The sequence below is a fragment of the Mixophyes fleayi genome, chromosome 2 (assembly GCF_038048845.1).
Source record: "Mixophyes fleayi isolate aMixFle1 chromosome 2, aMixFle1.hap1, whole genome shotgun sequence".
Taxonomy (NCBI): Eukaryota; Metazoa; Chordata; class Amphibia; order Anura; family Limnodynastidae; genus Mixophyes; species Mixophyes fleayi.
In genome coordinates this window covers 356,883,017-356,943,964 of record NC_134403.1, presented here as the reverse complement: position 1 = coordinate 356,943,964, position 60,948 = coordinate 356,883,017, and the positions used below count along the sequence as shown (strand labels likewise).

Here is a 60,948-nt window from a genome sequence, read left to right as displayed (position 1 = left end):
TGTGCACTGTGATTTGAAAGGCTGCAATTGGATAGATTGCGCGGAGTATCTGAATATTGTACTTGAATTCATAGTTTCCTGCATTAACTATTGCAGATCCCTCCTTACTGGCCATCCTCTAACCAAACTTCCTCTACAATCTATTTATAATCCATTGGTTGGACCGATTTTCCTCACAAGATGTTGTTCTGCTATTCCCTCTGTAGTTGCCTGTACCTAACAGTATACCATATAAAATACTTATATTAACTAGAGATGGGCGGGCTCGGTTCCCCGAGAACCGAACCCGCCCGAACTTTGCCTATCCGAGTACCGAGCCGAGCAGGCTCGGTACTCTCCCGCCCGCTCGGATTCCAAATCGAGGCCAAACGTCATTGTGACGTCGTCGGATCTCGGGGCTCGGTTCTCGCGATAATTGAAAATTATAAATACACGCCTCCACAGCAATTCATCGCCATTTGACAGAGGGACAGAGCAGGGTATAGTCACAGGCTGATTAGAGCAGGGACAGAGAATATACCTTATTCTTCATCCAATTCTGACAACAATTGTGATAACAATTCTGATTACAATTCTGATAACAATTGATAGAGAAGAGAGGAGGATAAAGGAGTCTTTTTTTTTAATATTTGGCACTACAAGTGCTTTGGGGTGTCCCCCATTCTTTTGCATTAATATTTCTGGCTGTCAAAAGTCCTATTTGTCAGCAGTCTCAAAAAATAATTTTTAGCACTCCCAAGTGCTTTTGGGGTGTCCCCCATTCTTTTGCATTAATATTTCTGGCTGTCAAAAGTCATATTTGTCAGCAGTCTCAAAAAATTATTTTTAGCACTCCCAAGTGCTTTTGGGGTGTCCCCTATTCTTTTGCATTAATATTTCTGGCTGTCAAAAGTCCTGTTTGTCAGCAGTCTGAAAAATAATTTTTAGCACTCCCAAGTGCTTTTGTGGTGTCTTCCATTCTTTTGCATTCATATTTCTGGCTGTCAAAAGTCATATTTGTCAGCAGTCTCTAAAACAATTTGTAGCACTACAAGTGCGTTGGGCTCATAATGGATTCAAAGCAGTCCACATATGAGCAGAATCAGCAACCAGGTTCTGTCACCAGTCCTGATGGTAGTGTTCCCAGTACGTCATCTGGGAAAGGCGATGTCAAACTACACAGTCTTTTGAAATCAGTCAAAAAACACACACCCAAAAATTTTTTACCGCGTTGAAGCGCAAAAGAAGTGTAACTGAGGAAAAGTTAAGTGTCGATAAAAAAAAAATTGCCAACATGCCATTCTACACACGCAGTGGCAAAGAGAGAAGGAGGCCTTCACCCTTGTCTATTAGTGGCAGATCAAAAAATGTTACCGAGCCTACAAGTGGTGCACAACTACTGTTACGCGTCAAAGCCGAGCTGCAAAATAACAGTAAGACATTAGAGGATAATGTTTGCTCTGAATCACAAATGACACCAATCCCTGTGGAGATTCCATCCAACAGTGGGATGTCTAATCGTGAGCATTCTGTTAGTGTACCCATAAAGAGGGACCCTTTCAGCAGTTCTGCTGATGTGTGTCTGAACAGCCCGAGTGTAGCCGGTGATACACAAATTGAGGATGCCACTTTGGAAATAGAAGAGGATGAGGGGGAGGTTTGTGGAGGTGATGAGGGCGCTAATGAGGATGTTGATGAGGATGAGGATGTTTGTGTCAGTCCTGCACCAGTGGCAGCAGTTCTGGCACGTGACAAGAAAAAGGCCATTGTGATGCCAGGCCATAAAACCAAAAAATCCACTTCTTATGTGTGGAATTATTTCTACCCCCATCCAGACAACAACTGTATAGCCATTTGTAGTGTATGTCAAGCCACAGTCAGTCTAGGGAACCTCGTCTATGTTACGTCATTTGACGAGAGTTCACGGCAAAGTGTTGGGAAAAGCTGAAAGTTCGTCCAAAAAAATGACAAGCACTCCATCATCAGCTAGGACCCTCCGCTCACCGACATCCCAACGGCTACAAAATACACCCACCACACCATCCTCATCAATATCCTCAGTAGTGCTCGGAGTTAGCCCTGCATCCCACTTATTAAGGCTGGATGACTCCTGCACTATTGTTGATTCCTCTGAAGAAAGCGTTAGTCCCACTGCTGCTGTTGCTGGGGGTGAATCGTCAGCCCAGAGGAAGGCCAAGAAAATGAGCAGTCCTACATCTCAACAATTAACTGTGAAACAATCATTTGCTAGGGGAAGCAAATATGACAGCAGTCACCCAGTCGCCAAGCGAATCACAGACGCCATGGCTGCCATGTTAGTGTTAGATCTGCATCCAATATCCACAATAAATGCAGCTGGTTTTTCAGTTAATTGAGGTTTTGTGTCCGCGTTACAGAATTCCATCGCGACACCGTTTTTCCCGTAAAGCTATTCCACAACTATACCAAAAAGTGTGTACAAATGTAGAGATTGTGCTGAAAAATGCCATTCTGCCCACTGTCCACTTAACCACAGATATGTGGACAAGTGGAAGTGGTCAAACCAAAGACTATATGACTGTGACAGCCCACTGGGTTGGTCATTCACCTTCACCAGCAGGAACAGCAGCAGCATGTACACCACAACGGAACATTTGTCACAGGCAGGCCACTCTTTGTATCACCAGCTTCACTAACAGGCATACAGCTGACAATTTGTTACGCAAACTAAGAGATGTGATTGATACATGGCTTATACCACTTGGACCCAGGATATGTAATTTCTGATAACGCCAACAATATAGTGCGAGCATTACAGCTGGGTGATTTCCAGCACATTCCCTGTTTTGCTCACACCATCAACTTGGGGGTGCAGAGCTTCCTACGAATAACCGTGAGGTGCATGAGATGCTTTCGGTGGCCCGTAAGATTTCAGGCCATTTCAGGCATTCGGCCACAGCATGTAGGAGATTGCAGCAGCTCCAAGAGCAGTTTAACTTGCCCTGCCACCAACTTAAGCAGGAGGTGGTAACTAGGTGGAATTCCACCCTGTAAATGCTCTAGAGGATGGAGGAACAGCGCAAAGCCATCCAAGCGTATTGCACAAGCCATGACATTGGGTAAGGAGGGGGCATGTATTTCACTCTTGCACTGTGGGGAATCCTTTCAGTGCTGTGCAAGGTGCTGAAACCATTTGAAGTTGTGACGTGTAAAGTGATTGCAGATTCTGCTAGTTTGAGCCAAGTCATTCCTTTAATTAGGCTATTGGAAAAGCAGCTTAAGAAACTGAGGGAGGAGATGAAAGCAAGCAATTCCGCAAAGTATGTTGGCCTTGTCGATCAAGTACTTAATTCGCTTCACAATGATCCTCGAGTTATTAAGATCTTGAGCTCGGATCAGTACGTTTTGGCCACTGTGCTTGATCCAAGGTTTAAGACCTACATTGAGTCTTTGCTTAAAATGAACGAGATGTGAACTTATGCAAGGAGCTATTGCTCAGCAAGTTGGCCGCTGAACTGGACCTTGGCTTGCCGACGTGTCCTCCTTCAGTTTCTCAAGCAGCTGCTGCTCGTAAAAAATAGAATTTTCAAAAAAGAAGCAGGGAGGACGTAGAGGGCAGACCAGAACAGTTTAACATCTGGGCTGTTTTTTTCCCCAAAAAATCTGTGACCTTGCCCATAACTCCATCCAATATGAGTATTAACATGCAAAGGATGGTGGAGGATTATTTTCAAGAGGTAATTAATATGGAAATATCAGACAGTCCCTTTCCTTACTGGGAAGAAAAGCAGGCCATTTGGAAACCCATGTACAGACTTGCTTTGCAATACTTAAGCTGCCCACCCTCCAGTGTGTACTCTGAACGAGTGTTCAGCACAGCAGGGAACTTAGTCAGTGATCGCCGTAGAAGGTTACTTCCCAAAAATGTGGAGAAAATGATGTTTATAAAAATGAACTACATCTTCCACGAGGAAGGCCTTCACCATCCAAGACATCCAAGCACTGACTGTTCTCTAACGGTGGATTCAAGCGGCGATGAATTGATAGTCTGTGATAATGACGTACACACTGATGAGGGTGAGGATGAAGCTGAAGATGATGACGATGTCATAGACAGAGTGACCCCAAACTGTCTTTGTCCATTTGTCTTAATATTGTACAGTCTATGACGGCTACATTTTTTTGTATTTTATACAAGTGGAGGGGGGCCTAGAGAGACAGAAACCAAACTGTCTTTCTCCATTTCAATTACATAGTAACATAACATAATAACATAGTTGATGAGGTTGAAAAAAGACACCAGTCCATCAAGTTCAACCTATTTTGGATCTCCTGCGATCCTGCACTTATATTTGAAATTCATCCAGAGTAAGCAATCGCCAATCTGTTTCAATCGTGAAAATCCCCCCAGACTCAATATTGCAGTCCTATATTTACCCTATATCCACTACTATCCAACATTTTAATTAACGGTCGTATCCCTCGATACACCTTTCCGCTAAAAATTTGTCTAACCCTTTCTTAAACATATCTATTGAATCTGCCATCACAACCTTCCCTGGTAATGAATTCCATATCTTGACCGCCCTTACTGTAAAGAACCCCTTCCTTTGCTGGTTGTGAAATTTCCTCTCCTCTAACCTTAGGGGGTGACCGTGTGTCCTGTGTACAGTCCTTGGGGTAAAAAGTTCTCTGTATTGACCCTTAATGTATTTGTACATAGTAATCATATCTCCTCTTAGGCGCCTCTTTTCTAAAGTAAACATGTCTAAACTGGCTAACCTTTCCTCATAACTGAATGACTTCATACACTTTATCAATTTTGTCGCCCTTCTCTGAACCATTTATAGTTCCAAATTACCTTTTTTATAGAGTGGTGCCCAGAACTGTACTGCATATTCAAGATGAGGTCTTACCAACAATTTATACAGAGGCAAAATTACACTGTCCTCCCTTGCATCTATGCCTTTTTATGCATGCCAATACTTTGTTTGCCCTTGCAGCTGCTGCTTGACATTGAGCACTATTGCTAAGTCTACTGTCTACGAGCACTCCCAAATCCTTTTCCATTATAGATTCTCCTAAATTAATTCCAATTAATTTATAGATTGCGTTACAGTTGCCTCCAAGATTTCAAGCGTTCCCTGAAAACTCAAATCTTCAGACATGCCTATCAAATTCCAGATCCACCATCTAAGCTATGACATATTTGTCACTTGATTGATCTCCATATTTAATATATACGTGCTTTCATATACTAATGTCCTAACATTTCACAGAATTCCCATTGACAGTCCACCAATGGTGCATCTAAGCATATGACCAGCAGTATTGTCTATGTGTCTCGTTGCACATACTTGTCTTCAAAACATTAATCTATAAACCACATAAACTTTGGTTTCGGTAGGATAAATGCTATTCATATTTGTATCATAAATCCCACATTCCAGAGTTCATTTAGATATCTTTCTCTTATCTCTGAATACCAATGTGTGCGTTGACATGATCTTCTTCCCCCCTCCTTCCGACAGGCCATTGAGAACAAGATTTTCCCCTCGTTCCCTTAAACTGGGTACACACTATTGAAAATTACTTCAGATGCGATTTCTGTAACGATTTTACCAACGACTGAAGGTCCCGATGATCATGCAGATTGATGTGTACACACCTACATGATTTACCTTCAAATCTGTGATCTTCATCTGTCATAATCATCTGCTGAAAAGATCGTGACTCTGTTCACTCTATAGAGATCTGCCTACACTGCTGGCCGTGAATGCATACACACTGCCACATTTGCCCGACATCGTTCCATCGTTGATCGTGATTTTTTTACGTTTATAAAACCAAATCAAGCGATACAATGTGCTTTGGTACGATAAAACATGTTCATGGGAGTGTACGCACTTGATAAGGACTTTTGTAGAATTAATCCAAAAACGAAGTCTCTCCAGAATATTTTCTTCATTTATGTATGCGCAATACAGACCATTCAATTCAAATAGAATAATGGTAATTTCATATTACTTTCGCAAGCATTTTATGCCTTTAAACCACAAACTAATATGTAGATAGAGCATCATATAAGACTTTAAACCAATAATATCACTCCACATATCAGGAACAACATATATTTATGCACATAGCTCTCTTAAGCATCCTAACTTTATTTTATAACCAGCTTTAATTCAACTTCCATTTGTGTGGATTGATTATCCATATCACACTTCCTGACCAAATGGTCGTTTATCGTGTGATCTGCACGATAATTGCATCAGTATGTACCCAGATTTACTCCTTCCCCACCCCGATCTAACCTGTCACGACTGATAGTGGGTACCTGCTGTTGTTGGCGCAACTCAGAGGAAGGCGCGGAGTCTAACGTGCCCCTGGTATTCACCAGGAACCCCCGCAAGGAAGTATGGACTCCGCTGCAGGGACACGCAGGTCGCGGCCCTTCCTAGAGTCCACAGCGAGATACAAGGAGGTGTCAGACAGGCTGGGTCAGCAACGTACAGGTAGAAGAGGTACAAAGGGAAATCCAGAAGAATGGTGAGGCAAGCCGGGTCGGTAACTTTCAGGAAGAACAGTACAAAGGCAGAATCCAAATAGAGGTGGTCAAACGGTCCGGGTCAAAGGTCACAAGCAGCACGAGGATAGTCAGGAACGAATACAGCAACTGGTATACACAAACGCTGGAGGCAGGAAGACCTGATACTCTGGCACTGGTGAGAGGGCTGGAAGAGGTTTAAATACTGTGGTAACCCAATCAGAATCAGCGCTGCAGCGCTGTCATACCTGCCGCCGGGAATCCTTCATAGCGTCCCGTTGCCTAGCAACGGGGCGCGTCATCACACCCAGAGGTCGGGCGGCAGGGGGATCCGGAAGTGATGCGTCTGGTTGCTATGCAACCAGACGCGCTGTCAGCAGACAGGCGGCCGTAAGGAAGGGCGCCTGACATAACCTATACATAAACATTTTTTTTTTTTAAAACAACAGGTAAATGCAAAGCTTTTTCTTTTCTTCACATTATTGCTTCAGTAAACTGCTTAACCTCTTTTCACTGTTATTTATTCCATTATGAGAACTCAATAGCTCATTACTTTTATAGCTAAAATTATCATCATTTTGGACCCGCCCCCGTGACGTAATGACGCAAACGCGTCATTTTACACCAGGGGGTGGGACCTAAAGCCGCCATTCCCGGTGAATCGCTGCGCTTTGGACCTAATTCTGCCCACTTCACTAGGAAGTAGGCAGATCCGGGAGATTGCCACACTCTCCCGGGAGTCCGTGAGACTCTCGCAAAATGCGGGAGTCTCCCGGACATTCCGGGAGAGTTGGCAAGTATGGACTATAGCAATAGTTAGTCAGTATTAAACAATGGGGACATTTGCAATTTGTAATCCTCGCTTTGTCTATGAAATGTATGCTCTTCAGCGATTGTAAATATCACACCCACACAAGCCCCTAATGGCTTCTCACATGTTCCTTTTATGACTCATTGTGGGACGTACAGAAATTAGTATTTTGCCTGAAACTATAAAAAGAGGAAGAACTTGTTTTGTCAGAGTTCCCCAGGCTCTTTCCTACCTGATGATTCATAAACCTACATATTGCCTGTGCAGGGCTTATCTCCCAGCTGTGCTTTCAATAGTCTCATTGGGTAAATAAATATTAACAGGAACATGAGTTAGTGAGGGCATAGAACTGTATAGATGTGATATAACCTTACCACACACATATCACTGTATAGATGTGATAAAACTGTGCCACACACATATCACTGTATAGATGATATAACTGTACTACACACATATCACTGTATAGATGTGATAAAACTGTGCCACACACATATCACTGTATAGATGTGATATAACTGTGCTATACACATATCACTGTATAGATGTGAGATAACTGTGCTATACACATATCACTGTATAGATGTGATAAAACTGTGCCACACACATATCACTGTATAGATGTGATATAACTGTGCCATACACATATCATTGTATAGATGTGATATAACTGTGCTATACACATATCACTGTATAGATGTGATATAACTGTGCTATACACATATCACTGTATAGATGAAATAACTGTGTTATACACATATCACTGTATAGATGTGAGATAACTGTGCCATACACATATCCACTGTATAGATGTGAGATAACTGTGCCATACACATAGAACTGTATAGATGATATAACTGTGCTATACACATATCACTGTATAGATGTGATATAACTACGCCATACACATATCATATCACTGTATAGATTATATAACTACGCCATACATATAACACTGTATAGATGTGATAAAACTGTGCCATACACATAGAACTGTATAGATCATACTTGCCAACTCTCCCGGATTGTCCGGGAGACTCCCGCATTTTGCAAGAGTCTCCCGGACGAGTGTGGCAATCTCCCTGATAGGAAGGGGGAAAAATTTAGTTTAAACGCCGCGATTCACCCGGAATCGCGGCGTTTAGCCCCGCCCCCACTGTAAAATGACGCGATTTGCGTCATTCCGTCACGGGGGCGGGGCCAAAATGACGCGATTTCGCAGCCCCGCCCCCTGCACGCCCACGTCCCAGCCGGCATCTCCCGGAAAAAGAAAAAAAAATGTTGGCAAGTATGGTATAGATGATATAACTGTGCTATACACATATCACTGTATAGATGTGATATAACTACGCCATACACATATCATATCACTGTATAGATTATATAACTACGCCATACATATAACACTGTATAGATGTGATAAAACTGTGCCACACACATATCACTGTATAGATGTGATATAACTGTGCTATACACATATCACTGTATAGATGTGATATAACTGTGCTATACACATATCACTGTATAGATGTGAGATAACTGTGCCATACACATAGAACTGTATAGATGATATAACTGTGCTATACACATATCCACTGTATAGATGTGAGATAACTGTGCTATACACATATCACTGTATAGATGATATAACTGTGCTATACACATATCACTGTATAGATGTGAGATAACTGTGCCATACACATAGAACTGTATAGATGATATAACTGTGCTATACACATATCACTGTATAGATGATATAACTGTGCTATACACATATCACTGTATAGATGTGATATAACTACGCCATACGTATATCATATCACTGTATAGATTATATAACTACGCCATACATATAACACTGTATAGATGTGAGATAACTGTGCCATACATATAACACTCCATAGATGTGATATAACTGTACCATACACATATCACTGCATAGATGTGATATAACTGTGTTATACACATATCACTGTATAGATGTGATATAACTGTGTTATACACATATCACTGTATAGATGTGATAAAACTGTGCTATACACATATCACTGCATAGATGTGATATAACTGTACCATACACATAGAACTGTATAGATGTGATATAACTGTGCCATACACATATCACTGTACAGATGTGAGATAACTGTGCCATACACATATCACTGTATAGATGATATAACTACGCCATACATATAACACTGTCAGTGTCACTACCACTGGTGGCAGCATACTGACTGACTGACTGACTGACTGTGCGCAAGCCCGGAACACGTATCTGCTATACTCTCTTTCGACCGCCATTCGTCCGATCTGATGTCAATCATTTGTTTACACCCAATCGGAGCACGCCTTAGTAGCAGGCAGTGGGGATTAGAGGTGGGGCCGGCGAGCGGATCTGCAGCACAGACGGGAGCGGCCGTAGCGAGCAGGTAACTGTGTCTGTGTCACGTGATGAGCAGCCCCAAGACCCTGCTGAGACTTGTAGTTCTACATCTTTACTGAGGCTCAGTCCTCTTCCCAGCTAATGTAATACGTTCTCTAGTAATGTAACTGTCCCTGCGTCGGGGTTGCACTAATATGTTGGCACATCTCCCTCATAGTACATTGTTGTTTCAATGCTACAAATTGTATTAACTCCATAAAGTGGGCTGTATCATATTATATATTGCATTAAAATATTGTATGCACTATAAAGATGCCTTTATACCAGGGGGTTTCTACACCCAGAGGGCTGTTCTCAAGATCCCCCAAACATTCTATTTGTGATGTGGGGTCACCATAACATATATATATATATATATATATATATATATATATATATATATATATATATATATAATGTATGTATGTATTTTGATATGTGTACATATCTAATTTATTAACATAATTTGATTTGGATGTCATGAAGTGCTTTAATCAGAAATGAACCATGGGTCTTAAAGCTGTCACCTAGACATAATAATAATAATAATAATATGGGACCCAGTGAGAGCATAAACTGTTTCTGCAATTGGTTTGTTGAAAATTGATACATTTTAGCTGTTTTAAATGGTGCACAGCGAAACTCCAGATTGCTACATTCAAAACTAGTATTCACTGTTCAAATGTCAAAAAGTATCAAATTGATTATTTTTTTATTTATGTTCTTGAAAATATTATTTAAATAGTAATCTAAGAAAAGTACTAATTTTAATAGGAACTATGTATGTGAGTGTCAAATTTAAATCCGAGAACGTGTTTGTGGCTTTCATTCAGGTCAGGCCAGTTAGAATTTTTCCAGCATCTTGTGCTTTGTTATATTGAAAACCAAGGGCTATATTTACTAAGCTGCGGGTTTGAAAAAGTGGGGATGTTGCCTATAGCAACCAATCAGATTCTAGCTGTCATTTTGTAGAATGTACTAAATAAATGACAACTAGAATCTGATTGGTTGCTATAGGCAACATCCCCACTTTTTCAAACCCGCAGCTTAGTAAATCTAGCCCCAAGGATCATAGAATGTTGTACTATCATGATCTGATCTCTGAAACTGCTTCTCAGGTGCATGCATGCACAATATTTCTCATATTACATCAGACTTGCCAACTCTCCCGAAATATCCGGGAGACTCCCGCATTTTGCGAGAGTCTCCCGGGCTCCCGGGCGAGTGTGGCAATCCCCCGCATCTGGATAATTCTGCCCACTTCCTAGTGAAGTGGGCAGAATTAAGTCCCAAACGCCGCGATTCCCGGTGAATCGCGGCGTTTGGCCCCGCCCCCCGCTGTCAAATGACGCATTTTGCGTCATCACGTCATGGGGGCAGGTCCAAAATGACGTCACTTGGAGCCCCGCCCCCCCGTCACGCCCACCTCCTCTGCAGGCTCCCGGATTTCATCAACAGAAAGTTGGTAAGTATGTATTACATTCCTGTTTTGTTCTACCTCATACTTCCCCACTCTCACATAATGTCCAGGAGACTCCCGAATTCTGGGTAGGTCTCCCGGGAGAGCAGGCAATTCTCCCGAAACCTGCCTGTCGGGAGCCTAAAATGCTGATTTTGTCGCAGGGGGCGGGGCCAAAATGACACGATCCACCACGCCCTGCCACCACACGAGATCCCAGAGGGCAACGGTAGAAAGTTGGCAACTATGTTCTACCTCTTACAGAAGTAACAGTTTCTTTGTCTATGATCCATCGATAGATCCACGATAGCTATTACTAGTTGTGGGTTGAAGATCTACAACATTGGGGTGCCAACATCCAACAGAATTTCCTAAAAAGCTGAGAATGTTCAGGAAAAAGAGTCAACATTTGTGTTTCCTTGGTGTATGCAGAGCTGCATAATGCTCAACATATAATAAATACATCTGTAAAATATGAAGAGCTTGACCCCCACCCCTTATGCATGGCAGAAATATTTTCATTATTTTGTAAGTTGGGTGAATAAAGTTCCCTCTACGGGAATCATAGTTCAATCTTCAGTGCATACTTCCATAGTGCATATTTTATTGCCCTTTAATTCTCCCTTCTCATATGTTTTTACATGTCCATTTATTTCCTATTTGTTAGGAAACAGTAATTGATACACCCACATCTGACAATCTTACACTAAAACATGCAGATTGTATGTACTCTTGTTGGGGTAGTGTGTGAACTTTTTTTTTTTTTAATAACATTTTGTAACATGTTGTGGATGTTCTATAGCGGAGTCTCTTCCTGGAAAATCTCTCTGTAAAAAATTGTAATGGCTGCATATGTAAGGAAGTGTATCTCAGATCTAAGCACTTCTTGTCCTCTACTTCATGAAGAGGATTCCAAAATGTCTGCAAAACCAGAGAGATTTTTGTTAAAGGAAATAAACATTCATTTTTAAATGCTTCCTCATTGGATCACAGCTTCGTCTTGAATATTCTAAATGCAGCACAGAAGTCTGCAGCCGTAATCTAGTTCTTGTCTCAAACTTTGACACACATGAAAATTGTAAAGGTTGCTAAAGAAGCACTTTCAAATAAATCAGTTTGCATGTTCGATTTAGTTTTCCCTTAACGTGGAGCAAACCATCATCTGCTTTCAGTGGAGATGATGGGCTGTGGAGATGTTGCCTATAGCAACCAATTAGATTCTAGCTGTCATTCCTTAGAATGCGCTAAATGAAAGAAAGCTAGAATCTGATTGGTTGCTATAGGCAACATCTCCACTCTTTCAAACCCGCAGTTTAGTAAATATACCCCTATGTGTCTTTGTGCCATCAGTTTGTCCTCTTTTGGATCCTTCTCACCAGCTTATAAGAATATGTAACCGCTGCAGTTCACAATTCAGTTCATCCCGTCTGATTCAGTAGATCAGAGTAGAACCCACTCCTGCACTGTGAGTGGAGACCAGCTCCTGGCTTTCGGTAACAGAAGGTACCCCCCACATAAATGCTACAAGTGCGGTAGGACATTAGGAACAACATTGGACAACCCCATTAATGACTGATCTGTATGTACACTTTATGTACGTTCCTATTTGTCTTGTAATATACAAGTATAGTAAGCTATTGCCCTCACAGGAAGTCTAAATTCTTAGTAAAATACGCTGCATATTCACTTCCTCATCATCAGCATGCATAAACACAAACAAAAACAGCTTCCATTCAGCAACAAAAGATTAGTACAGCTGCTCTGAACACAAATACAGCTTTAGGTTGGTGACATAAACAGGGGTGATGATCAGGAATCTAGAAGCAGGAACAGTCCCTCAGGTTAGCAGTTTAGCCTCTGGGAAGCAGAGTTCTCCTCCCTATTCCTCCTCTCTATATAGGAGATGTTATTGATTAGCAAAATGAAGGCTCCATCTATCTTGCTGAAGCGGCTGCAGTACATGTGAGACACAGTCTTACCATTGTCCCACACGGCTGTTACTAAAATGTGCCTACCCTTTGTTTGTTTGGTTGCCACTTTGTGTGGTTGCACCTTGATGAGCCTTTTGTTATTAAAAACCTGGCATGGAGCAATCTGCCGGTGGAGCTAGACCAGCTGCATGAAGCCCAAGTAAAAGCATAAGAACATGCACATAGGCAAACCGAGGGGGTTTTTAGTGCCTGGAAACCCACCTCCAAGCCTGGGGCACTGTATAATTGAAGTGGCTGGACCCTGCCCCCGCTTCACAGTGCTCTGCTTGAAAAGGGAGAGCTGCGTGCACCTAACAGTAGTGAACGCAGCATTGCCCAAGTATATTATGGGGATAGGAAGAGTTGGAGAGCAGCCGAGCACTGTCTAAAATTATAGCCCCATGCATGCTGGTCACACCCACTGGCAGCGTGGTGTGGAAACCCCCCACTACAAATCCTGCGTTTGCCCCTGATGCAACAGAAAGGGCTCTGCTACCTATAATGTTTTCTAGTGTACTGTGCTGCATGTGATATTTTTTACAGACCTAAAAAGCCCCAGCAATTGTCTAGCTTGGTTAAGTTTCTTGGAGGAAATTGGGTGCTTTGGTTTCACATCCTCTGCAGTGTACCACAATCACTATTCAGCATATTGCCAAAATGTAACCCTTTGTTTTACGTAACCTAAGAAATCTGCTGTATTGTGCTACTTACTATTGTACTATGTTAGCTACGTCTATTGCTGTATTTGTTTCATGCTAATTTGCACATAGGTATTATCTGGTTTATGTATTATTATTATTATTATTTATTTACTGTATGCATTTGTTTTGCATTGATGCACTCTTGCTGTGGATTCATCCGTGTCCCTTTTTAGTTATGTATCTATGCGTGTGGTTGTATGTTAGATAGTTAATGATATATACTTTTTTGTATTAGAGAAAATATATATGAATTTAGGATTATACATTGTTGCTTAATTTTGTTGTCACTTTTCTTTCGCAGGTTTGTGTGCACGGACCAGAAAAGGATGCATCTGCCATGACAACCCTGGGGGTGCTCCTGCACCTCTGCCACGCCACTTTGCTGGGTATGTGTTAATTGCCAACCCCATGTGAATCTGTGTTATTTGTGGAATGTATAATTTATTTAGTTGCCTGTCTTTCATTGCAAAAACTTTTGATCATTGACTTTTGTCTCTCCAAGCTATAATGGAAGGGTTTGCATTTGTAAACTTTTACATTGCCTGCTCAATCTTCCTCTTCCCTGCTAGTTGTAATTGTAAAACATAGAAACATGAAGTGAAGGAGTTGACTGAGTGATCCTGAGTATATTGTATTGAATATTAATATCGAGGCAGCCAACTTGCAGCTTTCCATTTGCTGTTTGACTACATGTGCCATAATAGAATCTGAATAATAGATGGATTTTAGTAGCGCTCCCAATTGTGTGCAGCCTGTAGTGTGTGTGTGTGTGTGTGTGTGTGTGTATATATATATATATATATATATATATATATATATATATATATATATATATATATATTATACTATATAATTTTTGTTTCACAGTGAGGTATAATATATTCAGCTTCCACAAACTCTTCTAATGGAGGATAACTGAAATAAAGTCAGAATGGAAATACAAATTGTTGTCTGTACCGTTAAAGGCAAACAATACACAATATATATATAGAGAAATCCTTTGGATAAAATGCCCATACCAGAGGGTTCGTTGTAAAAGAAGGGCAGATGGTACTCTTGGGATAATTGTAAAAGAAAATACCACTGCACTAGGTATCGCTATTCCAGTGTCATATTCTTGTCAATTATAAATATTCAGGTAACATGATTACTGGATGGTGCACTTCAACACAGATAGCTAATCAGGTAAGAAAAGAAGATAGGAAGAAATTGTGTATTTGAAGGCACTCTGCGATATCAATAATAAATTAAAATAACTATATCTTTATTGGTATGCTTTAAGAAAATCCCTCTTAATTGGATAGCGAAATATTAAAACCAAAGTGATTTAAAATGAATTAAAATAGCAAAATAAATTGCTATGCCCCGCTACTTTTATATATATCTATATAAGTATTCAGTATATAATATAATAATCACTCCTATATTAGACCAGTCTCACAATTGGATACTATTCCAAATCAAAATAATTGAAGTATGTGTGGTATAAATAAGACTAATTTGGCAGTTATTACTTTAATCCAATATCCCAGTAATCCTTTATAGTAACTGTATTATCGATAATGGGATATCCTGATATAATAGAAACTCCTTATGAATCAAAAACACACTCTCAGTGTAATAACCCTAATCCATATAATTGCTTGCATATAGAGCCCAATAAGGGCTTGAGCTAATAATATTTAATAATATATTAATATAATATATAATATATTATAATATTAATAATAATAATGCTGAATAGAGACAAATAATGAGGAGTGATTGAGCACAGTAGAAACTCCATATAAATCAAAAACACACTCTCAGTGTAGTAACCCTGATCCACATAATTGCTTGCATATAGAGCCCTGCAAGGGCTTAAGCTATTGTTATATTAGTAATGGGATTACTAGTGCTTAAAATAGGGTCTCTGCCTGATGGTTGTTTGGCTTGGTTATATACCCTAGCACTATATTGCTCTAGTAATTGCACATGTGTGTTGTATTGATCAGTCTTTCTTGTATCAAACAGACATCTGATGTATCTATTGGAGCTCCTTCTAAATTGGAAGCCTGCCGTTTTTTAGTCATATGCGCGCACACACACACACACACACACACACACACACACACACACACACACACACACACACACACACACGCTGTTATATAACCCATACAAGGTTTGGTTATCTGAGAATGCTAAATAGAGACAAATGTTGAGGAGTGATTGAGCACAGTAGCGGGGTAAACGCCAACGCGCGTTTCGCTACATGCTTTTTCAAGCCTTGAAAAGTTCCAATGGGGCAGGGACTGATGTGAGTGAGTTCTCTGCACAGCGCTGCGGAATTAGTGGCGCTATACAAATAAATGATGATGATGATCTTGGTAATACCCATATGTTTGATAAATTTCAGGGTTTCTAACTCTTGAATGCTTAAATATTTGTCATACACCTTGATGGTGCAGGAAACTCTTACTGAATGGTCACGATACAAGCCCCCCCCCCCTTTACATGCTGTTACCCTCCCAGGCACCCAAAAAATTAAAATCAGACTTAAACGTTAAACACTGTAGTAGTAATTAATGAAACAGAGTAGTTAGGATAGTTTTGTGTATATAATTATTTAAAATCTTTCTCCCTGCCAGTGATTTATCTCTGCCAAATGTCCAGTTACCTTCTATTAGTCAGCCTTGCACAAATGTCCATATATGTAAAGATTTATTTATTTTTTTAATAAATGTTTTGCAATGTTATTTTTTTCTTTCCACATGTCAATATTTTGTCACGTTTCACTATGCTGCACACAATATTTATCTGACTGGTCAGTACTGAGATTATAGTGTTTACTATAACGATCATCATGAATACAGCCAGTTAGTGCACGACCAATTACATTTCATCCATTATTCAGATATGTATCTCCAAAGGTTTAATATACGTAGATGCAACCTCTTCTGTGATAAAAGTGCAAAGGGGGAAACTGCAACTAACCAACAGCAGTAACTGCTTTCATTTTCTATACTGCATTAGGAAAACAATAGTGAGAATGTTATTGATTGCTACGGTAGCTTTTTCCTTGGCATCAGTTTTTATAATGTTGCCCAGTGAGTCTGTATTTGACATTATATGACAATGAAGAAAATTCATGTAACTTAGAGCAGCAGGGGGATGTTGATTTATTTGTAATGTTACTTCTGGTGGATTGTAGTTGCATTCCCCTGCCCCCCACGCTTCGGAACTCTCAGACTTGTTGAATCCTGAGACTTCCAGATCAAACAACAAGACAAAGGAATCAATGCACGCCCAATAAACATATCACAGTCTTAGTTTGTTTCTGTTTTAGTTTGTTTTGTTGCGCCCTTTTTACACAGAATTCGTGGAAATAGACTACTGTGAACATTTTACTGCATCTGGCACTCTCATGGCAACATGAAAAGGCTGTGTACGTGTCATGTCACACGTGTGTTCTGGGGCCAAGGCCAGAGGCAGAGGGGGGGCTATTTCCCCTATCTGAAGCCCAAACTTACCAGTTGGGCCACTTACCCTGCAAATCGTTTCCTCAACAGGTCTCTGTAATTAAACGCTATTTCCCCTTACTTCAAAGATGGTGACGCCTCACCAGCAGGTGGTGCTGTTCTGTGTCTGAGTGTATTCAGTGCACGGTGGAAGCAGCCATTTTGTATTTGACCCAGTATTAATGGGAACGTAACCTATGGATTGACTGCAGTCCATGACATCACTGAGGCATTTTGCACATTGCAGACCGTGAGACGACCATTTTGTGGACGGAGACCAATATGTAGGAGACTGCAAGCTATTAATTCCTTAAGAACCTGTGACACATTGTGCCTCAGTGATGCTCCTAAGGAATAGATGAGAGCCATTGTCTTACATACTGACTCAGCCCACACAATGGCTTTCTCCACAAAGTGTAGGTATAAAGATAAAATTGACAATAAATAAAAATATATAACACCCTGTAATGGGATCTGGGCCCAGCCAGGATGTATTTAGTGTCTTTATTATGTACTATTTTTTTATTTTACATTTCTATACTAGATTACACTTTTGTGCATCTCTCACCGTACTATCGTAGAAGCGGAATGTAGTCAGACACATACAATAGACATGTTTGAAGGGGACTATTCATTTACTGATGTAAAACTTAAAGTATATTTCCATCAGAATGACACATTTTAATCTGCACCCCTCCCCCAAATATCAGAATATTAGGGTCCCCCCCATGTCGTGCAGCAGTTCAGGAAAATTCACCCCACTGGCACTGCGCCAGAACGAAGGTGGGGACAGAACTAGGTTAGTTTCCCACATTGATCTACATTACACAGAGCTCCGTCCTGTTAGTAACACAGAGCTGTTTGGATCTGAGATCTCCTAGCGTGTGTCATCAGACTGATGGGCACCCGGTCATCTCGTCCCAGCCGCCAAACAACCAGCTCTGCAGAGTGAGGTCCTCCTTTGTGTTTCACACCAGCCGCAGATCTGGTGGCTTGTTGCTCATAGGCTATGGGGACAGTTAAAGGGGCAGTTTGTTTTTAGGGGAGCTTAGCCAATGGCAAAAAGTCATCTATTTGACTCGACCAATCCATTTGTCTGTCTGTCTACCCTGTAATTAGGCTCTGCCCCCACTCCTGTTACATCACTGTTTAAAAATGTACAGCACTTAATACAAATGTGATGTAAACAAAACAAAAATAAATATATATATTATAATTTATCCCATAAATAATATCTGTTAAACCAGGGAATTCTCATGTCATTGCTTATAATTAGTGAGTTCTGATGTCATCACTCCAGTGTTTATTAGGGATACGTCTGTTATAAGGAAAAATACACTCCCTACTGTTATATGGTTATTATAAGTCACCTGGAAGATCTGCAACCTGGATAAAAGCATTGTACGTTTATGTGGTTGCAGAAATCCTCTGTGACTTCCATGTGGTTTACAGTAGGGAGTACTCATATAATCACTGATCTGGCTGGAAAATCTTTTTTTGTAAGTTATATTTGTGGGATGCATAAAGAAGATAGTAAATGTGCATATTTAATTTTGTATATTTTTGTTTCACATAATGTACCAATAATTTGTATTATCTACCCCCGCCCCCCCATCTCCAACATAGTGAATTGATAAACTACCCTTATATTGGTTTAGTCCAGAAAATATCGTCCTTCACCATAGACAGATATACTGTACAGTCATTTGTGATGCATGAGATGTGGGCAGCCATAGATTGGATTATTACCTGACTTTGTGTCTTTCTCTTTTGTACAGTTTCAGCTGTTCTGCAGTGTCCAGAGAATGTCCGACTAGTTTCTGAGAATTTTCAGCACATCTTGACCTGGGAGGACCCAAACCATGTATCTCCCGTCTACTACAATGTGGAGTACAGGAAAGATTTGTACGTTTACATAGAGTCCCGTGAATTCGCGCACACGTGATATAACTCTTACATTCTTTTTTTTTTTTTTTTTTTTTTTTTTTGTGCAATAACTTTTTTTTATTGAGTTAAGTTACTCAAAATATATCCAACAAATCACCATGTAATATAAATGTAAAGAGAGTTTAGCAAAATCGATTCCAACGAAATACAGTAAAGATCAAGTTCTAGCTTCCAACCTTAGATCAGCTGATCTTGCTAAGTATGACAACTGTCCATTATATAATCTTACAATAGACATGAGTGTGTTGTACTCAGCGGGACTTTTATTTCTTGTGTCCAAAAAAGAAGACCGCGCAATACTCTTACTGAGAGTCTAGATCAGTGTTGGCTAACCTGTGACACTCCAGGTGTTGTGAAACTACAAGTCCCAGCATACCCTTCCAGCAATAAGCTGCTATATATTGGCAAAGCATGCTGGGACTTGTAGTTTCACAACAGCTGGAGTGTTGCAGGTTAGCAAACACTGGTCTAGATGTTACTCATTTATCTATCTCCAGAAGTATGAACACCTAATTATCAGTTCTCTCTCACCCTGTGTTCTAGAAAGGTTTCATACTAGAAATACTTCCTAACGCTACTCCTGATTAGTCTCTTATGTGGCCCTTGTTCTAGGCTATAGGTGTTTTTTTGTTTTTTTCCCCCCTGCCAAGATTCCTTATAGGAAAATCAGGTTTATTTAGACAACATCCACAGTCTGTCCAAATCACACCCCTGTCAGCTTATGGAAATCAGGACATTTGACAGGTTTGGGTTAGTGTCCGCACACATGACATTTGTTCCTGTTTTGGGTTTTTTTTGAGGCTTAATTTTATTGTTGCTTCTTTTTACTAATAATTGTCTTTGTTTTTCCACTTGAATCGTGTTGGTTTCAAGGTCACATTAAAGGTTGAAAAAGGTCTGACATGACCTTTCGATCACAAACACCTGGGGGGTAAATGTATCAAGCTGAGAGTTTTCCGGCGGGTTTGAAAAGTGGAGATGTTGCCTATAGCAACCAATCAGATTCTAGCTGTCATTTTGTAGAATGCACTAAATAAATAATAGATAGAATCTGATTGGTTTCTTAAACCCCCCAGAAAACTCTCAGCTTGATACATTTACCCCCTGCAATTTCAATACGGCCGTCTAAGCTTTTTTTATATCCACTAGCTTAGTGAGTATAACCGAGCTGAAACAAAGCCGGATTTAAAATATGCAGAGAACCAGGTATCTAACATACCTTTCCCCTGATAATTGCCCCAACCAGAACTTTATTGCATGTATTTATGTTTCTCATTACCCCCCTCCCCTACCTCTGTGATACCTTAGTCTCTGTCTCCAATTTAGTTAAATTGTGGTGAATGGGTCCTCAGGAGTTAGGAGGGCCATACAAGCTTCAGTCCACCCCACATGCGGGTGATCCAATTGGACGTGTACTGGCTAATCAGCACTCTGCCTGAGCTGCCGGGTGACTTCTAGCATCATTGTGGCCTGTTAGTGCGGTTGAAAGATATCTAGTGCTGCCGTTCTCATTGCCCTCATTAATTGTTCACCAGACTTGTAGTGGAATGTCCTGTTGGTCAGATCCTGTAGGTTCCTAGTCATGCAAACTTTAAATGTGTGACCGTAATATATGATGTGACCTATGAAACCCATTATCAATGATCTGTGTAACTTTAGCTAGTCCTGTTCTCTTTCTTCATCAGTGGACCACTTGTTAGCACTGGAGATTGCACCAATATTACAACTCGGAGCTGTGACCTGACCAAGGATCTTGGAGACATTCATGGAAAATATAGATTGATTGTCCAAATTGTCACAGATCAGAATATTTCAGAGAAATGTTCAGCTCCATCCATTGTTCCATTGTCTAGCAGTAAGTACATCCACTGTCAGCTCTTGTTACTAAGTTATATTCCATGCACCAGATGTTATTAACATTCAGTCTTCTCATGGTCCCATTACACCAACTGTACATGTTCCTTAAAGATAACAAAATCTGCCCCAGTGATGACACTGATCAGAATGTGTGGATTTGTTTTTCCAGCTGTTCTCGGTCCACCAATAGTGGATGTTGTTCCTTGTGACCATTGTATCAATGTCTCTGTGCAACCTCCGGTCTCTTATTTATGGAGTAAAGCGGAGCAGAGACATATTACCATGCTGAGTGACGATGTCTATCCAATTCTACAATACAATATTGCCTTGCTGCATTCGGCAGAGGTAAGTTAGAGTTTAGATTGATCAAATATGTATAAGCTTTTTGCTTTTTTTATGTACTGTTGCTAAAATCTTGTGGTTTTTGCCCTTTAGAAGCATATTGGGCCCAATTCAGAGTTTGCGAGGCGCACAATGTGTTTTTTCACACTACACATGTCGACAGAACAAGTTCACGCAAATGCGCGTATTCAGCGACGAATGTATCCGAGAATACCCCTTATGATTGGTGAGGCGGGGTAGGGAAGGGCCGTTCCAGCGCAGGCCAAGTACAGTCAGGGCGTGTTCAGAGAAATGCGTCCGGTTCAGACCTGATGACAGGCGTACATCCGCTTGTCAGGAGCCGTGTCATTGGCAGGTGCTTGACCCCTGGTGTAATGACTAATGAGGACGATCACTAACACTAGTTGGCTGCTTCTGATAGCTGGTTGGGACCCTCCCCTATCAATGCTAGTGCAAACACGCTGATGATGATGACAAATGATTGGCTAATCGCTGCTGATCAGGTGATTGCATAATCACCTCACCAGTTGATAGCAGTTCATTCATTGCTCACAGCTATTTTTTTTTCTTTCGATCATACGATTGTACTTTAATAACACAAAGCACCATAATGATCTTACAATTGCTACTATTGTAGTGTTCATTGACAATAAGTCTCTGCATATGAGCGTAGATACACTATATTTATGCTTGGAGAAAGTCTGGCGTATATGCTAGTGATTTGCAGCTTTGAATATTGGTGACAATACGCTCATTTTGCATGGGGCATTTTGAGCACATAATAAGCCCATTTTCCATCCAACTCTGAATCGGGCCCATTGGGTGCTGGACCCTACCTGTCTTTTTAGCAGATTTGCAGCCTTAGTGCCTTGAAAGTTTGCAGTGGACTTGTGTACAATTAACTATTAAATGTATCAAGTGATCGCATTGCACACTGTACAGTTTTTCCCGATGACTAAAGGAATTCATGTGTACTAATTCATTTAAATGTTACCCACAAACTTATAAAATATCTCATGTAAATCATGTGAGTCTCACTTGTGCCATGTAAAGTCACATTTTGATGATAACTGTGAGTGTTTGTTTTCTACTAATACTGGTGTTCTTATCCTGACAGGTTTCATTCTATAATGTAGAGTTTGGTATGGAAAATATGATTATCCCAAATCTGCTGCCCAAAACCAATTACTGTGTGTCTGTAGACGTGTCTGCAAGTTTAAATCTCATGCACTCAATACAATCTGCATGGAAGTGCGTCATCACGGAGCCCAACCATCCTCATGGTAGGTCTGGCCCTTCACGGACAGTTCCTATAAAATTTTGCATTGTTTAGATAACAAATGTGTTTTAAATACACAAGCGTAAAAAAGCGGTAGGACCCAACTGTACCTCTTGGGATGCCTTGATTTGGGACCCCACCTTTACCTGTGTATTACCAATTCTTCTCCCCAGATTCAATTATTAAGTGAATAATTCTCTGTGGTAACTGATTGGATAAGTGTACTAATGGAGATCTTTAAAATGTGTAAAACAAAAGTTTTATAAGTCGTTTTCGTAAATAAGGGAAAGAAAATTAGATTGAAAATTGTGATTTATAAATCAAGTCTGTGTGGTGAAGAGTGTGGGATCTGGAATGAGACTCTCATGGGGTATTCATATGGAAAGTGAAGTGACAATCCAATTTTTAAACCACCATTTCCATATTTTTAGAAAGCCATAATGAAAGTAGAATAATTATGAATTTCGAACACACTTATAGCAGTCTTACATAATGCTGGAGCGTGAGAACTCTTAGTGATTTCCACCTAAAGAGTATATTTATAGCTTCCAACATTGGAATTTTGCATTCTGTAGTAACGGGTATGACATGATCGGGGGGGACGGACGGACTGAAAGCCTGCAAAAAACACGTCCATCTATGATATTTACAACAACTAAAGGAATAGGTCAGGGTAATGAAGACTAAACAGTATTATTTTGGAATATATATAGTGTGGTGTTGGTTTTAACCCTTGGTAAGCCAGCACAGGAGATAGTTTGGTAGCAATTGCATGTGTTACCCTACAACTATTCTTTTTAACATCCATTTTTTTTAAAAAAAAATTTAAGCACATTGGAATAATGTTTTGCTTATCGTTACAGGGGACAACACAATCATTATAATAGTGTCTGTAATCGTTGCTGTATTACTCTTGGTCGGTATATTGCTTTTACTGATTGGACTGGACAGAGCGGGATATATCTTCATGGGGAGGAACTTTTTCCCAAAGGTTTTGGTATGTATGTGGTTTCTCGTGTATTTTGTTTTAAGTGCTTTGTGTACTTTGTGTGAATTTCAAATTAGTGGTTTTTTTTTTTTTTTTTTTAGGGCATATAGGATTTTTGTTGTTGTTGTTATCAATGTGAAATATAACCTTTTTATTTTAAGTGCACTATATGACTAGAAACAGGCAAAGTTAACACAATACACACTTTCCCTTGGTTATTTCTTTTGCCTGATTAGTTTAACTCTAGAAATGTATCTCAAAATGAATCCTGTAATTCTCCTGTGCCAGAGATACCAAATACTGTATGTATCTCATTATATAATGTTTTATGGAGTTACATGATTTAATTTTTATGTCATTTTTATCTCGTATTCAGTTTGTATTTATTTGTGCAGTTGTAACCAAGGAGCCTGTCTCAGGTCTCCTCTGTTGTCCACATGGATGTATTCAGTGTTATCTAGGTAGGAAAGTAAGACATACTTTAATTAAAAAAAGTGCTATCTGTGCACACTGGTACATAAAAACTATGTAACAAGGTGTTTTACAGACAAGTGCCTCAATCGAGCCCTTCAATCCAGCAGCAATGAATTATGCCGTCACATTGACAGGTATCTGCTTAGGTGTGACTGGAGAGTGACCTAATATCTTCACAGACCCAACCATCTGTGTGTATATATGTACCCAAGAAACTGGCCTCGTCGTTCCATAAGGTTTGGTTTTTATATGTGGTAAGAAACTCTAGAGTAAATTAAAATATATTCGGAACTCCAAAGTCATACATAGCACAAAGAGAACTGCAGATGTCTATGCTTTTATGATAAATACAAAACTGCTACGATCCCTATAATACATGTTAATGGAATGGACCTTGTCCAGTGACGTATTTGTATAGTCGCCGCATTCTGACAATTATACGCTAATGATGCTTTAGTCACCTTTTCCCAATGTGAAGGATCAGTTGAAGTCCTTCCATAACTCCCTGTTCATGCCAACAATGACTTGAAGGAGGATTGTTGGGCTAGGGATTGTAGGAGAAAAAGATGAACCTGAAATGAAGGAAGTCTGCCAGGGAGCGAGATTTCCTTCGATAGCGTTCAGCAGTACGTGAGCATTTGTGAAGAGACGGTGTAAGTTTTGAGTGCTACGGTTGGGGTTTGGAACGGCGTGGCGGGGCAGTAGAGTTGAGGGTAGAGGTCTGGTTGTAGAGGGAGGCCGTCTGATTCAGAGCAGACCAGGGTGGTTAAGAGGGAGAGGAGAGTTTCAAGTGAGAAGACAGCAGGGCCAAGGGTATCAAGATTACTCCTAGTCAGAGAGGGTTTGGGTGAAATGGAGGAGAGTGTAAAGGAGAGGAGATGATGGTCAGAAAGAGGGAATGGTGAGTTGGGAAAGTCCAGAGCACAGAAGTGGAAGAATATAAGGTCAAGTGAGTGAGGAGGTCCACTGTCACAGGTCAAAGGAGAAAGAAAGTACAACTTTAGCCCCTCTGGGCGCTGGTATAAGAAAATGCATCAAAATGCAATCCAATCAAGAAGCCACATTATGGGATTCCATACACTTCCCTTCAAATTGAAAATGCAATAAAGAAATAGAAAAGAGACCAGTACTAATCTGAAAGTGTATGCCAACCACTTTAGTTCATGTGTAACAGGTGTTCATGATAAATGTGTAATAAGTCACAACAAGACACCAGGTGTGTACCCTCACCTGTTGCATACTCTTCACACCTTTGGCCTTTCTCACACTGTCCTCTCTTAGTTAATTATCTCCTGGATTTACCAACGTTTTCTTAAACTCAACATGGCCAAAACAGAACTTATTGTCTTCCCTTTCTCAAGAGTACCATTCCCTCCCCACCTCTCATCACTGTTGACAATACAAACATCTCCTCTTTTCCTCAAGTTCGATGCCTGAGTGTCATCCTTGACTCCTCCCTCTCCTTCATCCCATCCCTCAACATAGCTGCTTCAGACCCTTCCTCTGAAATGATGCCACAAAAACTCTCATTCGATATGTGATCATTTCCCTCCTTGATTACTGTAACTACCCCTTACTGATCTCCCACACACCGTTCTCGCTCCTCTTCAGTCTATGCTCAATATTGCGGCGAGACTAATCTTCCTCTCTCGCTGGTCCACCTCTGCCTACCCTCTCTGTCAAGCCTCACACTGACTCTCTTTCTGCTAATCCTCACCTACATATGCCTCTCCAACTCCACTACTTTCTAAGACTCCAACTTCATCTCCATTCATTCTCCCTTTCGCCCTCTTCGATCAGCCAACGACCTCCGCCTCACCCCCCCTCTGGTAAACGCATCTCATTCCAGCATCCAAGATTTCTCCCACACTGCACTCCTTCTCTGGAATGATCTCCCTCGTTCTACCACTACACCCTGGCCTATAATGCTATGATCTAATTTGTCTAGACTCTGGACGGCGCTGGGGACCCTTTGTGGCGACTGTATAAATTAAGACTGCTAATAATACTTGTGGAAGACATTGTGACGCCACTGTGTGACCTAGCAGGACTTCCCCTCCATGTTGGGAAGCAGCACATCATTTATTTATATAGCGGCAGCAGATTCCGTAGCGCTTTACAGTTAGTAACAAACAGTAATAAAACAATACTGGGTAATACAGACAGAGAGGTAAGAAGGCCCTGCTTGCAAGCTTACAATCCCAACTTGGCAACTCCGTTATGCACAAGATCTGCGTCTCTTATCCACTCATTACATCCTGACATTCCCGGTTACAGGACTTTTTTCGGGCTGCACCCACTCTATGAAGTTCTCTCCGTCGCACAATAAGACTCTCCTCTGGTCTACAAACTTTCAAGTGTTCTCTGAAAACCTACCTCTTCAGACAAGCTTATAATATTCCTCAACCACCCTCTTAACCTCACTACATTAGCCTATTACCACCCGTTACACAGTTTCACACAAGACAACTACCCCCTGACCAACATTGTTGTGGGACAGGATCATTTAGCTTATTAGTCACTTTTACCTTTGCAGTCTGGCTGGACCGAAATGCAAAATGTAGGCTTAACCTCATGTATCAAACTCTTATTGTCCCATAGATTGTAAGCTTGCGAGCAGGACCTTCTCACCTCTTTGTCTGTTTTACCCAGTTTGTTTATTAGTTTACTGTGTTTGTCCCCAATTGTAAAGCGCTATGAAATATGTTGGCGATATATAAATTGAGGATGATGATGATGGGAGTTTAATACACAAGGGTATACAAGTGCTACATCATACTAATGATATCTATGGTCTCATAAGGCGGTTATCCACTGGTTTAAGTTGGTGCGCGGTTAGCAAATATTTAAAAATAATGTTAATTGTGTACCAGTCAAAATAGTGACCTTTTTATCCCTAAATTCCCTGAGATATCATCCAGAAAAACGTGTCTCAAATCCTGTCGTTTCTGAGGTAAACTGAAAGCAGAAACATTTGAAGGTCTGTTGCTTTGTGAATAGATCGTGTGTTTGTACTGCCCGAAGGATTTCCACTGCTTAGATATTACATCGCTGAAACAATACTTAAACAGGTTTGTTTCTCGGGTTTCCTTTTATGTCATGTATAAGATAAATAATGCTTGCCATGTCTTTATCTACATGGAGATAGCCAGTCATTACTCTTCTTTACCCTCTGGTTTAAATTGTATAACATTAAAGAACATAAACGTTTGAGATAAAAATCCACTGAATATTTTCTTGTATGGAGTATTGTGAACCACACTCCTTTAGACTTCAGAATAGAGTATATTTCTGGTAACAAAGAAAGCACTGAATAACGTCTGCCTTCCGTAATCTAAGCCAGTCCTCTCCGTAAGGCTTTCTGTAGACTATTGATTCATCTTTACCTTAGTCTGGCACTAGATTGACGTTGGATGGGTTCTTCTTTGGACACACATTTGGTTTAGTAATTGTTCGCAGAGCTTCACTTCTGCGCTAAATGTCTGCATAAACTGTGAGACAGACACTTGGGGATATACCCGATGGGTTTTGTCTTTAATTAAAGTGCCATTTTGAAAAATGCCTTCAAAGAGCTAGGAAACGGCGGTTCTACGGAACTGGCACTTAGTAAATATCTCGCTTGGTCGTGGAATATCCTGATCTAATCACTTGACAGCCTATATTCCTGTAGACCATTGAAAAAGAAATCATTAATGTGTGTAGCGTGTCATGTTTCTAACCGTACCCATTTTCTTTCTCTTCAAGAAATCCTTACCAGTATCGGACAGTCTGTTCAGTGGAAGCAGTGAATGTAGTTGGCCGACGTGCATTGCCCCTGTGGAAATCTTGGGAAAAAAAATTGAGCTGGAGAGCAACCAAGACAAGGTGAATCCCTGTGGAGAGGGCTACGCCAGCAGAAAGAGACTCCTGAGCAATACTAACAGCGACACGGGCGGCACCGTGAGCAGCGGCCAACTCCCCTCGGCTTCCTCTTCCTCTGAAGAGTCGAGCGGACCAGTTGCTGAAGAGGAGATCTCTACAGCGCTTCCAACAGCCATGGACATGACTGCAGTTCCACAAGGGAGCTGTTCTTCCAATACACATTTGCCAGTAAATGTATCGACTAAGACTCCAAACCTCATGTTCAACAACAGTGGGGATTTTAACATCAATTTAAACTCTGTATCCATAGCGGAGCCTGAGGAGGTTTGGACAGGTTGCAAACATGAAGAGACTCCAAAGGAGGAGCCATTGGTTCTAATGAGCCCACAGGCAGCTGGGGTTACACTGGACACAGAGAATTGCAGACATTCCCCCCGAGAATTAAGTGTCGGTGGACTGAGAATGTCTACCTTAGAGTATGGCAGCAGTGAGGAAGAAGAGGAGGTTTCCGATAATAATGGGTCTGATGAACACTTTGCCTCTGGTTACATGAGGAGATGAATTGTACATCGTACAGTTTTTATTACCACTTGTACATTTTTTATAATCACTGTTGAATTTTGGAGGTCTGTTTTTTAGTTTTGTTACAGCCTATATTTATAACGGGTCAATATGGAACCACTATTTTTATATACAAGCACATATTTACAGAACCATGTTACTGTAGTTAGTATTCTGCTCCATGGATTATGATAATGCAATTACATTACAACTATTTTTCCTCCAGTTATTTTAAAGCAATATGCATGGCATACCTAAACCACGCTTCAGAAATGACTAATTACAGTGTTTATAGGGGTTTCAAACTTCATGCAATTTTAATGTATTGGATTGCACATTTTGAATTCCTTTCCTGCCCCCTCCCCCATTTACCCTATTCCTCTCCTCCCATTCTACTACTCCTGTGCCTTTACAAATAAGTCAATCGCTGTCTTTTGTGCTCATCCCCAGCCTTGTCTAACATCTATAATCTCTCCTCCTCCAATTGTATGTTTCCATCCTAATTCTACATCTGATCAAACGTTCGTATTACCATCCCATCTGTTTACTCGCATACCTCACTGTTGTTGGTCCGCTATACTCCATGTATATTGTACTCTCGCTACCTCAAACTCTGATTTCCAGAAATGAAGCTAATAAATGTATTACCAGTCAACAGAAGCTGCCTAGCTGTGACCACATGACAGACCCTACTGTCTAGCTGTCCTCCTCGTCTCAGGAGTGTCCTTTGTAGCCCACATCCAATCTGTATCCAAATCCTGCTATATACATTCCAGAATATGCACCTATCTCCCACAAGAGCCTGCGGAAACCATTATTCATGCGCTCATAGCCCCCGGCAATGATTATTATAATCCTCTTCTTACTGGCCTTCCCCTATACAGATCTCACTCCTACCATCTATGCTGAGTGCAACAGTCTGACTAATATTCCTCTCGTAACATTCTGCTGCTGCGGCTTCGTTCTTCCTGTCTCTACATTGGTTACCTGAATCCACCACAAATTGCTTCTACTAACATATAAAGTCGTTAATAAAACGGCACCCACATAAATCTCTTCAGTTGCCTCTAGGTATCTCTGAACTCGGCCAAGATTTTTGCCTCTCAACCACATTCATTGCTTTCTATTTACAGGATATTTTTTTGAGCTGCCTCATTCTGTGGCATTTCATCTCTCTGTACAACCAGACTTTCTCCTCCAAAACTTTACGCTTTCCAAGAAAACTCTATTTAGGCAAACTTACCAAATTCCTGAGCCGTCTTATTAAGCTCCCTAGGTTATGCTGCCTGATTACCACACCTCTATACTGGTAACACACTGCTTACTTATATCTTCTTTCTATCCTCAAACATTGTATGACTGGGTCATACAGCCCACTAAGCACTTGTCCCATTGCTATCTGGCTGGACCTGTATACAAAGTGTGACACTTACCCTCATGTGTCAAACTGCTGTTCTCCTATAAGCTTTCGAGCAGGGCTCCTGACTGCTTTGTAGGTCTGGTACCCAGACTTTTTCTATTACTGTGTTTGTTACCAACTGTAGAGCACTGGGCATTATGCTGGCGCTATGTAAATAAATCTTAATATATGAATGTTCTTTTGCAACTTTTACTGAATTAATCGCTCTATGACACAAGCCTGTGCCATGCTCTGAATACCCATTGGTTGAAGCATTCCCTTAAAGAGCTGGCATGTAAATGGAGGTCTGTTGAAGTGACTTCCTATAATGAACAAATCCTCTTTTAAACGTTACTTAACTGTAGTCCTTTTCCCAGTGATGTTCTTTTCATTATTAGACAAAGTTTATTTAAGGGTACTTCAATACAAACCAAATACATTCAGTAATAATACATAAATACAATAATAATGCACAAACCAGATAATACCTAGGCGCAAGTTATCATAAAACAAATACAACAATACACATAGGTAACATAGTAAATAGCACAATACACCACACCATAGGCAGTGTAGAATGTAACAAGACCAAAGGCTGTGAGAGCTTACATTCTACACTCAGCGTCTACAGCATGACCTATTGCTGTAATTCGTTACATAAGCATCACACTTCCTCCAACAGGCTGCACCCACCATCATCTGAGAGCAAGCCCCAGCGCCAGCTCAGAAGAACAGAATTGGGGGCGCAGTTCGAGGGATGTATCGCCAGACTCCCCCCAAAAATGTTGCTATAGTAGTGTTGGTGGTAGTCAGCATATCGATGCTGACTACCACGACAATACTTACCCCGACGTGGTGACCCCGAACGGCTCCTTCCCGACCTGGCTCCAGGGCGACTGCAAGGGATCGCGACCTATGAAGAATCCGAACAGTCTTGATGACGTCGCTGCCGCGCGACGCTCTTCTCCTTGCTGTGAAGGTGGAAATGTAAGTATGTGGGCATAGACAGTGTACAACGCTAAGCAAAGTACATTGTTTAAGACCGCATACCTACTTACATTCCCACCTTCACAGCAAGGAGAAGAGCGTCGCGCAGCAGCGACGTCATCAAGACTGTTCGGATTCTTCATAGGTCGCGATCCCTTGCGGTCGTCCTGGAGCCAGGTCGGGAAGGAGCCGTTCAGGGTCACCATGTCGGGGTAAGTATTGTCGGAATAATGGCAGCCATTATTCCATACCCCACCCAGTAGTGTAGTATTTCGCCACTGTATGTCACTGCAACCTTCTCCAGTTGTGGAACTACAAGTACCAGTATTTCTTGCCAGTACTGCACTTGCACTGGCACAAAAGCTCTATCACTGCAGCTAGTGAGAAGGAAGACTCGGTCAGTAATGGTTAGTAACAGAGATCCAGGGAGAAGTATACAACCTAGGGTCTATATAGGCCATGTATACAGCATATATATATATATATATATAAATGGAAATCTCAGAAATATCAGACAGGAATAACACGTTTAGTAGTGTTACATACACCCATATATTACACTCACACATCTTTGATTGAGTTGCTGCCGTGACCAGTCTGTGGGGAAAATAGTCGGAAGGAAAAAGATGCCTTTTAAGTGATTCTACATTTTATTAGTGTGACTTGTAGCCAAGACCACACAAGTAAAGGAGATTACAGCCTCTCTAAGACGTAAGGGAGCTATATAGAGGGAACACTATAATACCACCCTCAGTTACCATTAGGTACAGATGTAACCAGCATTGTACCGAGGTGATAATTACCTCTCACACCGTTTGTTAAGATGCATTTCTTGTGATGTTAGTATGATGGCTAATGGTAAAATAAATATAAGTATAAACATGGCTGCTTCTGTAAGTAATGTGGCTCATGACAAAATAATAATATTTTGGGCTAACTTTTGCTCTATCTGTACACTCTCTGCCCAAACATGCCTTAAAATGTAATTATATATCGCCCTTTATTACCTCACTATAATATATCACCAGATTGCCTCTGTGTTTTAAGCTGATGTTATAAAGACTGAGGACTGCAGGCGTTGCGCCAAAATTACCACATAGCTCCCACCCGTGAGAGTACCCGGCTCCCACCGAGGCCTCCGCGCTCTCAGAGCGAATTAAAGACCTCCTCTGAGACGTGCGTGCACAGACTCTCAATAGAGCAGAGCCTGGGTCTGGGGCGTGAGAATGGGCCCCTTCCCAAATTACCACCCTCTACACAGCTAACACAAGACAACAACCCTCTGACCAAAATAGTTGTGTGACTGAGCACACAGCCCACTAAATACTTTGTAACCTTTGCATTCTATTTGGACAAATATTCAATATGATGTAGCACTTACCCTTGTGTATCAAACCATTGTCCCATAGGTTGTAAGCTTGCAAGCAGGGCCTTCTTACCTCTATGTATGTATGTATGTATGTATGTATTGACCAGTATTGTTTTATTACTGTTTATTCCCAATTGTAAAGCTCTACGGAATCTGCTGGCGCTATATAAATAAATGTTGATGATGATGGTTTAAAAAAAACATCTTTTTCTCAGCAAGCAGCAGGCTGACAGGGTGTGTCTGCAATCAAACAGAACACCTGCAGGGAACTCCTTTTGAAAGGCAAGGTGGGAGTGTCATGTGTCCATCTGCTGTGGGAGGAGTCTAAACTATTTAAACCTGTCTGTTTCATTGCTCAGTGGTGACTGATGCCAGATAGTGGCCGGTGGCTAGGGAGTTGGTCTCTAGCGTTGGGGTCACAAGAAAGAGTGTGGAAGTCTATGCTGTCAACTTACTTTACCATCCTGACCATAAAAGCAAAGTAAAAAGCAAGAATGTGTTCATGTGTGCATCACCTGAAGTGTGCCCGTGTCATAATACTACATAGACACACACTGACATACACCCATATATACTATACTCTTACATAGTGCGTCACCAACACATATACAGATATAGGGTCTGATGCAGAGTTGAATGTATGCCAACTTTCTTAGTGTAAACTGTGTGCTTGCTGTCAGTCATGCCCACAAACACCCCCTCAAAATTTCTCATGTCTATGGCCTGTCTGTGTATGAAGTGACATGAGGAAAGGGGCGTTGTAACATAAGTCAAGTACAGTAGATATGTGTTTGTGTAATTGTGAGTTGTTACAGACCTGAACATAGATGCAGTGGTGTCATTTGCACCAGCTCCTAAGCTGGTGATTATCATGAGCGCCAGCACTAGGTAACCACTCCTGATTGGCTGATAGTGAATTCACATCTAGCGATGCGGGGTGCTTTCTTCATTCATACTGTCTATTATAGGATTTTGGTGCTGATTGAATTAGCCGCAATATTCCACAGAACATACCGTTATTACTGTAAAAATATCCGTTAATTTTTTCTCGCCCCACTATGGGGAGCAAGGAAAAATGAGCAGATATTTCTGTAAAAATACCCACCATGAAGTGTCTCCGGACTGGTCGCAACATACACATAGTGTGTGTACAGCATATGTCTGCTGTATCAAAGGTCAAAGTGGAAATTTAGAAGTGGTTGTTTGTTTGGAAAATTAAACTGAATGGGAGTTATAGTTAATTACCATATATACTGAACATTGACTGCCCACTAACCCAAACTTTACCAAATTGATTCTTTCCCATATGTGGTTGTCTGTGCGTTCCCACCACCCTTCATTCTTGCTCCTGTTTTGTCTGTGGTCCCTCCAGTAATCAATACAAATTAATAAAAATGCATGTAAATCCATTTAACAATAAGTAACATAATACATAGATTAAGGTATTAGGGCAATGACAGCAGATCCGTGAATACAGTATTAGGCATCCTATTATAACAGACAAAATAATACAGTTTTGAAAAAGTGGAGATGTTGCCTATAGCAGCCAATCAGATTCTAGTTATCATTTATTTAGTGCATTCTACAAAATGAAAGCTAGAATCTGGTTGCTATAGGCAACATCTCCACTTTTTCAAACCCACAGTTTAGTAAATATACCCCATGGAGTTCATTGTATTAGTAAAGAATAACATATATACAAATTTCGGAGAGATCTTTTTTTATTTTTATCAATTCCTGTCATAGTGAGGTAATGGTTAATGTATCATTTTATGGTGACGCTTCAGTTCTTAAGGATTTCCTAGTAATAGCTGCCATCTTTATCCACCCAGTACCCCAGTGACATATCTGTTGAGACCCTGCAACAGACTTAGACTTAGGGGAATTAAATTGGGCGCGTTACTGCCATAAGTAATGCGGCCTGCGCACTATTACAGTTAATACTGTAATCTTTAACATTGGTTATTGCTCGCAGCTCAGGGAGCCGCTAACAGAAATCAGGGTTATAATTATCGTATTAACGGTAATAGAATTAACGCTGCGTTGAGTGCGGCCAAATTGAATTCCACCCTATATGTTACTTAAGCGATTACACGGGAGGGACTGCAGGTGGCGCTGTAACATTGTGTGTTGCTGTATTATAGCAATGTACTCTGTTGTACAAAGCATGTTCTAGTTTCTTATGTCAGTTTTACATACATGATCTGCCATGTGTGCTGAAATAAGTACACTATTTAATACAAAACTTATTACACATAGAACTTCCCAGTGTGTGCCTATTGACTGGATTTGATTGGTTGCTATAGGCAACATCTCCACTTTTTCAAATCCGCAGTTTAGTAAATATATCCCCGAGTGTTATGACGGAGTACTTACTAATAACTTTTTTGGGTATAATTATACCTACATTTGTGTCTTGATTAATTTGTGCCCCTAATCACTGATTTGATTATTATTTTTAAAAAATAGAATGAATAATGTTAATATATTAGCATTAGTTTGTGATAAGCATAAGATACATTGCAATGTGCACTGTGGTTTACAACTATTATTTACATTACAGTCAGCATATATAAGCAGTACTACTAAGGAGGGCAATTACCATTACATTTATTCTATGATGTTACATTACAACGGGCCTGTGGTTTAACACAAAATACATTGTAACGATTTTTGTGATTTAGGACTGAACTTGGTATATATATGATTACACACAAGCAACATTGCTAGATGTACAGATGTATGTTGGTGCAGTTTTGTTAATGTTAGTAGGTATGTCCATGTCATACTTGCCAACTCAGGGGGCGTGACTGGAGGGTGGGAGGGGGCGGGGCGAGGTCGATTGCGTCATTTTGGCCCCGCCCCCCGCGTAACAGTAATCTACATTGTGGGGATGGGGCCAAAATGAGGCGATTTCCCTCGCCCTGCCCCCTCCCAACCTCCAAAATGGCGTGATTCACCGGGATCCGGGAGAAATGCCAGCGAGCCCGGGAGGCTGACCCAAATTTTGGGAGTCTCCCGGACTTTCCGGGAGAGTTGGCAAGTATGGTCCATGTTATATTAGATTCTGGACAGACATCCAATGTAGAGACTGACGTTGCGGACCAGGAGTAGAAGAATGTTCTGCAAGGAAAATTAGTCTACCCGCTGCATTCAACAGAGAGTGTAGGTGTCAAACTCTGGTTAGGAGAAGACCAGTAAGATGGGAGTTTCATTTGTCAATGTGGGAGATTGTGAATGTGAGACTGCAATCATGGTCTTATGTGATATACGTGTGTATTCTGAAATCAGCGTCTTGTGTGATATATACGTGTGTATTCTGGAGATAGAAACGAACATCTGGGGGTAAATGTATCAAGCTGAGAGTTTTCCGGCGGGTTTGAAAAGTGGAGAAGTTGCCTATAGCAACCAATCACATTCTAACTATCATTATGTAGAATGTACTAAATAAATGATAGCTAGAATCTGATTGGATTTTCAAACCCGCCAGAAAACTCTCAGCTTGATACATCTACCCCCTGGTTGCTGTGGTTTAGTGCAAACTCTGCACCTAATAACCGTCCGTATGCACAACTCCCCCACTTTCTCTAAGCTGCCACAGTAAATACTTTTCTCTGGATAGAATAACAAACAGGTCCTAGAGAGGTAGAAACATGCTTTTTCTGCCACTATTAGTATAGGCTACATTGTATCTGAGTATAAGAGCATATTGTACTGCAGTGAGGAGTTTTAATACATACAGAACTCACAGGCAGCAACTCTACATTTAGGGCCTCATTCATTAAGGAGCGTATCGTCCACATATTCATTCTGCGCATGCCCGGACTATACACCAAGGAACGCAGCCGCGTCACAGTCATCTTGGAGCGCAAAGGACACTTCCTACACCTACGATTTCAGGGAGCGAACGTAGCGTGGAAGGGACGGATGCACGTAACCAATGTACAGTAAGGATGTTCCCGCGCAGCAACATCCAAATCAGGTTCAGGCGCACACAGAAGTGCGCTGGTTTTCTGTCTTATCTCTCTCCAGCTACAGGGCGAGTGTAAATCCTGAATACTAGTGATGACGGCTGAGTATGCGTACAAACACTGTAAACATGTTATGTACAGTGCACATTAAGAACAGCCTAATAATTATTTTTTATAAAAAAAAACAAAAAAAACACCTTTTTTTTCAATTTACATTTTTTTCTCAATAACGTCTATATTATTAACAGGTAACATTATTTGAATATTTTTTTCTTTCTGTGTGTTCTTTAGTGAGTTTATTTTTAAAAGATAAGACATCCTACACTATACATCGAGTACTGAACTAACCACGCAAAATTTTAACAACTAAACAGGGTCAAACAACTAATGGATGTGAGGGGGGAGGTAGGTGAAGGGGATAGGAGGGGGGGGGGATTACAGGCCCAAAGCTTTATTGAAGACACATATAAGGGGAGGGTGCATAAATTAAGGTTGGACATCAACAAAATGTCAAACAGTGATGAAGAATGGGACTGAGGGGGTGAGGGAGGGGGAGTCACAGGCCCAAAGCTTTATTAATAAACAGACACATGGAGGGAGAAGGCGAAGAAGGAGACAAAATCCGTCATCTTGCTCTTCCTCAGGACGGTCAATGGCGTTACAGTCTCTTAGCAGGCTGTTGATCAGCCTGCGACAGTCCTGGATAGACACCTCTCCCTTTTAGAAATGAGGCGATTACTGGCAAGCCATATAGCGTCCTTAAAACAGTTCATAAGGCGCAAGACCACCTGGATTGCCCCAATGGTGTGGGTCCCAGGAAACAATCCATAAAATACTGAATGGTATGAAAGGCAAGTCCTAGGCACACTGTCCTTAAGTTCAACTTCCAAGAAAGCCAAAAGTGCCTGTGCAGTGGGGCTGCCCCAAAAAATATGTTGCACTGTTTCCCTTCTGGTGATACAAAAGGGGCAGTGGACATATCCGGGAGTGCATGAATGTCCTGAGAGGCAGACCCCCCTGGATAGCTATGTATGCAATAACTTTATTAGTCAGCCTTTTAGAGGACACATTCTCCCACACGTGTTTAGCTGTAACAGCAGGAAGTCCTGGAACAGACTCCATAACGTCTTTAGCTCTGATGAGGTGGTGGACAGATTTTGGCTTCCACAAGTCTGGTTTAAGTCCCTCACAAATTGTCCAACATCCAGGTAAAACCAAGGTGTAGCTACTATAGGATTCAGATTATGACGCTAACATCCAACATTAGATGTAATGCCTAAATAAGTTTATATCCTATATTTTATGTTACATGTATGAAATCAGGTAAATTTGCAAAGCTTGGTATCAAATTAGTTTTCCAAATAGAATAATTAATAAGATTTATGTAGATAAACTTACATTTCACTATGGGAATGGGTTTCTAAGGTGATCTAGCAATGAGATATTGTAAAAATAATCGTCAGACACCTGTTGCTCATTTGTTAGCAATGTCAACGCTTCTAAGTCACCGTGCCCGCAGTCCTGTGTATACTGGTGGTTACATAGGGATATCACCACCTAAAGCTCACTGCATGAAACTTATATACATATCTTTAACTGCCCAGTCTAGGTCTAAATCGAAATATGACAATAAGGGGCATAATTAATTAGCTTTTCCATCCGCGATTACGCGCGGCTGAGTGTGTAAAGTGACATTACGGTAACGCAACATTGCGGATTTCCCTTCGCAACCCTATGGGGTGCGCAAGGAAAAACTAATTGAATTTGCCCCTAATACTTTAAACGAGTATCATACAAGTGACACTATTATAAAGTAAATTAACCATATCATTGTGACCGGATGGGCTTACTGCGCCACCCAGTCTGTTGGGGGAATAAAATATAAACTTATTTAGGCATTACACTTAATGTTGGATGTTACTGTCATATTATGAATCCTGTAGTAGTTGCATTAGACTTTTTTTAATTAGCTTTTATTGTTTTATAAGAATTCTTATTAAATACGTGTAATCAATGATGATTGGAATTGCAGGATCTTTAAAAACCAACACGGACTGTTACCCCTCCCACCTCCAGTATTGAAACGCGTTGGTGATTGCAGGCTCCCTCCAGATGGATTTCTACTTTCTATTCGGCATATGCTGATGTGTTTATAACCCGGGTTTTCAACAACTTCACATCTTTAAGATATGAGATTTACAAGCTGATTCCTATCAACCATCTGATAGGAGTCCTTACACACTTTAATGAAAGAGACTGATTGAGTTTATTTTTAACTTTGCATTTTTTTTTATGTATAACATATTAAAATCTAAGTGGCTTTTGATCAAATTACAGGAGGAGTTTACTCTGCTCATTTTTCTATATATATGTTGCTGGAGAGAGTGATAAGTGCCTCTAAAAATCTAAAGAAGCTGATGAAGTTGCTGATAATCCAAACACTGATTTATCCATATGTTCGTGTGAGTGCAAAACTGACATTTCCCCTGTGGCTCTGGTGCATAACTATATTACACTATTGTATACATTTTTTATGTTATTGAGGAGCCCTTTAAGGATGTATCCAGACATTATTACGTTAGTGTAAGAAACAACATACACTATATGGATAAAAGTATTCGGATGCTTGACCATGACACCAACAGGGAGTATACAGGTATTCCTCACTTAACGACCGAGTTCCGTTCCTACGACTAGGTCGTTAAGCGAATTGGTCGCTAAGTGAGTACAGTACTGTTATATGCACCTACATGTATTGTAATCATTTTTATTGATTCTGAATGAAGAAATAGACTAAAGAAAACTGTATTTTGTTAGTTTGCTTTACATTACATAACACTGCATAACAGAAAATAAACATGTGTACAGTAAAGCTCTACAAACAGCAGCAATTATAACAATGAGGACCCAGGGAGAACCTGGTTGTAAGTCCGAGCGGTCATTAAATGGGTAGGTTGTTAAGTGAGGAATACCTGTAATGACATTGTATTCTAATGCATATACTTTAATATGGAGTTGGTCCCCCTTTGCAGAGATAACAGCTTCCACTCTTCTTGGAAGTCTTTCCACAAGATGTTGGAGTATTTCTGTGGGAAGTTTTGCCCATTCATTCTGTAGAGCATTTATGAGGTCATAAAAGGAGCGCAAAAAGATAAAAATATATGATATAGAGTATATATAAAATATACAAAAACAGTTATATTGTGCTACAATGCAATCTGGCATTTATGACCTCATAAATATGTACATAACTATCACTAATGCAGAAATACCCTAAATAACAATATTGTGGAAAAGTGTAATTGGGTAAAAATAAACATGTTCCTATAATATTTTTAAGAACGCGCACCACATTAATATATCATACAAGTTAACCCGTGCATGATACTCAAGCATTCTAGTCAAATCAAGCTACTTAAGGTGTTAAAAAGGTTCTTGTCATGCATTTGGGGCTAGCCCAGGCCTCCTCAGGGGAAGAGCGTTACTTCCCGACGCAAGCGCCCTTTTTTAACGTGGTTTTGTCCACATGTCACCACCTCATCATTTTTCTCCATCACCTCATCCTTCATCTTTATCGCCACATCTATCCAGACACAGGGATCTCTCTCAGCGGTCCTGAGTATCACACTCCTCTCGCTCTGTCACCCCCGGCAACCACCAACCACTCCCCACTGTCACCCCCGGCAACCACCAACCACTCCCAACTGTCACTTCTCCTTCAAGAAATATATATCTATTTTTTTAAAATCTTTATAAACACTTTTAACAATTAACAAATTAAATTAACAAATTAAAAACATCTTAGTATACCAAATTTCAGCCCTTTCTGAGTTTTTTTCCCCCACACACACGAAGAATTTAGTAGGTCAGTGTATAACTCTGCCCAACAGGTGGCGCTGCAGCAAATTTCAGCCCTTTCTGAGTTTTTTCCCCCACACACACTAAGAATTTAGTAGGTCAGTGTATAACTTCGCCCAGCAGGTGGCGCTGCAGCTTGTTTTTTTTTCCCCACACACAGACACACGCCACTAGGCTTTTATATAGTAGATATTTATGAGGTCAGGCACTGATGTAGGACGAGAAGACCTGGCTCGCAATCTCCGATCCAGTTAATTCCAAAGGTGCTCGATGGAGTTGAGGTCAGGGCTCTGTGCGGGCCAGTCAAGTTCTTCCACACCGAACTCATCAAACCATGTCTTTGTAGTCCTTGCTTTGTGCACTGGGGCACAGTTATGTCAGAATAGAAAAGAGCCTCCCCCAAACTGTTGCCACAAAGTTGGAAGCATAGCATTGTCCAAAATGACTTGGTGTGCTGAAGCATTAAGCTTGCCCTTCACTGGAAATAAGGGGCCTAGCCCAAATCCTGCAAACAGCCCCATACCATTATCCCTCCTCCACCAAATTTCATAGTTGGCATAATGCAGTCAGGCAGGTAATGTTCTCCAGGCATCCCCAAACTCAAACTTGGCCGTCAGACTGCCAAACAGAGAAGCGTGATTCGTCACTCCACAGAACACCTTTCCACTGCTCCACAGTCCAGTCAGTGTGCTTTACACCACTCCATCCGACGCTTGACATGGGTCTTGTTGATGAGAGGCCTGCATGCAGCTCCTCGGCCAAGGAAACCCATTCCATTAAGCTCCCGATGCACAGTTTTTGTGCTTACATTAATGCCAGTGGAAGTTCAGAACTCTTCAGCTATGGAATCAGCAGGGCGTTTTCGACCTTTACGCACCATGTGTCTAAGCAGTCATTGACCCTGCTCTGTGATTTTACGTGGTCTTCTGCTTCATGCCTGAGTTGCTGTTGTTCCTAAATGCTTCCACTTCTAATAATATCACTTACAGTTGAACGTGGAATATCCAGCAGGGATGAACCTTCATGAACCGTCTTATTGCATAGTTGCCATCCTTTCACAGTACCACGCTTGAAGTCACAGAGTTCTTCAGAATGACCCATTTTGTATCACAAAATGTTTGCAAATTGAGACTGCATGGCTAGGTGCTTGATTTTATACACCTCTGGCAACAAGTCTGAGTGAAACACCTCAATCCAAATATTAACAGGTTGCATTAGGCTGCCGATGAACATCTAAAACACATTGCATAGGAGGAAGTTCTTCGCTTGGGCTCCCTAAGTAGCCCCGGGCATAGTAAATAGCAGAGGTACTGCATTATGTATCGTACATGTATCATACCTAATCAGTGGTACCGTTGCATATTAACCACTAAATTACATAATCCTTGCAGTTCAGGTGTCTGCACCACAACTTACAGACTTCAAGTTGCAGAGAAACATAGCAACAAAAATAATAATATGTAATTGTTACGGCTAACAGTCTTATCATAAACTTGTAGAACAAGATGGAGAAGTCTTCACCTATAGCAGCCGCCTTTCCCGTAGAGCTTGTTATGCTCACAGGTACTCAGATGCCCCCAGGTCTTAAACTCAGAGTAGTACAGGTTTATGAACGTACCGTAGCGCAGAGTAGCGGGGAATAGTGAATCAAGCGTGGTCAGGAAACAGGCCGAAGACTTAGGTCCAAAGCAGGTACCGTGGTAAGAAACAGGCAAGATGTCAGGGCTGGCAGCAAACGAGGAGGGTCCAGAAACGAAGCAAAGGTCAGGGCAACAGGCAGAGAAGCAAAGTTCAATAACAAGGCCAAGGGTTATACACGAGTAATCCAAAACAAAAAACAGGTTCAAGGCACAGGAGCAGGTTAGCAAACAGCAACTGAGAACTATAACCGGCAGGGAGACTGGCCAATGGTAGCAGAGGAGCCCAGCAGGGAGAAATCAGCCTCAGGAGTTGGTAATTAATATAATTAAATTAACTAGTTGCGCATGCGCCAGGCTGCACCTAATGCCGGGACGCGCGCAAATACTACAGCGTCCCGATCGTTGCCTAGGCAATGGCCGGGGCGAAAACAGGAAGTGACGTCCCGGTTGTCATGGAGACGGCCGGGACACGTCCTGCTGGGCACATTGAGGCACCGCCGCGACTCGTGGCAGTAATTGTATATTTGATCTACAGAGTAGTACAATTCTTGATTCATTATGCATCTGAGTTAATTAAAAAATGATCAATAACATTTAGCACACTAAAATCACTGCAAATGGCTATAAATATTACACTTAGTAATAAAAACTCTACCGCTTAATGTAATCAGCGGGAAGATGTTCATTGGGATCATCCTTATCTGACGTGTCCTCTTCTTCATTGTTGTTATACCCAGGATTGACCATTCTGGGTGCATCTCCTTGAAACACACCAGAGAACAGTCTGAATTGCTGACCATCTATTGAGTCTCCATCTGTGTGGGGACTTACCGAATCCTCTGATTCCTCCTTTACAGATAATGTTTTGAGACTGTTGCAGAGATCCTCAGGGTCTGCTACACATACAGAATTTAAATCAATCTTAAAAACATTACTTCCATTAAATGACTCGTTCATATTATTTGCTGTGTTGGAAGTGAACGCCCCTGTCTTGCTAAGTCCTATAATTGTATCTTCTGATGGGACCTTCATACGTCTATCTGACACCGCAATGAATTTTGGATGTCTCCTGAGAATGTTATCTTCAGCTGAAGAGACAACATCTTCATTACTTGGTTCTTCTGATAAAATGACTCCTGAGAGTTGTAGATTAGACGTATCCAGGAGTGCAGAATGTTCTCTGGAGATTCCTTCTTCCATGGAACAGTCACTATCTTGACTTCCGGACTCTTGTTGGTCCACAACCCTATTGTCTGCATTATTTGCAATATAGGAGGCATTGTCCTGAAGTCTTGCCCTGGTTGTGTAGACTTCTTCATTTTCATTTCTCCCATTTGTTTCCATTGATATAATAGACACCAGGGGAATTAATTCATTATTCCCATTAAATAATGTTTCCTGTATTGGGAGGGATTTCTGACAGTGGAGAAAATATGTATTATTAGACAAACAACAGTATGCATTTACAAACACATATCACTTTTTTTAATGGCTTGTTCACCCCCCAGAACTAGTGTGACGGAATCTACAATGTGAAAATAACCTATGCTCTCTCATCCTGCTTAACCCCACATACTGATTCTTACTGTAATAATATTATATTTCATCACTACCTCACCTATATCACTACCTCACCTATATGACTGTAAACACACATTTATTTAACCTCTTTAATGCTTAATACCATTGTCCTGTCTACTTTTATGTCTGACAACGGTCATTTACTTCTGTTTGGAGTCATTTTGTGGTGGAAAAAGCATCTGTTGCACTACCCAGAATGCTTTGGTCCCAGCACTAGTGCACCAGACTAGTGACCGGCATCATAATGACACAAAGATGGCTGACATCCGACAACCAGATCAGGTTCAGACAACCAGAGAAGAATGTGTGTAAATAGTGAGGGGACAGCAGATTAATTAAAGTAACAGAAAAACAGTAATTGCTTTTTAAAGATAAAAGTAACCACAAAATTATTTTTATTGGCACAAGCATGCAGACATCTGTAAGGACTGGCTTGGCGAAGTGGTAACTCGACCATAACCGGGTCAGTATTTCTGGGACAATGAGTATCGCTCAGCTGCTTTGGCAAGAATTTTTCCAGAAATCCCAGCTGTAGCTGATTCTTTTTATTGTAGTGAGAGGCAGTAATATAAAAATTAGACATACTGGGCCTGATTCATCAAAATCTGCCGATTTTTAGCGTACTGTACGCAAAATCACTCTGCGCCTGCCCAGATCTGTGATGCACGGCCGTGTACGCAGCCCTGTCCGCTCTATCTTCGATCGCAAAGGACACTTACTACAGCCTACGATTTCGTGGAGTGAACAGGGCGGGGAAGAGGCGTTTTGCCATAGTCAATGTACAGTAGGGGCGCGCCAAACTCAAGCGCACTCAGCCACGTCCAAATCCAGCTCTGAACGTCTGAAAGTTACTTGTTTTTCTGCCGTATCTCTTGCTCCAGCTACAGAATTAGTCTGAGTCCTGATCAGTAGTGATGACAGTCTCGTATGCCGCTATAACATGTGTTTGCAATCACAAGCAACTGTAAAAATGTATTTTATGCTCAGTAGACAGTAACAAGATCCTAATAAATGTATTTCATGGGGGGGGGGGGGATAGATTTTTGTTTTAACTGATATATCATTAATGCCTATATTACTAACAGATAACATTAATTTCATTTTTTTTCATTGTTTGGCAAATTTACAATCCACATAGTTATTGGACGAACCCTGCAGCATCTTAGTAGAGCAGAGCAGACCTGCCCCCATATTCAACAGCGCACATATCTAATTACATTCCTTTAAATCTAAATGCAGGTTGCGCTCAGTATGCCTGATGTGATTAATCGGGCCCATTTTGGACCCCTCAAAGAATTTCAAACTGTTTCAATTTCAGCTTTGGAGATTAAAATTAAAGTAAAACTCAGTTTCATTGCTTAGTAGTTAAGCAGGTGGTAACCAGATTGGCTGGGCAGCCAACCACAAGCCCCAAACAGCACTCCTAGTGTCAGGGCCGTATTAACGCAATGGGCACACTGGGCAGTTGCCCGGGCGCCCCATGAGCATAGGGGCTCCATAGCTTGCCAAATATTCTGTATATTATTCCAGGAGATTTATTCAGAACCTTCAACCCCTCTTTATTAAAATGTTTAGGTGGACTAATCACCTCCGTATCAGCTGTCATCTGTACATGCCATCTTGCTGTTGCGAATACATATCTTGACCTTGACGAAAACATACAAGTACTAATTGTACATAAGTGGGTGAGTGGTTGTGTAGGTAGGTCCTCAGTGCACTGGTTTGACCGAGGGCCTATAATGCTGTTAAGACGGCTCTGCGTGGTGTCATACTCATTGACAAGCATCTCTTCTACAGGTATGAGATCCCTCACTACACTGCAGCGAGTGCTGCTCTAGAAATGGATGTATTCCCAAATGCAAGAGCATCATTGTTATGTGTCCATTATTAAAAACATGAAACAGTGACAGTATAAGTAAACAGCTGTTTTGTTGAGAACTAGAGGAAAAAATGAAAGAAAAAAAAAAACCACACTAACCAAAACATTTGGGGTGAAACTCTTTTTCCAGCTGATAAATCCAGTTTTGTCAAGTGTAATCAGACACAGCAGTGATAAAATCAAAAGAAAGACGGCACTTATAGCAATGACATATATTCTTATGTCACCTGTAATGAGAAGCAAGGCACAATTTGACCATTTCTGAATAACTCTCTCTCGATATTCTGCTCTATACTTATCATTGCACACCTTAAACATAAGGGACTGTGTTATTCAAAGATAACTCCACCCAAAACTAAAAGGACTACAGGCATTGAGGACTACAAAGGATCCAACAACAACTGCATACTCAGCAGAACTACATTTTTATTTGAACTACACACAATACAATACTATGTACTTTGAATTAGGGATGTGCACCGGCGACTTTTGAGGTCTCGTGTTTTGTGTTTTGGATCCGGATTGTCGTTATTTTTGGGGTTCGGATTTGTCTCGCAAAACACTTGACGAAAGGTCTCGGTTCGGATTTAAGGTTTTGGATTCGGATTTTTTTTGAAAAAAACATAAAAAGTTTAAAAATCAAGTTTTTGGGCTTATTTTCACTCCTAGGCTATTATTAACCTCAATAACATTCAATAACAAGCATTTCCACTAATTTACAGTGTATTCTGAACACCTCACAATATAGTTATTAGTCCAAAACGTTGCAACAAGGTATCTTTCTGGACTGCGTAGAGGAGTGGGTCACCACAATATATATTAAAAACCCTGAACTTTTATGATTCGCACCAATAAATGTACCTGGACTGCGTAGAGGAGTGGGTCACCACAATATCTTAAAAACCCTGAACTTTTATGAATCGCACCAATAAATGTACCTGGACTGCGTAGAGGAGTGGGTCACCACAATATCTTAAAAACCCTGAACTTTTATGAATCGCACCAATAAATGTACCTGGACTGCGTAGAGGAGTGGGTCACCACAATATATATTAAAAACCCTGAACTTTTATGATTCGCACCAATAAATGTACCTGGACTGCGTAGAGGAGTGGGTCACCACAATATATTAAAAACCCTGAACTTTTATGAATCGCACCAATAAATGTACCTGGACTGCGTAGAGGAGTGGGTCACCACAATATATATTAAAAACCCTGAACTTTTATGATTCGCACCAATAAATGTACCTGGACTGCGTAGAGGAGTGGGTCACCACAATATATTAAAAACCCTGAACTTTTATGAATCGCACCAATAAATGTACCTGGACTGCGTAGAGGAGTGGGTCACCACAATATATATAATAAGAAAACCATCAACTTGTATGATTCGCACCAATAAATGTACCTGGACTGCGTAGAGGAGTGGGTCACCACAATATCTTAAAAACCCTGAACTTTTATGAATCGCACCAATAAATGTACCTGGACTGCGTAGAGGAGTAGGTCACCACAATATATTAAAAACCCTGAACTTTTATGAATCGCACCAATAAATGTACCTGGACTGCGTAGAGGAGTGGGTCACCACAATATATATTAAAAACCCTGAACTTTTATGATTCGCACCAATAAATGTACCTGGACTGCGTAGAGGAGTGGGTCACCACAATATCTTAAAAACCCTGAACTTTTATGAATCGCACCAATAAATGTACCTGGACTGCGTAGAGGAGTGGGTCACCACAATATCTTAAAAACCCTGAACTTTTATGAATCGCACCAATAAATGTACCTGGACTGCGTAGAGGAGTGGGTCACCACAATATATTAAAAACCCTGAACTTTTATGAATCGCACCAATAAATGTACCTGGACTGCGTAGAGGAGTGGGTCACCACAATATATATTAAAAACCCTGAACTTTTATGATTCGCACCAATAAATGTACCTGAACTGCGTAGAGGAGTGGGTCACCACAATATATTAAAAACCCTGAACTTTTATGAATCGCACCAATAAATGTACCTGGACTGCGTAGAGGAGTGGGTCACCACAATATATATTAAAAACCCTGAACTTTTATGAATCGCACCAATAAATGTACCTGGATTGCGTAGAGGAGTGGGTCACCACAATATATATTAAAAACCCTGAACTTTTATGATTCGCACCAATAAATGTACCTGGACTGCCTAGAGGAGTGGGCACTGGGCACCACAATAAAATATATAAAAAACCTTCAACAGGTCTGCATTACACTACACATACGGCTGCTCCTCCATCCTCTCCATCATATACATGTTGGAGTTTTAGCGTGTGACAACCTCTTGTTTTTGATAATGTCAGTGCATTTTGAATATTTTTTAATTTGCCCCACACCACTGAATGTACTTTATCTATGATACGCATCTATCTATCTTGACTGCGTAGTGTGGTGGCCCCGGTACACAATTTGGTACCGAGGCCACAATATAATTAAAAAACTCTCCACGTGTCAGAATTCCACCAAAAAAGGGTATGGACTGCGTAGTGTGGTGGCCCCGGTACACAATTTGGTACCGAGGCCACAATATAATTAAAAAATTGGGCATCAACTGTCACCGTTGTTTAATATCTGATACACCTAAATATGGACTGCACAGTGGAGTGGCCCCGGTAGTAAATTTGGTGCCGGGGCCACAATACCTCCTCCAACTTCCAAGTGTAGTGTTTATAAAGACAGACAGCGTCGAAGTGTTATTAGTTGACTTTCTTAACCCTAAAATTGTCCCTGTTGCAAATATTCGTGCAATGGACAGTTACTTTTTTATTGAAAGACTCAAGCTTTCAAGTGTAGTGTTTATAAAATATAAACAACAATACAGTAGTTTTAGAGCACGTCAATACCTCTTGTTTTAAATTATGACACGGCATTTTACTTTTGGTTTAATTTCTTGAATTTTTTTAAATTTGGTTTTACTTTTTGAACATGGCAAACGACTGTTGATTGGTCATATAATGCAAAAAAAAAAGGTCCAAGATGGAATGGTCCTTGGGCCCTCACACCCACCCTTATGTTGTTGAAATAGGACATGCACACTTTAACAAACCAATCATTTCAGCGACAGGGCCTACCAAACAACTTTGGCTGAAATGATTGGTTTGTTTGGGCCCCCACACCAAAAAAGCTATTCATCTCTCCCTGTACAGACTAAACAGGCTCTACTGAGGCAAGATGTCGTCCTCATCCTCAACCTCTGATTCCTCTCCCCCTACAGTGTGTACTTCCTCCTCATCACACATTATCAATTCGTCCCCGCTGGACTCCACAACCACAGGTCCCTCTGTACTGTCTGGAGGGCAGTGCTGTACTTCATTGAGGAATTGATTATTCATTTTTATAAACATCATTTTTTCAACGTTCTGAGGAAGCAACCTCCTTCGCCGCTCACTGACCAGGTTCCCCGCTGCACTAAAAACTCTTTCCGAGTACACACTGGAGGGGGGACAACTCAGGTAAAATAGAGCCAGTTTGTACAGGGGCTTCCAAACTGCCTTTTTTTCCTGCCAGTAACAATATGGACTGTCTGACATGTCTACTTGGATGGTGTCAGCAAAGTAATCATCCACAATTTTTTCTATTGTGACAGCATCCAATGCAGCGAGAGTAGACATGTCTGCAATGGTTGGCAGGTCCTTCAGTCCGGACCAGATGTTATCAGCATCCCCGCCAGTGCCTCTTTTGGGAAAACTGAGCTTTTTCCTCGCAGCCATAGATGTGGAAGAAAATGAGGGTGGAGCTGTTGGCATGTCACGGTCCTCTTCAGAGGACAATCTCCTGACCAGCAGGTCTTTGCACCGCTGTAGACTTGTGTCCGCCGGAAACAGAGACACAACATACGCTTTAAACCGAGGATCGAGCACGGTGGCCAGAATGTATTCCTCTGACTTTAAAAGAGTGACCACCCTCGGATCCTGGCAAAGCGTACGAAGGGCTACATCCACAAGAGCTACATGCTTGGTGTAATCGCAATGGCTTATCAGCTCCTCCCTCACTTTCTCAAGCTGCTTCTGCAACAGCCTGATCAGGGGAATGACCTGACTCAAGCTGGCAGTGTCGGAACTGACTTCTCGTGTGGCAAGTTCAAATGGCTGCAGAACCTTGCACAACACGGAAATCAGTCTCCACTGCGCTTGACTGAGGCGCATCCCCACTCCTTTGCCTATGTCGTAGGTGGCTGTGTAGGCCTGAATGGCCTTTTGCTGCTCCTCCATCCTCTGCAGCATATAGAGGGTGGAGTTCCAGCGCGTCACAACCTCTTGTTTGAGGTGATGGCAGGGCAGGTTCATGCTTTTTTGATGTGCCTCTAGTCTGCGGTAGGCACTGGCTGAATGCCGAAAGTGTCCAGCAATATTGCGCGCCACCGCAAGCATCTCCTGCACACCCCTGTCACTCTTGAGGTAATGCTGCACCACCAAATTAATGGTGTGGGCAAAACATGGGACGTGCTGGAAATTGCCCATATTTAATGCCCGCACAATGTTACTGGCATTGTCTGACACCACAAATCCCCATGAGAGTCTAAGTGGGGTAAGCCACTGGGAGATAATTTCCCTCATTTTCTCTAATATGTTGTCAGCGTTGTGCCTCTTATTAAAGCCTGTAATACACAATGTTGCCTGCCTTTGCACGAGCCGCCATTTTGTAGTTGCTGCTACTAATGCAGCTGTTGCTGTTGCTGTGGAAGGGGATGCATCTACCCAGTGGGCTGTCACAGTCATATAGTCCTTTGTTTGCCCAGAACCACTTGTCCACATGTCCGTGGTTAAGTGGACAGTGGGTACAACCGCATTTTTTAGAGCACTGAGGACACTTGATCGTACTTCTCTGTACATTTTTGGTATCGCCTGCCTAGTGAAGTGGAATCTCGACGGGATTTGGTACCGGGGACACAATACCTCCATCAACCCTCTAAATCCCACTCCACTGATGGCGGACACCGGGCGCACGTCTAACACCAACATTGCAGTTACAGCCGCAGTTATACGCTTTGCAATAGGGTGACTACTATTGTATTTTGTGGTCATGGCAAACGACTGTTGGACGGTCAATTGTTTTGTGAAAGACTTAGCGGTCTTACGACTTCCCCTCTGGGAAGATGACCGACTAACAGCAGCAACAGCAGCAGTGGCAGTAGTAGGCGTACCGCTGCAGGATTCCTCGGATGAATCCCGTATTGAGGAGGACTCAGTCTGGCTGCTGACTTGGCCTGCAGGACTGAATCTGATGGAGATTGTGGAGGAAGTTGACGAGGAGGGTGTTGCTGGTGTGTATCCAACTGGACCACGGGATTTAGGTGTCCCTGTACCGATGAGGGTCCTAGCCCCAGTTCCTGAACTAACCACTGAACTATGAAGGTTATTCAGGTGACGTATAAGGGAGGATGTTCCTAGGTGGGCAAGATCCTTACCCCTGCTTATTTGAGCTTTACATAAGCTACATATGGCCATACATTGGTTGTCTGGATTTGGATAAAAATAACTCCAGACCGAAGAGGTGCATTTTTTGGTCTTCTGACCAGGCATGACGATGGGCTTTTTCATCCCATGGACATCAGCTGTTTCCCCCCCTGGTGCCTCATTTACAATAACCACATCACCATCCTCATCATCAAGTTCCTCCACAGCGCCAGCTACATCATCAATAGCCTCCTCCCGAGCCACCTCTTCCCGTACAGTGATGGGAAGGTCAGGCTTGACAACCACCAACATCCTTGGACTCGCCTTGTGGATTTGTGATAATTTCTCTTTAGAAGGCAGAGTTGTTTGCTGTTTTGTTGCTGACAGCATAACTCTCTTCAATTTTTTGTAGGGGGGGGGAGGAGGAGGAGGGGTAAGATCCGTGGGTGAAGCTGAACCACTAGTCATGAACACGGGCCAGGGCCTAAGCCGTTCCTTGCCACTCCGTGTCGTAAATGGCATATTGGCAACTTTACGTTTCTCCTCAGATGATTTTAAGTTTCTCTTTTTGCTACTTTTTCTTAACTTGGGCTTTTTGGATTTTACATGCCCGGTACTACGAGATTGGGCATCGGGCTTGGAAGATGACGTTGATGGCATTTCATCGTCTATGTCATGACTAGTGGCAGCAGCTTCAGCATTAGGAGGAAGTGGGTCTTGATCTTTCCCTACTTTATCCTCCAAATTTTTGGTCTCCATTATATGTAGCACAAGATACTGCAGAATGTGTGAACTTGGTAATATTGCAGTACCAATGGACTTATACTGCTGTATTGGTTTTGCAAATTTGGTTATAATTATTATATTTTTTTTTTTTTTTAATTTTTTTTTTTTTTTTACTTTTTTTTTATTTTTTAAAAACTTGGGAATAATGGGGAAATAACTATGCCCTTAGAAGCACAGAGCACAGGACACAGCACCACTGGACTGAACAGGACACGGCACAGGACCCAGCAGCACTACGGAACTCAGCAGGACAGAGCACAGGACACAGCACCACTGGACTGATACTGCAGAATGTGTGAACTTTGTAATATTGCAGTACCAATGGACTTATACTGCTGGATTGGTTTTGCAAATTTGGTTATAATTATTATATATTTTTTTTTTTTTTTAATTTTTTATTTTTTTTTACTTTTTTTTTATTTTTTAAAAACTTGGGAATAATGGGGAAATAACTATGCCCTTAGAAGCACAGAGCACAGGACACAGCACCACTGGACTGAACAGGACACGCACAGGACCCAGCAGCACTACGGAACTCAGCAGGACAGAGCACAGGACACAGCACCACTGGACTGATACTGCAGAATGTGTAAACTTTGTAATATTGCAGTACCACTGGACTTTTACTGCTGAATGTGTGAACTTGGTAATATTGCAGTACCAATGGGCTTATACTGCAGGATTGGTTGTGCAAATTTTGTGGTAATTAAAAAAAATTAAATTAGTTTTTGGTATTTTTTTAAATAACTTTTTTTTATTTTTTTAAACACAGGGGAATATTGGGGAAATAACTATGCCCTTAGAAGCACAGAGCACAGGACACAGCACCACTGGACTGAACAGGACACAGCACTGGACCCAGCAGCACCACTGACCTCAGAAGGACAGAGCACAGCACACAGCACCACTGGACTGATACTGCAGAACACAGCACAGCACAGCACAGCACAGCACAGCACAGAACTAAACAGCACAGCACAGAACTAAACAGCACAGCACAGAACTAAACAGCACAGCACGAGATCTACCAGGACAGAGGACCACCTAACACACCCTCCCTCTACCCTGATCAATGCCCGAGTGAAGATGGCGGCGACTAGCGGGGAATTTATAGGATCCGAGTATCGCGAGATCCGACAACGGGATTATGAGTCAGAGCCTCAGTTTCAGATTTGAATTTGGCGCCAATACCCGGATCTGTCTCGGATCCGACTCGGATCGGCAACGTTCGGATGGGCTCGGATTTCATAAATCCGAGTGCGCTCATCCCTACTTTGAATGGAATTACCCATTAACAGGCATACTTACACAAATTGAGGTGCACAGCGAGATGAACACTGATATTGTGCTGTGCCTGCTCTGTTTTAAGCTTCCTAAATTACCTATTATGTATTATTCAATATATATATAAAATGATGTGCCATGTATAATACAGTATATTATACATTTACTGAGCAACAATCTCCATTTGTCAAAGTTACTGGTGTGTCCTGCATAACTACTGTATGGCCAGTCATTCCCCAAGATTATCTATTGGGCTACAGTTTGGTCTAGCTCTGTCAATGTTTTGATGCTCTGATTGGCTAGTTTGGTTTAGCTTTGTGAATGTTCTGATGCTCTGATTGGCTAGATTGGTCTAGCTTTGTGAATGTTCTGATGCTCTGATTGGTTACAGTTTGATTCTAACCATTTAGACATGCCATGTACTAATGCTGCATTTTGGTCTAGCTCTTTAAATTTATTGAAGTACTAGACATCAATAAACTTAAATAAAAAGTATCAACAGGGGAAATAGGCAGCCAATTACATATCAACCCATGCGCAAGAATTCACATCTGTAATGCAAAATTATATACTGTAGGTTGCTTATGTAAAATGTATCATTGAGTGTCTTGAGCTCAGTGGCTGGTATGTATTTCACCATGTTTTGGTAACTGTATACATGAACAACAGATGGATACAATGAGTGCAAAATGTGTTTCTCATCTTTGTAAAAACACAATATAGAGACAATAGAATGGTTATAAACTCATATGTTATGGCTTATATTTAGGGGTAAATTTATCAAGCTGCGGGTTTGAAAAAGTGGAGATGTTGCCTATAGCAACCAATCAGATTCTAGATGTCATTTTGTAGAATGTACTAAATAAATAATAACTGGAATCTGATTGGTTGCTATGGGCAACAACTCAATTTTTTTTAAAACCCGCAGCTTGATAATTTTAATCCTTAGTCACTTTCCTTATGCATCCCCTTTCATTCCATCTGCAGTATCTACTCACCCTTTAATTTTAAAATAAAATAAAAACTCCATAAATTGTATCACAAAAATTATATAAATCATACTTACCTATCACCTGAGGGGCTTTTGTAATGACACATGTAATGGGAGAGGCCACTGCGTTATTGGTATTCATTGCAGATGCGATCACTGATATACAATAGTTGGTGTTGGGCAGAAGTGAGCTTATCTCATTGGTGTAATTTTCTGTAGAAACATCCTTGATCTGTATAGGATCCTGTGTGATATAAAAATATCAACATCATTATAAAACATTTTGAACAGCAGACACTTTGCGTGGCCAAAATTGTATAAACTATACCTACACTCTAGGACAAATGGGGGAAATAAGACCGTTGCAAGATTGGCATCTGCAACGGGACACTGTCCTCAGGGGGCACGTGTGGGATGGTTCCTGTTCCAGTTGCTACAACCATGATATTATGCCAGGGGGAAGGGAAGAGGTCTGCCTGCTGTGAGACAGAGCTTCTGTAAGCCATTGCTGTACCATTAAAAGACAGGAAAGAAGCTCTATTAACCAACACTACTGGATAATAGAAGGTAGTGAGTAGAATCTCCAGATATGGATCTTCTTTGTATACTGATCAACAGATTGGGGTCAGCTTGGGAGACTGGCCACAAGACCAAGTTTTGCTTTGTATACTGGTCACCAGATCAGTGTTTTTGGTTTGTATTTAGTGTACCAGACTGTACTCAGGTTTGTATACTAATCACCTGCATAAGTTTTGTGTTGCATACTGGCCACTAGACTACGTATATTGTTTTATATGTTATCAGAATATTGGGCCTATTTATCATACTGACCACTGATCTTTAGAAAACTACTATAACAATCCTTGTATCGCAGCTTATTGCTGCAAATAAAAATATGTTTTCTCCACTATCATCATCATCACCATTTATTTATATAGCGCCACTGATTCCGCAGTGCTGTACAGAGAACACACCCACATCAGTCCCTGCCCCATTGGAGCTAAATTCCCTAACATACACACACAGACAGACAGACAGAGAGAGAGAGACTAGGGTCAATTTTGATAGCAGTTGATTAACCTACTAGTATGTTTTTGGAGTTTGGGAGGAAACCAGAGCACCCGGAGGAAACCCACGCTAAAACGGGAGAACATACAAACTCCACACAGATAAGGCCATAGTCGGGAATTGAACTCATGTCCCCAGTGCTGTGAGGCAGAAGTGCTAACCACTGAGCCACCGTGCTGCCCACTAAGCCTGTAGTGACAGTGCAAGTGGCTGTTCCGTCAAGTTTTATCTCATGCATTATTACCATGGGGAAGCTGTCTCAAGCTGCACAAAGGTGGCTAAACTTTATATTGTTAGCAGAGATCAGGGAGAAGTGGTAAAGCATGGCACAATCTGGGTAACCTCATGGGGCCAGGTGGTCATACGGATTGCCAGGATTCCAGTAACCTTTTATTTTAGTTTAAAACTTTTTTTATTATTTTTCAAAGGGGAAAATTATAATAAGCACATTGCGTATATAAATCTTCTATAAGTCAATGAATCACATTACAAATGAAAACATCATCCTACATTATTAAGTTCAATATATAATGATATATTGATAATTATACCATAAACAATTGATGAGTGAACTTGCTTAGAACTTGTTTGAGCATATCAATCAAAATAGGTATATTAGGTGTATAACGATGTATAATTATAATATTATGATGTATAAGAAAAAAGGATATCCAAGAAAAAGAAAAAAGTGCAATAGGGATAATTGGGAGTGAGGGGATACAAATAGGGGGGGTTTGAAGGAATGGTCGTTGTCTATGTTAAAGTAGGAATAGATTATTCTAATGGTAAGAAAATCTTTAGGTAAAAAGTGTGTATACACATGGTGGGGGATTTAACAAAAGGAGAATCTAATTATAGCAGTTATAGATTGTAGGGGGTCGATAATTGGGCGGACAAGGTGTATCTAGCTTCAATCCGGTTGCCTAAGAAGATACCACTTAGTGAGTTCAAAAAGTTTGAAAATATTTTGTTGAATAGGAGTTGCTACTGATTCGATGTACAATCCCTATTTTTTGTGAAACTTTATTACCCCTTTTTTGATATCAGAGTGTAGCTTTTCTATCTAGATAAATAATGTCTAATAACATTGTCAGGAGTTCACCCAAGGTTGGAGAGATTGGGGATGTCCATTACTGCTGGGTACACACTACACTGTTTTCATCCAATAATCGGCTCAATCAGCCGACATATGACCGCTCGTTCAAAAGTCGGGGTCAGTGTGTGCATTGACACAATGGTCGAAAGTCTGCCCAAATGGACGATTGTCGCCTCATTTGGTTGGTCGTACTGTTTAATATTTTCATTCCAATCTCGTTTCCGCTGTGCAGTGTGTATAAACTTCCAACCGATCCACAACAGTGAGTACGAAATTACAGTCATTGCTCACGACAACATGGATGTAAAAAGTCGCTAAAGGGACGTCCGCTCTTCCCTTTATCGTCCTAAACAAGGCTAGTGTGTATGCAGTCCATGGACCGAGCGATCGGACCGATCGCATGTAAAATCGCTCTGCATAAAAAGTTGGTCGAAATTTCTGTAGTGTGTACCTAGCTTTAGAATCAGTTGTTTAGCCACAGTGACTATTACTGTTAGGGCAGGAAAACTTTCAGTGAAGGGTAGAGCATCTTTCCTAGGGATGTGCACCGGCGACTTTTGAGGTCTCGTGTTTTGTGTTTTGGATCCGGATTTTCGTTATTTTTGAGGTTCGGATTTGTCTCGCAAAACACTTGACGAAAGGTCTCGGTTCGGATTTAAGGTATTGGATTCGGATTTTTTTTGAAAAAAACATAAAAAGTTTAAAAATCAAGTTTTTGGGCTTATTTTCACTCCTAGGCTATTATTAACCTCAATAACATTCAATAACAAGCATTTCCACTAATTTACAGTGTATTGTGAACACCTCACAATATAGTTATTAGTCCAAAACGTTGCAACAAGGTATCTTTCTGGACTGCGTAGAGGAGTGGGTCACCACAATATATATTAAAAACCCTGAACTTTTATGATTCGCACCAATAATTGTACCTGGACTGCGTAGAGGAGTGGGTCACCACAATATCTTAAAAACCCTGAACTTTTATGATTCGCACCAATAATTGTACCTGGACTGCGTAGAGGAGTGGGTCACCACAATATCTTAAAAACCCTGAACTTTTATGATTCGCACCAATAATTGTACCTGGACTGCGTAGAGGAGTGGGTCACCACAATATCTTAAAAACCCTGAACTTTTATGATTCGCACCAATAATTGTACCTGGACTGCGTAGAGGAGTGGGTCACCACAATATCTTAAAAACCCTGAACTTTTATGATTCGCACCAATAATTGTACCTGGACTGCGTAGAGGAGTGGGTCACCACAATATCTATTAAAAACCCTGAACTTTTATGATTCGCACCAATAAATGTACCTGGACTGCGTAGAGGAGTGGGTCACCACAATATATATTAAAAACCCTGAACTTTTATGAATCGCACCAATAAATGTACCTGGACTGCGTAGAGGAGTGGGTCACCACAATATATATTAAAAACCCTGAACTTTTATGATTCGCACCAATAAATGTACCTGGACTGCGTAGAGGAGTGGGTCACCACAATATCTATTAAAAACCCTGAACTTTTATGATTCGCACCAATAAATGTACCTGGACTGCGTAGAGGAGTGGGTCACCACAATATATATTAAAAACCCTGAACTTTTATGATTCGCACCAATAAATGTACCTGGACTGCGTAGAGGAGTGGGTCACCACAATATATATTAAAAACCCTGAACTTTTATGATTCGCACCAATAAATGTACCTGGACTGCGTAGAGGAGTGGGTCACCACAATATATATTAAAAACCCTGAACTTTTATGAATCGCACCAATAAATGTACCTGGACTGCGTAGAGGAGTGGGTCACCACAATATATATTAAAAACCCTGAACTTTTATGATTCGCACCAATAAATGTACCTGGACTGCGTAGAGGAGTGGGTCACCACAATATCTATTAAAAACCCTGAACTTTTATGATTCGCACCAATAAATGTACCTGGACTGCGTAGAGGAGTGGGTCACCACAATATATATTAAAAACCCTGAACTTTTATGATTCGCACCAATAAATGTACCTGGACTGCGTAGAGGAGTGGGTCACCACAATATCTATTAAAAACCCTGAACTTTTATGAATCGCACCAATAAATGTACCTGGACTGCGTAGAGGAGTGGGTCACCACAATATATATTAAAAACCCTGAACTTTTATGATTCGCACCAATAAATGTACCTGGACTGCGTAGAGGAGTGGGTCACCACAATATATATTAAAAACCCTGAACTTTTATGAATCGCACCAATAAATGTACCTGGACTGCGTAGAGGAGTGGGTCACCACAATATATATTAAAAACCCTGAACTTTTATGATTCGCACCAATAAATGTACCTGGACTGCGTAGAGGAGTGGGTCACCATAATATCTATTAAAAACCCTGAACTTTTATGATTCGCACCAATAAATGTACCTGGACTGCGTAGAGGAGTGGGTCACCACAATATATATTAAAAACCCTGAACTTTTATGATTCGCACCAATAAATGTATCTGGACTGCGTAGAGGAGTGGGCACTGGGCACCACAATAAAATATATAAAAAACCTTCAACAGATCTGCATTACACTACACATACGGCTGCTCCTCCATCCTCTCCATCATATACATGTTGGAGTTTTAGCGTGTGACAACCTCTTGTTTTTGATAATGTCAGTGCATTTGGAATATTTTTCAATTTGCCCCACACCACTGAATGTACTTTATCTATGATACGCAATACGCATCTATCTATCTTGACTGCGTAGTGTGGTGGCCCCGGTACACAATTTGGTACCGAGGCCACAATATAATTTAAAAACCCTCCACGTGTCGGAATTCCACCAAACAAGTATCTGGACTGCATAGTGGGGTGGCCCCGGTACCCAATTTGATACCGGGGCCACAATACCTCCTCCAAACATGCTCCAGACAATTCGTCATTGACAGACCCCAGACAGACAGGGTCGTAGTGTTATTGTTTGACTTTGTAAACCCAAAAAAATGTCCCTGTTGCACATAGTCGTGCAATGAAGACTGACTTTTTCATTTAAAGGCACGATCTTTAAAGTGTAGTGTTTGTAAGTCTAAGTCATATTATACTTTTGGTAAAATTGGTTTTTTTTGTTCCTCTTTATGGTAATTAATTAGTAATAGAATTAAAGTAGGAAATAGAATTAAATAGAATTAAAGTAGGAAATAGAGTGGTATAGAGTTGTAGTGTGGTATAGATAGAGTGGTCCACACAATATAATAATAAAACCCTCAACTGGTCTGAATTCCACCAAACAAGTATCTTGACTGCGTAGTGTGGTGGCCCCGGTACACAATTTGGTACCGAGGCCACAATATAATTTAAAAACCCTCCACGTGTCGGAATTCCACCAAACAAGTATCTGGACTGCATAGTGGGGTGGCCCCGGTACCCAATTTGATACCGGGGCCACAATACCTCCTCCAAACATGCTCCAGACAATTCGTCATTGACAGACCCCAGACAGACAGGGTCGTAGTGTTATTGTTTGACTTTGTAAACCCAAAAAAATGTCCCTGTTGCACTTGCACATAGTCGTGCAATGAAGACTGACTTTTTCATTTAAAGGCACGATCTTTAAAGTGTCAGAAAGAGAGAGAAGACACAGGAGAGGAGAGTTGTAGCTGGGGACCTGGGGTGGAAGCTCCCAGGCTCCCCCAGCATTGCCTGGAAGTCTGAGCGTGGTGACTGAGCCAGGGCAAGGAATGTGTGCCCTGGATGAGGGGGAGAACTCCATGCCACTATAGTGAACCCAAGAGAGAGGGGGACACTGCACATGGAAGAGGCCCTGGAGTGAGGGCTGCTACAAGAGGCATGGTAGCTGTAGTGTCAGATCCTGAGGCTGAGAGTACACAGAGTGATGTGTCAGAGCCCGCAGAGGAGGGATGAGCTGCAGTTGAGAGGTCTGTTGTTGAAATAGGACATGCACACTTTAACAAACCAATCATTTCAGCGACAGGGCCTACCAAACAACTTTGACTGAAATGATTGGTTTGTTTGGGCCCCCACACCAAAAAAGCTATTCATCTCTCCCTGTACAGACTAAACAGGCTCTACTGAGGCAAGATGTCGTCCTCATCCTCAACCTCTGATTCCTCTCCCCCTACAGTGTGTACTTCCTCCTCATCACACATTATCAATTCGTCCCCGCTGGACTCCACAACCACAGGTCCCTCTGTAGTATCTGGAGGGCAGTGCTGTACTTCATTGAGGAATTGATTATTCATTTTTATAAACATCATTTTTTCAACGTTGTGAGGAAGCAACCTCCTTCGCCGCTCACTGACCAGGTTCCCCGCTGCACTAAAAACTCTTTCCGAGTACACACTGGAGGGGGGACAACTCAGGTAAAATAGAGCCAGTTTGTACAGGGGCTTCCAAACTGCCTTTTTTTCCTGCCAGTAACAATATGGACTGTCTGACATGTCTACTTGGATGGTGTCAGCAAAGTAATCATCCACAATTTTTTCTATTGTCACAGCATCCAATGCAGCGAGAGTAGACATGTCTGCAATGGTTGGCAGGTCCTTCAGTCCGGACCAGATGTTATCAGCATCCCCGCCAGTGCTTCTTTTGGGAAAACTGAGCTTTTTCCTCGCAGCCATAGATGTGGAAGAAAATGAGGGTGGAGCTGTTGGCATGTCACGGTCCTCTTCAGAGGACAATCTCCTGACCAGCAGGTCTTTGCACCGCTGTAGATTTGTGTCCGCCGGAAACAGAGACACAACATACGCTTTAAACCGAGGATCGAGCACGGTGGCCAGAATGTATTCCTCTGACTTTAAAAGAGTGACCACCCTCGGATCCTGGCAAAGCGTATGAAGGGCTACATCCACAAGAGCTACATGCTTGCTGTAATCGCAATGGCTTACCAGCTCCTCCCTCACTTTCTCCA

The 60,948-nt window shown here is 41.3% G+C and overlaps 2 protein-coding genes across 2 annotated transcripts in view; one reads left to right on the top strand and one right to left on the bottom strand.

Annotated features, from left to right (window-relative positions):
* The first annotated feature begins 9,648 nt into the window (after positions 1 to 9,648).
* Positions 9,649 to 30,273, top strand: LOC142139514 (interferon alpha/beta receptor 2-like). The gene is made up of 8 exons (XM_075197184.1): positions 9,649 to 9,748; positions 14,173 to 14,257; positions 19,150 to 19,276; positions 21,004 to 21,173; positions 21,345 to 21,520; positions 22,635 to 22,800; positions 23,660 to 23,793; positions 28,003 to 30,273. Exons 2-8 carry the CDS (start codon positions 14,209 to 14,211, stop codon positions 28,678 to 28,680), a joined length of 1,500 nt encoding a protein of 499 aa, XP_075053285.1. The 5' UTR covers positions 9,649 to 9,748; positions 14,173 to 14,208; the 3' UTR covers positions 28,681 to 30,273.
* A 9,114-nt stretch (positions 30,274 to 39,387) lies between these two features.
* LOC142139513 (uncharacterized) overlaps positions 39,388 to 60,948 on the bottom strand; it is a 34,988-nt gene continuing 13,427 nt past the window's right edge. The window contains exons 6-8 of the mRNA XM_075197183.1: positions 53,945 to 54,113; positions 45,464 to 45,591; positions 39,388 to 43,320 (exon numbers count right to left, since the gene is read on the bottom strand). Of these exons, the coding sequence (XP_075053284.1) occupies positions 42,556 to 43,320; positions 45,464 to 45,591; positions 53,945 to 54,113 (1,062 nt within the window). The 3' untranslated portion in view covers positions 39,388 to 42,555. The remainder of the gene's footprint in view (positions 43,321 to 45,463; positions 45,592 to 53,944; positions 54,114 to 60,948) is intronic.

Bases quoted from the DNA above. Each gene is read 5' to 3' on its own strand.
- LOC142139514 (XM_075197184.1), top strand. From the start codon at position 14,209: ATGACAACCCTGGGGGTGCTCCTGCACCTCTGCCACGCCACTTTGCTG. The intron at 19,277-21,003 runs GTACGTTTACAT...TTTCTTCATCAG, and splicing joins GTGGAGTACAGGAAAGATTT to TGGACCACTTGTTAGCACTG. The intron at 21,521-22,634 runs GTAAGTTAGAGT...TTATCCTGACAG, and splicing joins CCTTGCTGCATTCGGCAGAG to GTTTCATTCTATAATGTAGA.